The following is a 72,089-nucleotide window of genomic DNA, read 5'->3' on the forward strand; positions in this document are numbered from 1 at the left end:
AACACACAATCAAAATACATAAAGAAATTCAAGACTTACAAATATAGCTGAGCCCAAGGCTAATATAAAGCTTTACTTCAGTTGTTCAAAACAGTCAAACAGACTTCTAGATACTTCAATAGACTTTAACAGCATTTAGTTTAGCTATGTCAGTATTCGTATTAGGACTGATTAAATATGGTTAATGTACCACTATTTATATTCTTATGCAGGATATGTGGGGTGATCATTATGATCTCATCAAATAACTTAAAGATGATGAAATTGGTTTTAAGATGAAATTCAAATGACATCATCATCTTAGTATGAAGTTGTTGTAACAATTTCCTTATATGGAATATCAAGCAAGTGTCTCTGACAACTTGAGTTATGAGCAGTCTCATAGGTACAATTACTAACAACCTGGTTACTGAACTTTGGTCTAGTCTACAACCAATATAATATATACAGTACAATACTATGGTAAAGTGATAATAATATAATAGTATAAATGTATCTCCTAACAGTAATTATTTTAGAGAAAATGACCAAATAATCTAAGTTAAATATTTTTTGGAATGTGTACTTTACAGTACTTAGTACCGTTATGTTGAAAATTCTTCCAAAGCAATAACGTTCAAACCAACATTCACACAATTAAACTTTTTATGTACATATTTTAATAAATAATGTCTTTCTTTTAATAGGTATTAACACACTTGAATGAACAATATGAGCAAGTAGTGGAAAATGGTGAAGAAATCAACACAAAATGTGGTAGCAACATTCACAATATTTATTTGAACGTTTCTTACTATGACACTTTAAAATGGATGAACAATCACAGAAGACAAGCTATTGCTGTAATGCCACAATCAACACATCAATTAATAGTTGAAAATAAATTGTCAACAATAATGCAGAAATTCAATGAAATATACCAGTAATTAACTCATTTTTTACTGTACTGTACTGTAAATCTTCACACATTAAAATTATGGTGATTTTATCTCATGTACTGTAGTAGTATTTTTTATTTATTTAATGCTGTATACAAATGTTATTGCTCGAATTATGAAAACTATACAACATTTTAAAAGCTGGAAAACAACCAACACATTTGCCTAATGCTTTATGATAGTCATCCAATATTTATCTTGTGTTCCACTACCAAGTCTACTGCCAGTTGCCTTTAAAATGCTGTATGGGTGTAACTTCTGTTCCAGTCTTCATTAGCTTAAGTCTATAAATTGAAAAACAATGATGTATAAATACAAAAGTCAAATAGAAAAGTTAAATATTTCACAATTTATTGCATACATATAATTATTATTTCTGTACATGAATCTGAAGTTTTCAATTTGGGGTACTAATGTACAGTAAGGAATCCCTGAAAAGTGCATCTCCTCCTTAAAAAAGGCCTAGTCTAATTACTAGTGTTTTCGTTTTGGTTGCTATCAACAACAACAATCTATTCTACCGTCAACTTCTTTGGTACTGTATGCTGATCATTTTCCAAATGTTCGTTTTTTGTCATCAGTTCGGTGAGTACGATATATAGGACCTAGCTAGGCCTCAAAGTGGGTTCCCGTCTACTTTTCTGACCCGATTATCTGCCTGCCTACAGCTGCTGCTACACTACACTACACAGTAGTAAACTACAGTACTAACTAGGCCTAGGCCCTACTAGATAGATTAGTAGAAGTAGGCTTATATTATAGCCCTAGCCTAGATAGCTAAGCCTATAACTATACGCCAAAAACTATTATAGGAGGATGTGTCATTCATCTAAAATAGAATTCTACTTACCAGCAAATTAACGGCAGAGCTTTTTACATCATACGATCAGGGAAACCCCAGCACTTTCTTCTGTTCTTCGCACATGTTTGTTTACGTGGTGAACAGATCGGATCTCCCCTGTTTGGATACTCATTAACATATCATGCATATTTATGAGCTGTTAGCTAACCATCGTTATTTTGGAATTTCTGAACTTATGAGTTCGAAAAAATGGTAAACTTATTTTGATTTTTTATAAGCGAAATCAATATTTTTTCCGGATTTTTTTTCAGCGAAAGTGAATAACTTTATTATAACTACAAAATGGTCTATTCAAAATTTGATTTTTTTCATCTTTATTTTTCATGTTTTGGGGGACAATACAACTTTAACATCATACATACGCCCTAGAGCCTAGTAGTAGCTACCTACTACTCACTAGCTAGGCCTAGGTAGTAGCAGTAGTAGTTATTGTAGTAGTATTATTGTATTGTAGTATTAGTTGTAGCTGTCCAGTGATCCTTGGTCACTTGTCTAGATCCCCTAGTAGGCCTAGGCTAGGCCTAGGCCTAGTACGTAGTTATTCTTCAACAGTCACACAATTCAGATTCTGCCGGCCGCTGATTGCTAGTGAACAGGGGGAGGGAGAGAAAGAGTTAGAAGAACTGAAATAAGCCGTGACGTATAATAAACATCATACAACATAATAATATAACTAACGAATCCGTATAATATAATAATGTTGTATGTTATAAAGTAAAGTAAATGCGTTTAATATAATACAATTATATTATAATATAATGTATTTTATTAATAATATAATATTAAATGTTCATAATATAATGCTAAAACCAAATAATATAATACAAAAAGTCAATAATTTGTTACATTTTTCACATAATATATTAGAAATAGATATAATATAATGCTAAAACCAAGTAATATAATGCAAAACGTATAATTCATTACAATACAATATATAATACAATAAAAAAATGATATAATAATATAATATTTTGAATACTTCAGACAGCTGAGGCTTGCCATAATCTTACTTTAAGTCTGATTATATTAATCTTCATTTTCCATGTTTTAGGGCACATCTTTAAATTATTTTTAAAACAGCATTATGTTATACAGAATGAATGAATAAATGTTCATAACGGTTGATATGTAAGAAAGTTCTTGGCATACCTTATAAATCTAATAACGACAGATCACAAGGGCTGAACTTGGGCGTTTTCCATTAGGGATTGATGTATACAAGAAATTGTTAGCTTTTTTGCTAAAGGTAATCGGAATGGCTCCAAATCGACTTCCTTATAAATGTTATGCGCTTTTGAAGCGATTTCAGGAAAACGAAGGTAAACCAAATTGGGTATCAAATATCAAATCAATCCTCAAGCGATACCGGTATGGCTTCGGCTATGCATGGCTTAACCAGGGTGTTGGAAATAAACGTTTATTTCTTATGTAATTTAAAAAAACGATGTATTCACAGGAGTGGCGGTCACAATCTGACTCACGCAGCAGACTTTTTTATCTCAATATTAAACAGTCAATTAAGTTAGAAAAAAACATACAAAAAGTAAAAGTATTTAGGCATAGAAGATTCATTTTGTTGATAAGGACCTCATCACACAACTTAAATGTAAATATTAGAGTAAATGATAATTTCTTAAATCTATGTCAGATTTAAATGCTTATGTTAATCTGTAAAAGTATTTATTTGTATCGTTAAAAAGGAGAGAGTCAACCTTACAGTAATATATTGTGAATCTATGAGCCCGTGGCCTAAAGATAAAATAAAGGCAGGCACCATTGCCTGGAATTTAAAAAAAAACCTAGGCCTAACATCTCAATAAATGATATAGAATTTATCTTTGTTCTAAATTTACGAAACAATCCATTTTATTAATAAATTCCACTTTGTTCTTTTGCCCATTTATTACAAAATCCTGCTACATAGTACAGATCTGAAACGTGAAATATATTCGTCTATTTCTTTTTCAGGCTTGGGGAAACCGCAATGGTATCGTTATTGGAATAAATAAAGGAACTCATAGGTAATAGTATACCTAAAATTAGCTAACAAAGACGAGGATTAGGCACAGAAAACTACAAATACATAAATCATAACATACATTTATTCATCTCATAAACAAACAAACCAAGCAAAGAATAAAAAATATTTTTAATGATGAAAGGAACCTCCAACAAGAAACCTCAGCCAGAACAACACAGAAAGAAGCAGAAAGGTTAAATGAACCCATTATAGGCCAACATACTGTACATTACATTATACATAATCATGGCATAATTATTACATTAGCTTAGTAAAAATTATTATAAATCAATAAAAGAAAGTTTATATTTCATCTTAAAAATAGCCAACGATGAAGCTGTCAATGCTGTTCCATATTTCAAGAGCAACACAGCATTAAGACTAGTACATTTAAATTTTCTTTTCCTTGACTTAAGTCTAGTTTTACCTCTAGTGTTATAATTGTGCTTGTTCGATTCTTTTCCAAAGATAGACACCAACCTAGTAGTTAGATCATGAGTGACAGAGTACATTACAGTACCAATTTGATAAGAAATAAAGTCTTGCATTTTAATAAGTCCATGTCTACGGAAGACGGACGATACACTGTCTCTGAACTTTGTGAAGGTGATAACACGTTGGAGACGCTTGATTTCATACAAATACGATTCGTACGTGCAACCCCATACAACAATGCCATTCTTGAATATTGGTTCTATAAGGGATTTATATATCGAAAGTAAGGCTTTAAGTGGTAGAAAGTGTTTTACTCTATAGTATGCCAATATACTTAGATACTTTTTTTGATACGACGTCAATGTGTTCTTTGAAATTAACATGATCGTCTAAATAAACCCCACGAAATTTAGTTTTATTTGCTCTTTTGTAATTCTGTAAATAAAACTTTAACTTGATCTATGTCAACTTTTCTTTTTATACTTCAAAATATCATAAAATTGGTTTTATTTACATTTAATGACAGTTTGCTACATTAAAACCATTCATTAATTTTATCAATTTCGGTAGCGACCAGAGTATTTAAGTTTTTGTGAGATAAGAAAATATTAGTATCATCAACAAATAAAATAAGGGATAACAGTTTAGAGCAACTAAAGATATCATTGATGTAAAGTATGAATATGAGGGGTCCAAGTATAGACCCTTGGGGCACACCATATTCAATATTAGGAATTGTAGATTTAACATTTAATTATCAAAGACTGTATATTGGCGTCTTCGGGAGACATAGCTCTTAAACCAATTTAAAGCTGTACCCCTGATACGGTACTAATCAAGTTTCTTTTTGTAAAATGATGTGATCAATCGTATCGAATGCTTTGCTAATTTCCACAAATATACCGATACCATACTCTCCCTTATCAATGGCATCGAATACCTTATCGATACGTTTGAGAATAGCCATGTGAAGCTTTGTTTTTGAAGACCGAATTGAGAAAGGCGAATAATTTTAGTTTTCTGTACATAGTTATATAGCCTATTGTATACAATACGCTCTAGAATTTTAGATAGCGTGGGAAGCACGGATTTAGGTCTGTAGTTTGAAAATAAATTTTCTCTCTTAATCACCGGCTTTATTTATTGGAACAACCCTCTGGCTATCTTTGTCATATCAGGTACAATACCCTTTTCTAGCGAAATGTTAAACATGTAACATAACGGAATTGAAAGAGGGTAAATAATATGCTTAATGATCCTGCTATTTATACCATCCACATCTGCATGCCTCTAACAATTAGGATAATAAAAAGATAGTTTATGTTGCTATTCTGGATATTATTAGCCAGGTTTGCCCCAATATTTGTAAAATAATCAATGAAACCATTAGCAGTGGATTTAGCGTCATCGGTGTCAGCTTTCTTCCTTTTCCCCTGTTAAGAACCTCACCAAGAATATTCCAAGTCTGCTTAACGTTATTTTTAGCCGCAACGAGAGCACGGGAGTAATATTGGCGTTTACTAATTCTAATTAAATGAGTGAGTTTGTTTTTGTATTTAGTATATTTGTGTCTATTGTTATCACATTTTGATAAATTTTGTATATAGACAATTATTAATTATTAATGGACTTATGATCCCATTAGTAATCCAAGGTTTCCGATTAACTTGTCGTTTTGAAATAAATTTTGTAGGAATATTATCATCAATAAGTGAAATAAGTTTGGTAATAAGCAAGCTGTAGCCTTCATTGGGATCATTTTAAGTAAATATATCATTACAACTCTCTAAATTTACCTAGGAAAGAAGATTATTAAGTGTTGTGTCGTTTAAAACTTTTGTCGTTTGTTGAACATTATGTTTGGTTCGTCTATTTTAATAATGTGTAAAATTGAAAATAGGAAAATGATCAGTGATGTCCGAAATGATTATTCCACTTTTAATAGAATTTGAAGTATCATTTGTAATAATGTTGTCAAATATGGGTTCTATCTTCGGGCACATAGTTATTACTCGACTTTTTCCCCTTCAGTTTCCGCTTAGCCCTGTAGACTTCGTTGCGCTTTTTGTAACTACAGAAGTTGACGATGATTCCCCTGGGTTTACTATAGCCAAGCCTCTTTGGTGGACCGAGCCTATGGCTCCGGTCGATATCCTTGGAGTCTATCTGTACATTTAGGTCAGTGGTGAATATTTTTCTTACCAGTGTGTCCGTGGTTTCCAGAGGCGGATTTAGGGTGGGGGGCCCTTTTTGTAATATATATATACATATATATTATGTACCCATTTACATACGATTTTATCAAGGATTTTACAGGAAAAGGGGGTACAAATCTACATTAGAAATCGTTAAAATCTTTTTTTTTTTTAAAGTTGAACAGAGTTCAACTTCAACGTTACGATCGGTAAAACTGACTGACCAATCAAATAGTTCATAAATTACGTCATCATTGTTTGTGACAATTCTTATTTTTTACAACGCGACGATGTTTTTTGTGCTCTTTTAAAGTCTGACATACAAAATAACAAGTGTAAGTAAAACTAAATTTTAATATAAAAACAATTTAATTTAATGTTGTCTTTATAGTGTAAAGACTAGATTAAGATATCAGCGAAAACTTGTCCTAGGCCGGCTGGGTTGAAGCATCAGAACCCATAACTTTTTCAATTTTCACACGGTATAAAAGCATACCAGAAACATTGCAGCAGATAACAAGCGGTACAGTCAAGATTATGCCGATTGTGATTTTGAGTTTGCAGGGTTTTAACTTTATAATTTTTAATTAGTTCCCTTTTGGCCTATGTATTACATTAAACCATTCCGCATCTATCAAATATTACTGATTTGGTTGTACAGAAAAATAAATATAATATTGTCTCCCAGCCCATGGAAAAAATATATTTAAATTGTTTGAATAATTATTCTATTTTAATGCGACATACTACACAATTGTTATTCATGTTGACCAAAATTGAATCAAAAACAAAAATATTTACCTGAACAACCTGTAATTTAAAGCACAAAAATAGCCTTAAGTGTCTTTCAGATAATGATTTTTATTTAAATGTATATTTTGTCTATTTAAGTGAAATCACAATTTAATAAACTTGATTAAAACTACAAAATGGCCTACGCAAAGTCTGATTTTATTAATCTTCATTTTCCATGTTTTGGGGACAACACATCTTTAAATTTTAAAACAACATTATATTACTCAGAATGAATGAATAAATATTCATAACGGTTAATAGGCCTAACAATCTCAATAAATGAAATTTATGAAACAACCGATATTTATTAATAAATTCCACTTTGTACTTTTGCCCATTTTCGACAAGATCCTACTACATAGTATTTAAAAACAGATCTGAAACGCGAAATGTATTCATCTATTTCTCTATTTATTCTATTATTTTGTGGAAACCGCAATGGTATCGTTATTGGAATAAAATGAAGGAAACTCACTAAGATAGGTAATAGTACACCGTTGGCTAAAAAAATATGAAAATGGATGAGGCAAACTTTCAATAAGAAAGAACTCACCTGAAACCTTCAGCAGGACGAAGAAAATAGGTCGACCATGGACATATACATTTATAGGTCCTTGGGTCGATCACGAAATAGCCGGGAGATAACGTCAACCAAGATGACACGAAAAAGACTAGATACAGCAGAGAGAACTGAAAGTAAAATCCGGATCAGAACATTCTGGAAACCGGTCTATACCCCAGGAGGGGAGATTATCATTAGTATAGATTTCTGTACACGTCATAGCAACGTCATAAATCGTCTCTGTCACATAATCACATATAGGCCTATTTCATGTTTGAATTGAATATTGTAAGTTCCCAGTCCCCCATTCATTGATCTTAGCTCATAGCCAATTTCAAACAATTTTACATTGATTACGGAGAAAACCTTGTATTACTCATTACTTGACCAGTCAACATATCAACGAATCTGTGATAACTAATCTCATCATACCATTTGATAAAAGTAGAGTAAATGCCAATACTTCGTTACATTATTATAGTAACTACAAAATAGGCTACCAAGCTTCATTTATTCATTCAAGAACATTTAATCATTTCGATACATGGCAAATAACAATACATATGATTAAAACATTTTAAAAACTTACTAATATCGGGTATTTCAAGAAAAACAACATGCAAAATGCCATAAAATACATCAAAAATATTTCAGAAAAAAATTTCTTAAACCCGAATTATAAAATACAAATGTTATCAATAACTTTAACTTTACAGTGTTACAAAAGATAAATACGGATTTAGAATTTTGAAGATCGTAATTTTATTCCATATCTGTAACCGTACAACTTACTGCGTTGATGTATTGATTCAATAGATTTTATGTAATTCTTTACATCAAACGATAATAAATTGAAGAAAGTGCCTTAATAGTAAATAGTAAACGTTACGTTATTAATAAGAAAAATAAAGTTAACTAAAGTATAGATTTACCTATACAAAACATGATACATCAATTGTTTTCCTGAATAAACAATTTTTATTTGATTACATGTCATTATTTTGATAAATATTAAATCTAACATTGGGATATTGAGAGGTAACTTCTTAGTTTCACTTACACATACAATTTTAACTTGCACGCAATTTACATGTAGACATACACACTGTGTAAATAAAATGTCTAGTCAATTTACATAACATATACATATCAAATGTCAACTTTTGTCATCTTAATTTCTTGTTGAAAGTTTGGTTTGCGGGAATTGCAAGTAAACATATGTACGATAGTGTATAGATACGGATTAATGCACGAGTTGATAGGAATTATGAATGATGCCGCCCAAACATATATTTCATCTGGAATGTCCCACCTTTTCGTCTCTGAACAAATCCCCATCAGTATGACAGGGAACCAGCAACAGAAATCGGTGAAAACTATTATACCTAGTTTCCAAGCCCTTCTTGTTAGATCCTTTCGTCTTTTTATTTTGTTGAAAGTAGCTCCTGTTCTCTTAACAGAGACGAAAATTGCGACATAACTCGTTGCGATCACGATAAAACCTAATCCATTGAATCCAATAAAAATGGCAATAGCATACTCCCAGCCTGGCCATCTACTTCTTGTTAGCGGTAGTGCAAGACAAACACTCTCTTTGCCATAGTAGTTTTCTCCAAAATACGATAAATTAATAAAGTCTAATCTGTTTACAAGTGGAAGAAAACTGAGAACAACCCAAACTAACCAACTAATACCGATAATAATTTTACATTTTGTACTGTTTAGCCGTTTTGTAGTGAAAGGGTTCACGATGTTAACTGCACGGTTAATGCTCAATATCATCAATGTAGTTATAGAACATTGACCGGAGAGAGTAGAAATAGCACCGGCAAAGCTACAAAGGAAACTGCTTTTCCAATCCCTTGCAACCTTCCCGTAGCGTCCTCTGTAGGATATATCTGTACTCGCTATGATGATCATGTTAGGAGATACATTTATACTATTATATTATTATTACTTTACCATAGTATTGTACTGTATATATTATATTGGTTGTAGACTAGACCAAAGTTCAGTAACCAGGTTGTTAGTAATTGTACCTATGAGATTGCTCATAACTCAAGTTGTCAGAGACACTTGTTTGATATTCCATATAAGGAAATTGTTACAACAACTTCATACTAAGATGATGATGTCATTTGAATTTCATCTTAAAACCAATTTCATCATCTTTAAGTTATTTGATGAGATCATTATGATCACCCCACATATCCTGCATAAGAATACAAATAGTGGTACATTAACCATATTTAATCAGTCCTAATACGAATACTGACATAGCTAAACTAAATGCTGTTAAAGTCTATTGAAGTATCTAGAAGTCTGTTTGACTGTTTTGAACAACTGAAGTAAAGCTTTATATTAGCCTTGGGCTCAGCTATATTTGTAAGTCTTGAATTTCTTTATGTATTTTGATTGTGTGTTACCACCATCTTATACTTTGATAATTATTTTATATTGTTAATTAATCTTTATCTTTATAATCATTTTAATTGATTTTGTTATCTTTTGCTTTTCTGTTTGAAGAATAAAACGTAGATTAGAGTATATAACTTATCCATTGTATTGCCTATCTTCTGTTTGTGCCTTGCATGTAACAGAAAGTGGGGGGTCATCCGGGAAGAACTTTAAATTTAACTTTAACTTAAAAATCGATAGGTTTATAGTTTTATACCTAGTTAAATTTGTTTTATTTTCAAACATTTGTTTGTGAAATTTGTAACTGTTACAATGGTCTTTGAACCAGAAACATTTTTTGCCGACCCTACCCAAGAGGTATTTAATAGTTTGAAAAAAGATGATTTGCTTAAACTAGCTACGCACCTAGGTCTAAAGGACGTTGAATCCTCTATGCGAAAGAATGATATTAAGAGTCGTTTATTAACTTATTTGGTTGAGGAAGACATTTTTGATAGTAGTGTTATGTCTTCCCAAGTTGATTCAAGCATTGATGCTAAATTAAGAGAAATTGAATTACAAAATATGAAAGAAATTGAAATTCGAAGAATGGAATTGGAATTTGAAAGAGAGGAAAGAGATTTTAAATTAAAATTACGCGAATTAGAGCTAGCTAGTGGAATTAGTCAACCTACTTCCAATCCAAAATTTGATGTAACTAAACATATTAGACTAGTGCCACCTTTTCAGGAGAAGGAAGTAGATAAATTCTTTTTACATTTCGAGAAAATTGCCGAAAATCTTAAATGGCCTAAAGAACACTGGACCTTGCTTTTACAAAGTGTACTAACTGGTAAAGCTAGAGAAATTTATACTGATTTATCAATTGAGCAAAGTTCATCATATGATGTAGTTAAAGAACTCATCTTAAAGGGGTATGAATTAGTCCCAGAGGCCTATAGGCAACAATTCCGAAATAAACAACGGCAAACTAACCAAACACACCTTGAATTAGCACAAACCAAAGAACGGTTATTTGATCGTTGGTGTGCATCTAAGCAAACAAATAAAGATTATGATAGGCTTAGACAACTAATTTTGATAGAAGAGTTTAAATCATGTATTACTCCTGATGTGAGGACTTATCTAGATGAGCAAAAAGCTGAGACCTTAAGTCAAGCTGCTCGACTGGCTGATGACTATGCCTTAACGCATAAACAAGCATTCATTCAAAAGCCCCAGTCACAGTCAGTCATGTCTTCTGGAAACAAAGTCCAGCCTAATGCTAGTTCTCAAAGTGATACTACTTCTACTCCGCCTAAACTAACCTACACTCCTAACAAATCTGACCAACAATTTCCATCTCCAAGTACTACTTGCAATTATTGCAAAAAGCCAGGGCACATTATGTCCGAATGTTTTGCCTTAAAACGGAAGGAAGGAAAAAGTAAACCTTCTGGGTTGGTCTTGGTTAAGAAACAGAAAAATGAAATTTAAAAAATTTGGTATCGGACTCTGTTCTTGATGGGTACTCTCCTTTCATGTCCGATGGTTTTGTGTCCTTAATTGGAGATGATCTAAACCTCAAGCCAGTTAGGATCCTTAGGGATACAGGTGCTTCTCAATCCTTGCTTTTAGAAGGTATTTTGCATTTATCTGATAGATCCTCTACTTGGGAAGATGTCTTGTTGCAAGGGATTGAATTAGGGTATTTTAACGTACCATTGCACAATATTGTTATTAAGTCCGATTTTATAAACGGACCTGTAGTAGTTGGGGTTCTAAAGGAACTTCCATTTATGGGCGTCACCTTTGTTTTAGGGAATGATTTAGCTGGGGCTATGGTTAAAGTGGACGAAACCACCCCAGATCCTAGTATGTTCCCTGTGTGTGCTATTACGCATTCTATTAGCCAGCAAATTGATGAGGTTATTTTAGGGGATACATTCCTTGCCTCTGAGTTTAATTCTCCCTCTGACGATACTTTGTTTACTGGCATTATGCCTCGTGTATCTTTGACTAAGGAGAAATTGATTGCTGAGCAGGTTGACGACTCTAATATTTATAAAAATGTCATATCAGAAGATAACTTGACTTCTGCTATATGCACTATTTCTGAAGATAACTTGACTTCTGTTTTATGCGCAAATTCTGAAGATAACTTGACTTCTGTTCTAAGCGCTACTGAACTAATTTCTATCACCCCTGCCACTAAGGTAGAGAGTGACTTAAACTTAAATGTCCAAAATAATAATGGTGGTAACTATGATCTTAATGCTGAGAGTTGTTTGAGACTTCAACATTCTGAGGTCCTTGCTAATTTGGATGCTAAGTTTGTTTATTTAACAGAGGATGCTGAAAGGACAGAACTAACCAAATTGGTGCTGGAACATAACCAGTTGTTTCCTGATGTACCTGGACAAATTGATGCCGTCTACCATGATGTAGATGTTGGAGACGCTAAACCGATTAAACAACATCCATATCGACTAAATCCTTTAAAGGCGAACTATCTAAAACAAGAGATTGACTATATGCTACAAAATGATATTATTGAACCAAGTTCTAGTCAGTGGAGTTCACCATGTGTGCTGGTTCCAAAGCCTGATGGTTCTTACCGATTATGTACAGACTTTCGGAAGGTGAATGCAGTTACAAAGGCAGATTCATACCCATTGCCACGTATTGATGATTGTCTTGACAAATTAGGCAAAGCTCAATATGTAAGCAAATTTGATCTACTCAAAGGATATTGGCAAGTTCCTCTCACCGAACGTGCAAAAGAGATATCAGCCTTTGTCACCAATGACGGACTCTACCAATACAAGCGAATGCCGTTTGGAATGCGAAATGCACCAGCCACATTTCAACGACTCCTGAATAGTGTGATTTCAGACATCGATGGCTGTGAAGGCTACATAGATGATGTTATTGTCTACAGTGATACTTGGCAAGATCATGTTCAAACAATTAAAACATTTTTCAAGAAACTTTCTGAGATGAAACTAACCGTTAATTTGGTGAAATGTGAATTCTCCCAAGGAACTGTGGATTTTCTTGGCTATAATGTTGGTCAAGGTCAAGTAAAACCCCTGCAAGCCAAAGCAGAAGTTATATCACAGTATCCTACTCCAACAACTAAAAAGGAGCTGATGCGCTTTCTTGGAATGGCCGGCTACTATCGACGGTTTTGCAAGAACTTTTCCTTGATTACCCAACCGCTTACAGCTTTGTTAAAAAAGAATTCTAAATTTGTGTGGACTGAGGCCTGCAAGCATGCGTTTGATCGAATTAAGGCAATACTCAATTGTTCCCCGGTTCTTATCGCTCCTGATTTTGAAAATCAATTTCACTTATATGTAGATGCGAGTGATATTGGGGCAGGGGCAGTTTTAATGCAAACTGGTCCGGATGGGGTAGATCATCCACTTTGCTATTTCTCTAAAAAATTTGACAAACATCAGTTAAATTATGCAACCATTGAAAAAGAATGTTTGGCATTAATATTGGCATTAAATCATTTCAATGTGTATTTATGCGTTACTCGACACCCCATAATTGTACATACAGATAATAACCCATTGGTCTTCATTAATAGAATGAAGAATAAGAACCAGCGAGTTCTCCGTTGGAGTCTTGTGCTGCAAGAATATGATCTAATCATTAAGCATATTCGGGGTAAAGAAAATATTCTTGCAGATGCTTTGTCAAGAATATAAATACAATGTTTACATATTACTGTAATGTATTAAAAAGTTTGTATCCAAACTTTTTCTTTAAGGAGGGGTGTGTTAGGAGATACATTTATACTATTATATTATTATTACTTTACCATAGTATTGTACTGTATATATTATATTGGTTGTAGACTAGACCAAAGTTCAGTAACCAGGTTGTTAGTAATTGTACCTATGAGATTGCTCATAACTCAAGTTGTCAGAGACACTTGTTTGATATTCCATATAAGGAAATTGTTACAACAACTTCATACTAAGATGATGATGTCATTTGAATTTCATCTTAAAACCAATTTCATCATCTTTAAGTTATTTGATGAGATCATTATGATCACCCCACATATCCTGCATAAGAATACAAATAGTGGTACATTAACCATATTTAATCAGTCCTAATACGAATACTGACATAGCTAAACTAAATGCTGTTAAAGTCTATTGAAGTATCTAGAAGTCTGTTTGACTGTTTTGAACAACTGAAGTAAAGCTTTATATTAGCCTTGGGCTCAGCTATATTTGTAAGTCTTGAATTTCTTTATGTATTTTGATTGTGTGTTACCACCATCTTACACTTTGATAATTATTTTATATTGTTAATTAATCTTTATCTTTATAATCATTTTAATTGATTTTGTTATCTTTTGCTTTTCTGTTTGAAGAATAAAACGTAGATTAGAGTATATAACTTATCCATTGTATTGCCTATCTTCTGTTTGTGCCTTGCATGTAACAATCAGATAAACTGCCATCAGCAAGTCAGACACAGCCAGATGAGTAATAAGCATGGTTTGCACCTTATTAAAATCATTTTTATTGTTGTCCTTGTTATTAAACCTCCGTGATAAAATAACAATTCCATTACCAATGGCAGATGAAACACCAATAACCAACATCAATACTCTTAACCCTTCTCGTTTTAGTAAGTCTGCACAGGAAGAAAAAGCATCTGTTGGTTCGCAGACATCAATGTCACCCACGAGACAACACAGCTTAAACAAATCTGAATATCTAAGAGAATGAACAAACAAATAACCATAGTTGTAAAGAAATGTTATTTTGTACATCTGACCTGCCTCATATATTTTTCAGTTGCATAACAGTTGCATTTAACTACTTTTGTACGGATTGAAATCAGCGTAGAAGATGGCATCGAATAGCAAAAGGCTGGTTTCCATAAAATTGCTACACCGTGTCGCCGACAGAGCGTAGCAATTTTATGAAACCAGACTTTAGTCAAACAAGGCCATATAGATGGCTGCAGTCGCGTGCTCATTAGTGTTTACCGACCGACCAACCTACCAACTGACCGAAATTACTGAACGTTTAAAAATGTTGAAATGTTTAAAAACATTTATATTTTTTAAATTTACACGTGCGTAGCCTGTCACTTTTGACGTGCTCGCATCACGTGATTTCGAGTTGAAAAGTAAGTCAAGAAAACATAAATCGGGCAAATAGAGTGCGCAATAAAATTTAACGCGCAGTGCGCGCGCAACAATCTGCGCACTCATTTGTAATCATATCTTCACAACCATGAATCACAATTAAATAAAATTTGGTACTCATAAATTTCAGGGCATAAATCATCATATGGCAATACAATTACATGCGTAGCGCATGTAACGCATGCGTACGCGCGCTTAAAATTTTCAAATTTTATTTTCGATGAAATAAGAGTACGTTTCACGCAATTTTGTAAACGCTTAATACATATGTATATTATACATATGTATTATAACCAGTTTATTAAAGTTCAATTTGGTCTTTTAATATATTTGTATGGTTATAGGTATTGTATGGTGTTATTCAGTCGCCTTATAAAACAAATACTTTGCACTTAAAGGTCAAATGTCAATATTAACCAATCACACAATTTGCATTTAAAACCAAATAAAAACTAACATTTAAGAAAAAATGTTATGTTTTATCATTCTGTTAAGACATCTATCAATCATACACAATCAAAAGAGCACATTTATCATTACACAAGTTGACATGGGTCAAAGGTCAACATTTGAACAAATGATATACTAAATAATGCAAAGTTATTCAAACTATGAGATCGATGTTCATAAATGTAATCACGTTATTTGATCAGTGAAGTTATGGTATTTTTATATTTTTTCTAGTGCGCATTATTTTAAATGTATTAATATAATACTGTAAAATAAATAATAAAATTAATATTATGACGATTAAAATATTATGATGTTAAAATGTTGCGCTGACCTTCAATGATTTGCCACTATACAGTTGCATTTATTAGGGCTACAATATTCGTCTTTGGAAAATAAACTACTATTCATCAGAACCAGAGAATACAAATTCGTACCGGATAGGGCATAGGCAGATCCAGGTGGCCAAACTCAATCCACAACTCACTACACAGACAGACCACAATTTTTATATAGTTTGGCCCATACAGGAAAGAGTTTCCTGTATACAAAGGATTCTAAAATAACCCATGTGGATTTGCCCGAATGAACCCTCTAAGGACCCTTTTGGGATCTATATGTGGTGTGCTACATAAGGCCCTGTATTAGAAATTAGTATGGGGTAAATAGTTCATAGATGAACTATGGAATAAAACTAAATGTGCACCTTCAATCTTTAAATAACATTTATGGCTTTGCTCAAATGAACCCAAGGGTGGGGCTACAAGAGACCCTATATTGGAAATAATGTATGTGGGGTGAAAATGTGGGTTCATAGAGATATAATAAATATCCCTGTGCACCCTCGATCATCCATAAGGAATATTTTATGGATTTGCCCAAATTAACCCAAGGGCCGGTCGTTCTCCATGGATGGACATTAAGCCCCATAATGGAAATATAAGGGGTGACACTGTGAGTTCATATAGACAGGCGTGGCCCATGAATTAAGCTGCCTGTGCACTCTCGATCCTTAAGAAAAATTTATGGATTTGCCTAAATTAACCAAAGGGCCGGTCCTCCATGGACATTAAGCCCCATAATGGAAATATAATGGATGACACTGTGGGTTTATATAGACAGGCACAACCATGGAATAAAGCTGCCTGTGCACTCTCGATCCTTAAGGAACACTTATGGATTTGCCCAAATTAACCCAAGGGCCGGTCATCCATGGACATTAAGCCTCATAATGGAAATTTAAGGGGTGACAATGTGGGTTTATATAGACAGGCACATGGAATAAAGCTGCCTGTGCACTCTCGATCCTTAAGGAACCGATTTGGATTTTGCCTAAAATGAAACAACAGCAGGTCATCTATTTAAACCCTTCTGTGGTTCTCTACTGTATGTTCAGTTCTACATTTGGCTCCTGTATCGGATCAATGCATTTGGCTACATAAGTTACTGTGTTAGAAATATATCGGGTAACTAAAACTGTAGGTTCCAATATTAAGCCATGGGAAAAGCCTGTCTGTGCACTCTCAATCCTTTTAAAAGGAGCCCATATGGATTTGCCAAAATGAACCAAGTGTAACTTCTGAATTCTCTATGAGCCGTACATTCCGTTTATTTGAGATTCGTGGATACCTGATTGAAATTGCTCAAATATTTCTGAAAGACATTGTACTGTATAGTAATAGTATTATTCCCCTTCCACACCTCTTTGAATTAAATCCGCCCTGATAGGCTCTTAGGTACAGGATTTAAAGGCAATAATCACACTTGTATTTTTCAAACAGTATAATCTATTAGATTGAATAAAACTATCTATTATAAACAATTTGCCGTTAGAAATCTCTGTGCCATGTCGTTATTTAGATGAGAAAAACAGGTCAAAGGTTAACATTACAGAAAAATAGGTGTTTCAGTCACTTTTTGAAAAAAATGTTTCATTATGGCAAGTATAAACATATATATTGTGAACAATTTGACACCACAATTGGCTCCTTACGACAAATATTTATTAATTTATGTTTTTATAACCTTATTCAATTATGTCAAAGGTTAATAACCACACTTCCGGTCATTTTCAAGCAATATCATCTGTTATACTGAATATAAAGGTATATCTTGGGAACAATTTGCTCCTATTTTTAATTCTCTCCGACCTGCCGTTACTTAGATATAGCAAAAAAGAGGTCAAAGGTCAAAATTGCTAACAATGGGGTTTCCGGTCAATTTTTCAAAGAAATTTCTGTTAGAGCTAATATAAACATATACATTGTGAACAATTTGACACCAAAATTATCTCACTACGCCCAAAATTTCCAGAGATACAGCATGTTTTTATATTGGTCAATTTTGAAATTTGACCCCTTATATCTCGAAAACGCTTCCTATCCTGATCGATTACCCTCCATATTCGTAATCTACGGAAAATTCTGGTCTAGAAAAGTTGGATAGCAATTTGTCCCCTTTCGGGTGGTGATGGTAAAAATGAATTTGGAACTGTTTGGACTTCAAGAGTTTTTGGTTTTCAAAGAGTGCCGAATTGAGAGGGTTGACTATTCTTTAATTAAAGGTCATGAAATATGAATGCGTGTACAGTTTCAAAAACCATTATTAAATAGTAGGTGCTTGAACAGCAATAAACCAGTATTTGTAAGCATATGGGTATTAATGTCCTTTCAATACTTACAGTTCTTTTAATTCCTTCAGTTGTTCAAAAGTTCTATCTCTGTATTTCTGTAAGTTGTTGTCCCTTAAGTCTCTATTAATAATATAAACAACCCGTTAAAAGCACAATGATGTTAACAAGTGAGTCGGCGAGAGATTGCGCAATGAATAATAGTTATATTGTTGGTTGGTAAGTTAATTTTTGCCTAGTACGTTTAGTCGTTGGTACCATGCACACACATGCGCATAGACGAACGTATCGGTTACAAAGTCAATACATTTATCTTATTTTATTCAAACAAGATCGCTTTCGCCAACAAATGTACCAATATCCGGTATTTTTTTAATGTACAATATTTGTATTTCAGTTAAGTTTTAAATGAGTTAAATAATTATTTAATCTATTCCTTTTGTGAATCATTTTGATAGTTTTGATTTTGCATTATATTTCTTTGAAGAACACAATTATATTTTGAACGCGTTTTCGTTATAAAATAAATAAAAAAAATAATAAAGGTATAACAGTTAATTAAATATTTATACTCATGTTTACAAAAACAACTTAATGTTTATTAATTAATATTATTAATTATATGATTGTTATGCAAACTAGTTCTGCCTTTGATTAAAATACTTCTTAGAAGCTGTACTTTGAAGCAAATTAACTTTGATTCATCTCAAATTGTTTTACCATGGTAAAACGTTTAAAACTTACAAATACAAAAGGGATGAAGTAGAATAGCAAAATGCACCATATTTTATGGTAGTTATGCTGTTTTTATTTAATAACCTGTTGAAATAAAAACAATGATTTTAAATGACAATGTTATAATGGCAATGATATAGTGGAATTAAGATGATGCAATTTTCAAAATGTATCAATGTTACTGGTACATAATAAATAATTTAATTGTACTTATTAGGATTTTTTTAAAGCATGTTAATATACAAGTTTCTATGCCATGAAACCACAACTTAAATTGTCTTAATATGTATGTGTTTTAACAGTTAGTGTGTCTATTAAAAGTAAAACAGAAAACTTGTTATTATTAAATGATGCCATGCATTAATTATAAATGATTATGAAATATGTTAATTGGACGTCGAAACAACCAAACATGAAGTCCTAATAAGGCCAACAAATGGGTAGGTCGGTAGGAAAAGGTGTTTTTTTTTTTTTTTTTTTAGACCAAAAAATGTGTTGCCGGCAAAAAAATAAACAATTTACACATGATAAAAAAAATACTTTTAAAAACACTATTTCCGTGTTATATGCTACATTACGCGAGTTAAAATTATTCCAGATGAAAAATATTGAGTTTCATATTGTTTTATCCATACGTAATTACACTGGCATTATAGATATAACATTAAAATGCAGGCCGTTATGAGCCATATTTCGCCGATTTCTTATCGCGGGGAAATTTCCCACCATGGAGAGACATCGATTGATCGCAAGGCGCATGCTGGAACGGGTGGATTATCGCTATATAGATAAACAAGTTTCAACAAAAGAGCTTACGAAAATCTTAGGTAAATTTTTATTAAATGTATAGGCCTACTTGCTTGGCGATTCCATGCATTTTAAATCATTAAACAAGTTCATAATCATCGTAGTACTCTGTACAGTAAAAGTATGAGGGTGTTAAAAAATGTGATAACTAATAAAAACGTGTCACAACCACTGTGTAATCAAAGCGTTTATTTAGTTAAAACTTCGAACCCCCTAAAATTGATAATCGCGTATTCCGGTTATCACATGATTGAGTCACGGTTGGTTGCACACTTCTTTTTTACACGGCGGAAGTGAAATAAATTCGCCAATTTGGCAAATAAGACAATATATTTATGTATTTCACCTTATATAAAAGTAATTACGAAAAAGGTACCTACAGTATTTGTAATGACGTCAAATCATCAAACGTCTTGGCCGTCAATGTACGTATTTGGTTATTGTTCAAATACCTTCAAAAAAATTAATTGTTTAAAAAAACATAATGGAAATTTAATCATCGGCATATTATGGCTTTAGGATTTTTAGTTGCGTGGACGCGACTCTATAGTTCACTATGTTGGTCGGTCGGTCTGTCGGTCTGTCGGTATGTCTGTCGGTCCGGTATCACTATGCGTTTTATTGCTTTCTGACCTTATCTTGATATCAGTTTAATCTAGCTAAGTCAATTTTTCACAGTATATTCCTTATGGCCAGGAATCGATGTGGTTATGTTTTCACGGTGCGCAATAAAAAATTACGCGGTCTACGCACGATTTAACGAAATCACGTTTGTAATCATATCTTCACAACCATGAATCACAATTAAATCAAATTTGGTACTCATAAATTTCAGGGCATAAATCATCATATGACTGCTCGCCGGCTTTTAAAAATTGTCTCCTATCTTTTAACACTAGCCGGTCTGAAAATAATATTATTTTTGTTATTTTGTGATGTTATTAATAAACCAATTTTGATGATTTTCAATAGGCATGGTCTGAAAGTACTATCTACACCCAAAAATTCAGAACGATAACTTGAAAACAGTAGACGCTATCGTGCTAACAAACAAAAATACATACACACATACAAACAAAGTGAATACTATACTATAACAAACACACGCGATCGATTACATATACCTCCTTGGCGGAGGTAAAAAATACTCACAGTTCATTCAAAGATGTCAAACCAGAAAAAACACAGGCTGGTAATGAACTAATTTGGTTGTGATTCAAACCCCTTCAAAAATAAATTTAATACACGGTAATATAACAATTGAAATTAAATAAATAGATATTCAATATTTGTATTAAAAGAAATGGCCCATGTTTAAATACGATAAACAAACGTACAATCCTTTCAATGCTCTCAAATCATCATTGCTATTAATATAGGAAAATAAATGAAAACATCGTCTGGTAATATACTAATCTAGGTTAGTTTGAGTACAGATACCGTATTTATATGAATAGATTTCCCGCTGTGTTTTGTTTCGCCCCATAGGACATCATTTGGTTAAACTCCCTTCGAATAAACGCTAAAAACCCCGGGTGTTTTTATTTCCTCTTCCACCCCTGAAAAAACTTTTCCGAAAAAATATTCGAATAAATACGGTACCTCCGAAGTAAAGACAAAAATCGAAACGCTGAATGGTGAATAACAACATAAAAACAGACAATAGAAACTTGAGGCAAGTATGAATTTTAAAAAAAATAAGAAAAACCATTGGCTGGTAATGTACTAATTTCGTTTAAGCCAAATATCTCCAAAGTAAACAGAATACGCAATACACATGTGGAATTGTCTATGTTGACCACTTTTCAATTAGCATTATAACAACAAAGTAAATGCAATTACCGTATATAAAAAATAAACAAATTTCTTCTAGAGATATCAGCCCAGAGAAAATAGTGGCTGGTAATTTACTAATTTCGTAGGAAGACAAATTCCTTCAAAGTAAACACAATGCACATGTGGAATTGTCTATGTTGACCACTTTTCAATTAGCATTATAACAACAAATTAAATGCAATTATATAAAAAAAACACGTTTCTTCTAGAGATATCAGCCCAGAAAATTAACAACAAAAAAACGTAATTAAGACAATTAATACTTAACACTTACAGTTTTTCCAGAGATGTCAAACCAGAAAACAATTTGGCTGGTAATGCGCTAATATTGTTCAAGGACAAATTCCTTCAAAGTTAACACAATGCACAGTAAACATGTGAAATTGAATATGTTGGGTACTTTTCAGTCAATTTAACAACAATTTTAGGCCTACTCTGATCTTTGTCAAATATGTCAAACCAGAAACAAAAACCTGCTTACATAATTTCGCGGTTTTATAATATTTATGATAACTTTGGTACTTTATTTTCAGGAAAGGTAAATAAATTTATAAATTGTCCTATTTAAGATGATGACTTTTTTTAATGCTTTAAAAAAAAAAATCTGTTTTCCAATATGTCGCTGTACATTGATATCAATATCCTAACATTTGTGTCAGTTTTTAAATGTGAATACTGTAAGTCAAAGACTGGTGGACAACAACTTAAAACAGGCAATAGAGATTTGAGACAAGTATAGAAATAAAAATACAGTTTTTTCAGAGATATTAAATCAGAAAAAGCATAGACTGGTAATGTACTAATTTGGTTAGATGACAAATCCCTTCAAAGTAAACACAATGCAACAAAAATGTGAATCCACAGAAACAAAATTGTCTGGTAACATAATTTTTGCGGGTCATGATAATATGCTTAATATGCTAACTTTAGTATTTATGATTTTATTTTTAGGAAAGGAAGGTTACGTTAGTTAGGAAATGATAATTGTTATTGCTGGTTATAGGCATACAGTTCTTTCAGAGATATCAACCTGAACAAATATTAAATGTGCATATTTTGATTATTTTTATATAAAAAAATGTATATTTGGTAGCAGAATTGTTATGTTTATTTATATAATATTAAATAATTTAAGTGTTTGGACAAATTATTTGGTATCAAATGAACGCCCATAAAATATTATATCCATTGCTACCCAACATGTATTAAAAATCTGTAATTATGATGCTAATTTTGTTAAAATTGTACATATTTTATAATTTTTTTACAAAAATGAGTATATTAAATAGTGTAAATTTATTTTGGTTTATTTTGTATAATAAATCAATATTTGTTTAGCTTTAATGAACTATGTCACACATTAAATGAAAGCCAATCAAATATGCTATCCAATTGAATTGTAAAGTTAAAATTATAAAGCTAATAATTAGCTTTATAATTTTAACTTTACAAGTATAGTGTAAATATATTTTGGGTTATTATACATTTAATTCTAGTGTTTTAAATAACTATTTGGTATCAAATTAAACCCCATAAAACATGCTACCTAGTACATACAGATTATCCAATATGTATTGAAATATCTTTTTTTTTTTGGAAAATATAGAATTATATAATATTATAAATCAACCAAAATAAATTTACCCTATAACTTACTGTATTCTCATGTTTGTCAAAAAAAAAAGAAGCATATTTTCAAAAAAGTCATAATTAAAGATTTTCAATACAAGTTGGGTACCAATGGATATTATATTGTATAGGGTTTTATTTTTTATACCAAATTTAACGCTAAAATTATTTAAACCAAAATAAATTTACACTAATTTATACTCATTTTTGTCTAAAATTATTAAAATATGGAATTTTTAGTTTTGGTCATTTTTGGATCAAATGTCAGTAAAAGCATTTCCGGTCATTTTTCCGCTAAAAGTTGTGTTAGACCGATTATAAATATGTATATTCTGAACAATTTGACACCGAAAGCAAATCTGTACGACAAGTGGTTGTCGAGATATAAGAGCCACACATTATTAACCTTAATGCATACAAATCTGACCCAGGTCATAGACTATTAACACTTACAGTTTTTCCAGAGATGTCAAACCAGAAAACAATTTGGCTGGGACTGCACTAATTTCGTTCAAAGACAAATTCCTTCAAAGTAAACACAATACCCAGTAAAAATCTGGTAACATAATTTTGCGGTTTCATGATAATATGCTAACTTTAGTATTTATAATTTTATTTTCAGGAAAGAAAGGTTACGTTAGTTAGGAATGATAATTGTTATTGGTTGTTATAGGCATACAGTTCTTTCAGAGATATCAACCTGAACAAATATTAGGTGGTAAAATTCTAATTTCTATCCAAAAACACTCATTTAAAGTATAGACAATACATGGTAGAAAAGGAAAGTGGGGCTATCACCATTACAGGCCCACTTTAATAATAGTTTACGCATAACAATGTGTTGAAATAATTGACAATGTCAATGTTGTGACTTTTTTAGTTTTACCACTATCACCGTTTAGAAATTAAAAATCGACCATTTTGTTTTCCCCAAAATTGTTTCGTCTCTGTCATCAAATTCTTTTAGATATAATAATGATAAGTTCAGTAAAGATACCTACAATGATTTGATTGGACAATGCTGGTTGTAATTATAAATTTCTGTCCAGTTATAGCTTATTGGATTGTTACAATAATATTCGCATGTCACTGATGAGAACTGACAAGACAAATTCACTGGGCAAACCACTTCTATAAAAACAGAATAAGAAATAAATAAATACAAAACAATAACCGATAAAAGATAGTTAGCAGACACTTCTCATGTAACGTTGTTACACGTTACGATTGTTCATTCTGTACGACGAAGGAGAATCATTTACTCTAAGCCTGCGCGGTCACCTTTTTGTAAGACTCTAGACCTATTTTATGAGTCATAATAAGTTAATAATCCTGATCCCTTGCCGTTTTCATTGTGATATGGATGAGTTTGCTCGCTGACCTCATCGTGTTATTTTTATTATCAAAGACGTTTTGTCTCCAAAACAAAAACAAAAATAAAAATGAAGATTAATTAAGCTTTAAAAAAAACTTCATTGATGTCAAGACAATCGCTTGGTTGACTTTTGTATTTCTTTAAATTCAAGTTTTATCTAAATCATAAAGCTTTGTTTGATCCAATATTTGGAAATATAAATTGTTTAACAAAAATGAGAGACAACCAATATTGCAGAAAATCGATTATTTGAAATTTACTCAGTAAGTTTGATAATGATCAGATCAAGAGACTACAATAGCAAACATATTATACATGTATAATGACAATATTAAAAGCATACCAGAATAATTGCAGCAGATAACAAGCGGTACAGTCAAGATAAAAAATATTAGACATGTATAATGACAATAATAAAAGCAATCATACCAGAAACATTGCAGCAGATAACAAGCGGTACAGCCAAGATTATGACGATTATTATTTTAAAGACGACAGCCATCATTCTTCTTTACTCAACTCAACTAAAAATAAACGTTTACTCCGTGAACTTGTTCGTTATGTTATAAACGTATCGTGCTAACTACTCATATATAATTGAATAATTCTGTTGCGTTGATGTTAATGTGTATTAAACATTTAGACAAATTACTTCACCAGATATTCCTAGTATAAACGTCTTAAATAACCAATATCGTAAAGTACAACATTAAAAGTGAAGTAGTCGTGTGGTCCTCTTAGCCTACTGTTGCAAAATATTTTTTAACAGTGACTAACCCAGAGTTTGAAGCGAAAGTTCGCTAGTTCAGGACTTAACCCCCTGTCATTATAATAATAAATATATATTGTGTTAATAATTTCAGTGCTTTTATGCTTACAAAATTGATTTCAATTGATGTGTCTTATAGAAATGGTGCTGTTTGTAATGTTAAGTGTGGCACATGCAAGCGAAATCGGATATATATATATATATAAACACATCAGGCAATGAACATTAATTCTAAACCGCCCGGGGATATACTGAAATTTAATTAATTAATTTGAAACGATAAAGATGAGGAAATCTGTGAGAATGAGAAAAAGTCGCCCCAACCGAGACTCGAACTCGGACCGCCTGCTTGATATGCAGATGTCCTAATATATATATATATATATATATATATATATATATATATATATATATATATATATATATATATATATATATATATATATATATATATATATAATCATACTGTAAATTATAGAAACAGTGCTCATATTCGGAACATGATCTCATAATCGCGTCGAGCATAGCTCATTGGCAAAAGTTCCATATTTTTTAGTTGTATGAAAAAATGTCTCTGGCGGGATTTGAACCTGCAACCTCTCGCTTACAGGGCGAGTATCATACCACTAGACCACAGAGCCATGTATGGTATTATCACAGATTTTCACCCACCAGATACATTCTCTCATACAACAAACGCCCTCACAATCAGTGGAGGCTTAACAAGTCAGAATAAATTCCAACTTTAATTCGCAACGGTTTTTTAAATAATATTTTGTATATGTAAATCAATGATGTTGCGTAGCACTGTGTAAATTATATATAAATCATACTGTAAATTATAGAAACAGTGCTCATATTCGGAACATGATCTCATAATCGCGTCGAGCATAGCTCATTGGCAAAAGTTCCATATTTTTTAGTTGTATGAAAAAATGTCTCTGGCGGGATTTGAACCTGCAACCTCTCGCTTACAGGGCGAGTATCATACCACTAGACCACAGAGCCATGTATGGTATTATCACAGATATTATGTACCCATTTACATACGATTTTACAGGAAAAGGGGTACAAATCTACATTAGAAATCGTTAAAATCTTCAATTTTTTTCACGCTGCTGCTCTAGCCCGCTACGTCACACGAGATGACTCATTAATTAGATGAAATCAAGCAGCAGTTATAGTACTACACTTTGACATTTTTGTTAAAATGGAAACTCCACTATAATGTATAGGTAGCAGCTACATTTCTGGTATTTATGAGTCCCATGATAATACTGTATTTCGCTGTCAGATAATCATTGAATTATTATCAAAACAGTCCATGAAAGTTTTTGTTTGTAATATGATACTTCACACTTAAGGCGTGATGAAGTGACCCCCAGACTTGACCTTAGCAATAAAATAAAATAAATTGAGTCTGTTTCATATCAAAGTTATTCACTTCTGTAACAAAATTCACATTATAGAAAGAGAAAAGAAACGTTTAATTATAACTCAAAAACCACATTGTCTGACAGATTTTTGCTTTTAATTACATTTTTTAAGGTAAAATAACTATTATATGACAATAAAATGACACATTCAAAAACAAATTTGAAATAAAAAATATTTTTCAGAGGGACAATATATCTTTAAAACTGTTAAGTCAATAAGCGAGCAGCGTTTTTTGTAAGAAATATTTCTTGTTTAAAGTTGAACAGAGTTCAACTTCAACGTTACGATCGGTAAAACTGACTGACCAATCAAATAGTTCATAAATTACGTCATCATTGTTTGTGACAATTCTTATTTTTTACAACGCGACGATGTTTTTTGTGCTCTTTTAAAGTCTGACATTTCAAAATAACATTTGTAAGTAAAACTAAGTTTTAATATAAAAACAATTTAATTTAATGTTGTCTTTTAAATTAGTGTAAAGACTAGATTAAGATATCAGCGAAAACATGTCCTAGGCCGGCTGGGTTGAAGCATCAAAACCCCTAACTTTTTCAATTTTGACACGGGCCCGGCTGCGCGTGACCGGCCTTGGCTTTTCAAAACTTCACGTCCATGTGTCCCAGCAACGTCGAAAGAACCAAGAAACCAACGATCACGTAAAAATTCGCGACGGAAAAAGAGGCTTTAGGCGCAAAAAAACAGTTCCGTATATTAAATATGGTCTATACAAAACCCACTATATTCAAATAATTATATGACAAGAATCTACTGGCCTCAGATGCTATTTCCGGGCGTGTAGAAAAAAATTCCCGGGGGGCATGCCCCCGGACCCCCCTCCCCCTAGACGATTATTTTTCCCATATCGTCCTCCTCTTTTTCAAAATCCTAGATCCGCCCCTGCTTTCTCTCTGCTTCTCTTCCACGCCCCTTATGACCAGGCAATTTCTTCTGCTGTATTGTTCAGCTTCGTTCTAATAGATCTGTACAGTTACATAGTCACACAAATTAGTCCGGTCCCTAAGGGGAAATGAGGTTACCATAGTGGATACAAGTGTGCCCTTTTGCATGTTGATAGAACATGATATGGAGATACCAAAACAAAGTTACTGGAAATCTGATTTGACCTCTGTGACCTCTGACCTCAATTTTTATATTTCTATCTTAAACAGCCATATCTCCGCAACGGGTTTGACAATTGAAATGATATTGGTGTCAAATAGATCAGAGGGTACATATTTATATTCGCTCTAATAGAACTTTTTTTTTAAAAACGACCGGAAATGTAATTTCTCAACGTTTTGACCTTTGACCTCGGCTTACTATATCTCAATAACTACTGGTCAAAATTTCTTGAAATTTGTTTCAAATTGTTAAGAGCATACATATTTATATATACTCTAATTAAACATGTTCTTCCTAATTCACAGGAAATGTCATTTACTGACCTTTGACCTTTAATGTTTAAATATGTCTATCTCTGTAACCAAATTTCATAAAAAGTTCAATTTGGTGTCAAATTGTTCAGAATGTAAACATTTATATTAGCTCTAATAGAAGATGTTATCATATTTTAACGGGAAATGCCAGTTTGAGTTATGATCAGAATATACTGTTAAGCGTGCATGTGTCATACTTATAATAATATACCTAAAATATAGATTTAATGGACCAGACTACATTCAATATCCTATTTAATTTACCTTTTACAATTTTCTTAAAACTTAATGTTTAATTTAATTTCAATATATAATTCCATTGCATGGTAGGCCTACACCGTAAGAGCAACACTTAATATCAACATAAAATTAGATAAACTTAAAGTTGAATAACATTTTTTTTTTAAATAAAGAGAAAAGAAGAATTAACCAATGCGATTTGATACTCATAAAACACATAACCTAATTATCAATTCATTGCTTGAAGTATGCTGAACAAATGAAATGTTGAAAACAGTGAGGAAAAAGCGAAGAAAAGAGTGAAAAATAAAAACATATGTTTGAAATATTAGAAATCTGAAAAGGATCAAAGACAAATTAATTACAAAGCTGATTTCTTTTCAAGAACATAGTGTAGTGGAATATAAAGGGAAAACGAACCAGTGAGCAGTCAAAAAAATTACCATCTATTCTTGTAGAGAAAATGAAAGAGGCTTTAAGGCAAATGCAAGAAAACAAAGCTCCAACACTGATGATGAAGCTTGATGAGGCAATAACACATCCAGCTCATAACACTATACAACAACATCTTTGAAACCACAAGAAATGAAGAGATTAAGCAATGATGTACTTTTAACCACAAAAACATGACAAAACTGACATCAACCATTACCGACCAAACGAACATTATCACATGTACACAAATAATCAAAAAACAAAATCAGAGACCGACTAGAAGTACATAAACTAATATATATGGCTTCATACAGTAGGACCATCTTATACAGTTTGTCAATCAACTAAAATAAAAAGGAAATGAATATCACCAAATCTTTGATTTAGAGATTATCAGAAAGCATTTGACTTAATAAAACAGGCATTACCATATTAGAGGGAAATATTATACCTCAACAAATATTGATTACGATCGTTAAAAGAGTAGTTAAGGAAGATTAGTAAGACAAGGCGACACTTAAGATCTTCACTGCATTTGAAGAGGTGTTTAATCAAAGGGCTAATCTAAAAAATAGAGTAAATATCACTTTAAAGACAAAATAAACAGTTAATTTAACCAAAACCACATTGACTTCCAGCCTATTTTTTGCTTTGAATTACAGTTTTTTTTGGGTATGCACTATATAATTTTTTTTCAATCCAATTGTTGGTGAAATAGTAAATAACTATTATGTGTGACATTAAAATTGCATATTCAACAAAAATATTTGTCAAAATTACTTTGTCAGGGGAAAATAAGTATATCTGTAATAGCATGTGATATTATTAGCAAATATTTCAAATGTAGTTTTGAAACTTTCCCATTACAAACAATTGCCATAATTTTGATAACATTACAATACACCCATCCTCTGGGACTTATTTTCAAATGTAGCTAAAAAATTTCCAGTACAATTCCGGCCATTTTGATGTGTATAGATGCATGCAGTAGCATTGGAAATGCGAGAGAGGGGGAGGTGGTTGGGGTGATGGAGAGGTGGTTGGGGTGATGGAGAGGTGGTTGGGGTGATGGAGAGACACATATTTTTTTACATATTTGTCTACACTATAAACTAGTTTAACAAAAAAGGTGTGATGTGTCCAAATATGGTAGTGATATCATGTCATCGTGTCCATATATGGGCACATCACACTTTTTTGTCGCATAAAGTTTTATAGTGTAGACAGAGTTTAACATTTGTGTAACATGTAAAAAAATGTCTCTCCATCCACCCCAACCCCCTTCCCTCTTTTTTTATAGATTATTAATTGCTAAATATATGCAAAACGATGTGTCATAGCTCAAATTGACATTTCCAAAGGAATACTGACAAAATATTTTGTTAGAGCAAGTATAAATGTGTATATTTTGAACAATTTGACACCAAACTGAACTTTTTAGGACAAATAGTTACCGAGATATCGACATATTCAAACATTAGAGGTCAAGGGTCAAAAAAGCTTAATTTATGGTAATTTTTTGAAAAAAGTTTCTATTAGACTAAATATTAGATTTATTTTCTTAACATTTTGAGCACATTCTCAAATCTCTGACATTGCGTGTTATTGAGATATTAGGCAATCAAGGTCAAAGGTCAAACTGAAAAATAAAGCCTTTGCGGCCATTTTTAAATATTTTTTTTCATTATAGCGAATATAAATATATATCTTCCAAGCATTTTGACAAAAAAATTAATGTAAAATGTCCATGCGTTGTCAAGATATGGCGATTTTTAGTTATATAATAGAAAAATATACAAATTGAGGTCAGAGGTCACAGAGGTCAAATCAGATTTCCAGTAACTTTGTTTTGGCATCTCCACACTATACTCTACCAAACTGCTATACTGAAAAATTTGTATCCAGTCTGGTAACATCCCACCCCTTTTTCTCCCCTTAGGGACTGGACTAAATAGGCCCATGTCATGTTTGAATTGAATATTGTAAGTTTCCAGTTCTTAGCTCGTAGCCGGTCAAACAATGTTAACTTTATCATGGGGAAACCCCTTATTTCTCCATGACTTTACCAAGTCACCAACGAATCTGTGATAACGAATCTCATCATACCATTTTGATAAAGAAGAAAAAAAATGCCAATAGGCCTACTTTACAAATCGTTACATTATATCGCAACTACAAAACAGGCTATCAAGCTTAATTCATTCATTCAAGAATATTTAATAATTTCGATAATGGTAAATAACAATACATATGATTAAAACAGTTTAAAGAAAGAAAGAAAAACAAATTGTTTGTAACATGCAAGATCCCATAAAAAGATAACAAGTACATCAAAAACATTTCAGAAAAAATTACTTGCACCATAATTGTAAAATATAAATGTTATCAATAATTTGAAATTAAAACTTTTAAATACGGATTTAGCGTTTAAAAATTTTTCAGGCTATTCCATATCTGTAAACTTACTGCAATAATGATGAATGGATTAAATGGATTTTATGTAATTCTTTACATTAAACAATAATACATTGAAGAAAGTGCATAAATAGTAAATCTATAAAATGCTTTACGTAATTAATATAACAAAATTAAAATTTAGTGTCGATTTACACAAAACATGATACATCTTCAATTGCTTTTCTCAATATTTGATTACACGTCATCATTTTAAATATGAAATCTTCTCACAGTGGGTTAATGAGAGTGCTGGATTTACGTACTAGCATCTATATATAAATTTACGTAAGGGCAAAATTCGGTAAATCGCAATTTATTTCTAGAATTTTTAATCGATGGTATATAAAGTTGGTTCGTACTTTCGGTACTGATTTTAACCACTAATTGATGTAACCCTGTTTACTAATTAAATTGAGTTAGATAATTAGTTATTGACAATTAAAACGAATTTAGGTTCAACGATTTGCCCCAAATAGGGGTGTCTTCCGATCGTGGTATACACTGTCATAAAGCCCATTTACACTTGGACGATAACGATGGACGATAAATATATAAACATGCATTTTTTTTACATAAAACAAAATAAATTAGAAAGGTTTTCGTTCTAGAACTATAGGATAATCATTTATGCTGTCTTTGATAAAAATAATATTTTAAAAATTCCAATCAAATGACGTCATGATAAATAAAAACAATAAAATCATTGTATTGTCACGATATTATTGCTCTTACTAATCGTGATGTCATTTGATTGGACGTGTGAAAATATCATTTTCAGCAAAGGAAGCATAGAAGGTTATTCTATGGTTCTAGAATGAAAAGTTTTTTATATTTCTTTTGTTTTATGTATGAAAAATGCACATTTGTCTATTTATCGTCGATCGTTATCGTCCTAGTGTAAATGGGCCTTAATGCATGTCCATCTTGAAAAATACCCGCATACAATAACACGAGGATGCTTCGCCTTTTCCTATCTCCTCCTACGATAATTGTATTTAATGGCTGAAAACCGGTTGAACAGCTCAAGTACAGCATCATAATGTTGAAGACAGGTGTATCGTTACATGTATTTTTTCGACTATTCATTCAATCTTTTATTTCGGAATCTCTGGTCCATAGAAAGTAAAAAGTACATATAAATGAAATGAAATAAACAAGACTACTACTACTCATCCTAGGATGGCATTCCACCTGGAGAGCATCTTCGACTTAACTAAGACATTGCTTATAATCGTTGAGACTAAAACATTTTCGCTTGCATTTAGTCTACCCATCAGGCCATATATTGATTTTCTTAACAATTCATAGAAAGAAGGAATTCTACATTCCGTAAACATAATAAGGATGGCATTGCAATGTCGAGGCCTTTGTAGCAACATTCTTAAACCATTATTATTGTAACATACTTGGAGAGATCGCAAGGTACCCTGATTATAATTGCACCATAATGTAGCACAATACATATTTACACAATATGTTCTAAATAAAACACATTTTACATTGATAGAACACATACTAAATTTACTGACCAAGGAGTTGGCTCGGATACACAAAGATCTGTATTGCCGCTTTATATCGAAATCACATAAATCCAAGGAGATAACATGACCAAGTCAACATATTCTAAGGTTTTACCATTAATGGTAATAATAGGTTTCAATTGAATCCACCATGACTTAGGACTGATTATCATACAAGATGATTTCTTAGAATTGTAAACAATATCATTTTTGGCCGCAAAGCATTCAGACATTTTAATTAAATGTTGCAAACCTGATGCAGAAGGTGATAAAAGCATCATCTGTATACGATAGGTTGTTAAATTTATTTCAATAAACACTGTGACAGTGACAGTTTTAACGAAGTATTAAATCGCAATTGTTTTACTCTATTTAGTGGTATATTAATTATAGGTCTTTAAAAAAATTGTCTTTACTGAGTGGATAATAAAGAACTATAAAGTAAAGAATAATTTAATATAAAGAATATATGAAAAAATTGTTCCTCTTTGTACGTATCCTCATCCTCATCCCCAACCCTTAACCCTAATGTTAGATACAAAACACAAATTGGGTTTGTTTAAATGAGTCCAAATCAAAAAATGTGGACTCATTTTGTTTCTCTTTCGGAAGTAATTCCCAGGGTGCTAATTTTGGTGTACTACATAAATCATTGTGTCTATTTATTTGTTTCTGTAAACGACAAAGTTTTATAGTCCTACATTTGAAATCGCCAGTTTTTTTTACGCTAGAAATTACTATGTATTCAAAAACCATCTAGTGATTCATAATTTTTCAAAAAAAAATAAAAAAATCTAATCATCAACAATGTTTATAAACCAGTAGTTTATATTAGTATGAAGCAGTTTTTATTATTATATCTATTATTACACAAATAGATTGAAATGATGATTAAAAAAAAAGAATGATATATAATATTAAATGATCTAAATAAATTATAAAATCTGTGCATAAGAGTATTGTATACAATATATTTACAGGTAGGCGCTAATTAGGAAAGGAACAACTACAGTAAAACAAGCACATTTACTGGGAAAGTACTGTGTGATGGATATTTACAACATAAATAAAACAATATAAAATATATCAACATTGAATATTACACAAAATTCAATGTTGCGTAATTACATGTAAACATAATTTATATACAATTGTGTACACATATCTGTAAATTTACATAACATATACATATCAAATGTCAACTTTTGTCATGTTAATTTCTTGTTGAAAGTTTGGTTTGCGGGAATTGCAAGTAAACATATGCACGATAGTGTACAGATACGGATTAATGCACGAGTTGATAGGAATTATGAATGTTGCCGCCCAAACATATATTTCATCTGGAATGTCCCACCTTTCCGTCTCTGAACAAATCCCCATCAGTATGACAGGGAACCAGCAACTGAAATCGGTGAAAACTATTAATCCTAGTTTTCTAGCCATTTTAACCTGTTCCTTTCTCCTCAGTCGTCTGTTAACCGTTGCACCTGAACGTTGAACAGAGAAGAAAATTGCAACATAACTCGTTGCGATCACGATAAAACCTAAACCATTGAATCCAATAAAAATGACAATAGCATACTCCCAGCCTGGCCATCGACTTTTTGTTAGCGGTAGTGCAAGGCAAACACTCTGTTTCCCATAGTAGTTTTCGCCAAAATACGATAAATTAATAAAGTCTAATCTGTTTACAAGTGGAAGAAAACTGAGAACAATCCAAACTAACCAACTAATACCGATAATATTTTTACACTTTGTACTGTTCAGCCGTTTTGTAGTGAAAGGGTTCACGATGTTAACTGCACGGTCAATGCTCAATATCATCAATGTAGTTACAGAACATTGACCGGAGAGAGTAGAAATAGCACCCGCAAAGCTACAAAGAAAACTGCTTTTCCAATATATCGCAACTATCGCATACCGTCCTCTGTAGTGTATATCTGCACTCGCTATGATGATCAGATAAACTGCCATCAGCAAATCAGACACAGCCAGATTAGTGATGAGCATGGTTTGCACCTTATTAACATTACTATCATTATTCTTGTTAAACCGTCGTGATACGATTACAACTACATTACCAATGACAGATAAAACACCAATAACCAACATCAATACTCTTAACACTTCTCGTTTTAGTAAGTCTGCACAAGAAGCAAAGGCATCTGTTGGTTCGCAGACATCAATGTGACCCACGAGACAACACAGACTAAACAAATCTGAATATCTGAAATAATTAACACAAAAAAACCATAGTTGTAAAGTAATGTCATTTTGTACATCTAACCTGCCTCATATATTTTTCAGTTGCAGAACAGTTATATTTAGCAACTACTTTTGTACGGATTGAAATCAGCGTAGAAGATGGCATCGAATATCTTAGCATTAAAGAGAATAATACAGTTTTGCAAAAATTATTGGTATGTCAACTCTCCCAATACTGAACTGGTTTCCCAGAAAGTATGGTATTCGGAATGTGTTTTTAATGGTAAAAATGAATTTTAGAATATTTGAATTTCAAGAGTTTCTGGTTTTCAGAGAGTGCCGTATTGAGACAGTTGACTGTATTCTTTTAATTAAAGGTCATAAAATGTGAATGCGTGTACAGTTTCAAAAAACTAAATGTAGTAGGTGCTTGAACAGAAATAAAACAATATTTGTAAATGTATGGGTATTCAGGTCCTTTCAATACTCACAGTTCTGTTAAGGTCTTTAGTTCTTCAAAGGTTCTATCTCTGTAATTCTGTAATTTGTTGTCCGTCAAGTTTCTGAAAAATATTAATATAAACAACCCGTTAAAAGCACAATGATGTTAACAAATGATTCGGCCAGAGATTGCGCAATGAATAATAGTTATATTGTTGGTTGGTAGGTTAATTTTTGCTTGATACGTTTAGTCGTTGGTCCCATGCACACAGATGCGCATATTGTCTCTTTCGGTTACAAAGTCCTATTTCATTGATACAAGATCGGATTCGCCATAAAACGTTCCAGTATCCGTTTTTTGTTTGTTTAATGTACAATATTTGTATTTAAATTAAGTTTTTAATGAGTTGGTTAGTTATTTAATCTATTCCTTTTGTGAATCATTTTGATAGTTGTGATTTTGTATTATATTTCCTGGAAAAACACAATCATAATTGTGAACGCGTTTCCGTTATAAAATGAAAATACTAATAATAAAGGTATAACAATTAATTAAATATTAACGCCTGTATTCTTAAACCGGACTTTAGTCGTAGTTCGAAGTTCGACTTGAAAAAGTCGTAGTTCGAGCTATTACTTCAAATTCGATTAAAAAACGAAGTAGTCGAAGTTTGCAGTTCGACTTAATGAAGTCGAGCTTTAGGTCGAGTTGCACACGTCTGGGTAACAAAGGCTATACATTGGCCAATGACAAGAGAGTATTTGAGGAGCAGACGAAATTTTGCGCATTGATATCACTTTCCATTTTCTTACAACACTTTTTACGCATCAGGACTATATACATGAAAAATAATTTTAATCGTTAATTATTAGAACAAGATCAGTATTAATTTAACAGTGAAGTATATTTGATTAACAACAAACAAAATCTTCAAACTATATTTAGGAACCATGGCGGTACGGTAACTTTTATATTTTCTAGGCCCCCAAAAAAGTATGATCGCGACGAACCACGCACTTCATAGCGTGACAAGAAAGTGCTAGGCCCCCTAAACATTCCATCGCGTCGTGAATTTCCGCATCTGCCATTGTCGCTAATGGCGTAACGTAGTTCAAGTCGGACTTGCGCGAAGAAAATTTGTAATTTGTATACGGTTGTAAATAAAGATGATTTTCATTATTATAACTTATACCAATGTATATTTAATTAAGCTAATATAAAAATAGATACTTTATTCTTCAATATCTGACCAATATAACAACTAAATTACTGTTACGTTTTTCATAAACATCGTTTAAAAACCATTTAGTCGACCATTTAGCCTGCCCCCTCCAAGACTAATAAAATCGATCAAAATCCGTCTCGATTTAGTCGAGGTTGGCCTGAATTAGTCGGCGATTTAGTTGAAGTTCGGTTTATGAATTAAAATGACGTCATTTTTTTAGTTTTAGCTTGAACTACGACTAAAGTCCGGTTTAAGAATACGGGCGTAACGCCATGTTTACAAAAACAACTTAATGTTTAAATAAATGATATGATTGTTAGGCAAACTAGTTCTTCCTTTGATTAAAATACTTCTTAGAAGCAGTACTTTAAAGCAAACTTTGATTCATCTTAAATTGTTTATATTTGAAATACGTATAATTGTTAAAACGTAAAATGTTCAAAACTTACAAAATTAAAATCGATGAAGCAAAACAAGCAAATGCACCATAATCTATAGTAGTTATGTTGTTTTTATGTAAATAACTGTTGAAATAAAAAGAATGATTTTAAATGGCAATTTCATAATGTCAATGATAGGCCTATAGTGGAATTAAGATGATTCAATTAAAAAAATTCATCAATGTTACATAACAAAATAATACTTGAATCATAGATATTCTATATTTTTTAAAGGATGCACAAAAACGCTTTTAATACGAGTTTCTATGTTATCAAATTACAAATGCATTAGGGCTACTTAAATTGATTCAATATTTATGTGTATTAACTATTAATGTGTGTATTTCATTTATATATTTTGAAAAATGCATAATGATAGATTATTATAAAATATTTTAATTAGACGTCGAAACAAAACATGAAGTCCTATTAATTCTAAAACATTCTATAAAAAATTGTATATTATAGTAATTATAAAAAGTACCTACAGTTTTTCCAATGCCGACAAATCATTAAACGTCTTGGCTGACAGTGTACGTATTTGATTATCGTTCAAATGCCTTCAAAGAAATAAATTGTAAACAAAATAAAATGATGGCAATTGTATTCTTAGGCATAATATGGCTTTTTTGTCTCTATGAAACCATATTTATATTATTTATATAATTACTGATTTAACTTTGTTTCAGTGTTATACCTATTTTACACAAAATAAATTATTCTTGATTTTACATGAAGGAAACAAATCAGTATTACAATATTTACTTAAATAAACGTCTAATTATAATATTTAACATGACAACTTTATTATTCTTTAAATGACTTTAAGTTAACATCTTTTTTTATTTCAAACACATTTATACACTGGATAAAATATCCTAATTCAAAAATAAGTTTTCAACATGGTCCTGTTTAAAACTATAAAACCTTAACTAAACTACAGAACAATGACAAAATATATATAAAAAAAAGAATATGAAAATTATTTTTATAATAAAATTTACACATTTGAATGGAAGCACATTTTTGAATTATTACAAGTATTTTATTCCAGGCATTTGCATTTACAATACTTAGGCCTAGAGCGCGAACTATTGAAAGTAATGCAGATATTTTGATTATTCAAATAATATAATATAGTTGGGTGTTGAATAGATGTCTGTCATAAAGCATTTCAATATTTACACAAGCCAGGAGGTGCAATACCATTTATGCATTTATACATTAAACACGTTAGGGCATAATAGTCATTAAACTAGTTATAATGTTAGTCAATTAGCATTATAAAAGCAATTTAACGTAGTTATAAAAATAGAACACTTACAGTTCTTTCAGAGATGTCAAATCAGAAAAAACATCGTCTGGTAATGTACTAATTTGGTTTGAGTACAAATACCTTCAAAGTAAACATAATACACAGTAAACATGCTATTTACTCTATTGAAAACTTTTTAATTTGCATTATACACTAATAAAAAATTTACCGTATAATACTGATTTAACTTTATTCAGTATTATACCTATTTTACACAAAATACATTATTCTTGATTTTACATGAAAGGAAACAAATCAGTATTACAATATTTATTTAAATAAACGTCTAATTATAATAATTAACATGACAAATGTATTACTCTTTAAATGACTTTAAGTGTTTATTCTTTCTGTCTTTCTGTTCCCTCTATTGTCACGCCATTGATCTTTTTTTAATTTCAAACATATTTATACACTGGATAAAATAACCTAATTCAGAAATAAGTTTTCAACATGGTCCTGTTTAAAACTATAAAACCTTAATACACAGTAAACATGCTATTTATTGAAAACTTTTTAATTAGCATAATACACTAATAAAGAAGTTAACGTAAATATATAGGAAAGACATTAGTCTTAGTTCTAGACGCTATTTCAACTTAATATTGATAAAAATATAAATATTTTAGCACACATGGCGTTTCATACGTGTACTGAAACACCTATTTTATTTTTTTATTTTTTTATCTTATTCAATAGAAACCAATAGCGATAATTTCCGCCACTAACAGGTTTGATACAAACAAAGCCAGGACTGGAGCAACTTGATTGGTCCTAACATTGATCTAGGGCTTCTCTCGTCCAGTGCCGACCTTGACCAGAGGAAACTAGAGGATACTAGATGCAGGGGCTGCCATAAGAGTCAGCAATGCTGATTTCAAATGCCTAACGGGACCCCAGCTCCATACAGCACCCGACATTCCCAGATGGTCTCCCATCCAAGCTCTAACTAGGCCCGACGTTGCTTAACTTCGGTGATCTGACGAGAACCGGTGTTTCAACGTGGTAAAGCCGTATAAACGCCGACTGAAAAGATTGAAAAGAGCCTGGATGGCTGTTCTACAAGAAGGATGCTGCGAACAGTTTTCAACATACATTGGAGTGAGCACAAAACCAACAAGGAGCTCTACGGTGATCAAAATCACCAAATCTCTCTCAACAAATCAGAGAGAGAAGGAACCGATTTGCTGGCCACTGCTTCAGAAGTAAGCAAGAGCCTGTGTCAGAACTAGTAGTCTGGAAACCAAGACATGGGAAAAGAAAACCAGGCAGACAACCTCTTTCGTATACAGACGTTCTAAGGATGGATACTGGCTTGGAGGGAGCAGAAGTGGAAACAGCTATGACAGACAAGAAACTTTGGAGCGCCATGGTGGTTCGAGGACTCCACTCGCCATAATTCAAGTCAGTCAAGTCAAGTCAAACGCCGACTGGTGGACAAATACATAAAAAAAGACAAAACTAGACTTCGGACAAGTTATTATAAAAAAAGTACCTACAATTTTTGTAATGATGTCAAATCATCAAACGTCTTGGCTGTCAATGTACTTATTTGGTTATTGTACAATTTCCTTCAAAGAAATAAATTGTTAAAAAAATAATATGAGGACAATTGTATTATTAGGCATATTATGGCTTTAGGGTTTGTCCGTACTTGGTTAGTGAACAAACGTCTTCAATGAAATAAATTGTAAAACAAATGTGCTATTAAATGTCAATTGTATTATTAGACCTATATGGCTTTAAGTTGAGTTTGTTATAAAACTCTAATTATATTATTCAAAATATTACTAACTGATTTAAATACCTTCAACATGTGAAATTGTCTACCAACAATTAGAAGTAGATATAGGAAATAAATTACTCTAGGTTCTAGACGGCATTGCGACTTAATACTGGTAAAAAGATAGACATAGCGTTCCATACGTATAATATGAGAGCTGAAATAGTTTAGGTCTACAAACAAAACTAGAGACTTAAGGCAACTATAGAATAAAAATACTCATAAAATTAGTCTACGTTAGCGTCTGTTTTTAAATGTAAATACTATAAGTCAAAACGACTGGTGGACAACAACATAAAACAGACAATAGAGACTTGAGGCAGGTATAGAAATAAAAATACTCACAGTTCTTTCAGAGATGTCAAACCAGAAAAAACATTTGCTGGTAATGTACTAATTTGGTTATCAAACAAATTCCTTCAAAGTAAGCATAAAACACAGTAAACATGCTAAATTTACTATATTGAACAATTTTCAAAATAAAGGTATAAATTGTTCTATTTAGGATGATGATTGTTTTAATGATTTGTATTTCGTTGTACATCGATAACATTAGTCTACGTTGGCGTCTGTTTTTAAATATAAATACTGTAAGTCAAAGGCTGACTGGTGGACAACAACATAGAACAAACAATAGAGACTTGAGGCAAGTATATAAATAAAAATACTTACAGTATTTTCAGAGATGTTAAACCAGAAAAAACATTTGCTGGTAATGTACTAATTTGGTTATCAAACAAATTCCTTCAAAGTAAGCATAATACACAGTAAACATGCTAAATTCAATATAATTATTGAACACTTTTCAAAATAAAAGTATAAATTGTTCTATTTAGGATGATGATTGTTTTAATGATTTGTATGTCGTTGTACATCGATAACATTAGTCTACGTTGGCGTCTGTTTTTAAATGTGAATACTGTAAGTCAAAGGCTGACTGGTGGACCACAACATAGAACAAACAATAGAGACTTGAGGCAAGTATAGAAATAAAAATACTTACAGTATTTTCAGAGATGTCAAACCAGAAAAAACATTTGCTGGTAATGTACTAATTTGGTTATCAAACAAATTCCTTCAAAGTAAGCATAATACACAATAAACATGCTAAATTCAATATAATTATTGAACACTTTTCAAAATAAAAGTATAAATTGTTCTATTTAGGTTGATGATTGTTTTAATGATTTGTATGTCGCTGTACATCGATAGCAATAATCTAACGTTTGATTCTGTTTTAAATGTTAATACTACTTATTTGGTTATCAAACAGATTCCTTCAAAGTAAACACGGTTAACATGTAAAATTGTATAAATTGAACATTTTTCATTTAGCATTATAACCAAAATTAAACGTAATTAAGAAAATAGAAACACTTACAGTTCTTCCAGAGATGTCAAATCAGAAAAAATATTGTATGGTAATGCACTAATTTCGTTCTTATACAAATCCCTCTTATAACAACAATTTAAACTTAATCAAGAAATGTACTCACATTTCTTCAATGATGTCAAACCAGAAACAAAATTGGTAAAAAAAAATCGCGGTTTTACTATATTGAACACTTTTCAAAATAAAAATATAAATTGTTCTATTAATGATGATGACTTCATTATTATTTTTAATGATTTGTATGTCGCTGTAAATCGATAACATTAGTCTACGTTAGCGTCTGTTTTTAAATGTAAATACTGTAAGTCAAAACGACTGGTGGACAACAACATAAAACAGACAATAGAGACTTGAGGCAAGTATAGAAATAAAAATACTCACAGTACTTTCAGAGATGTCAAACCAGAAAAAACATTTGCTGGCAATGCACTAATTTCGTTCTCAGACAAATCCCTTCAAAGTATAAACACAATACCCAGTAAGCATGCTAAATTGACTGGGCCTATATTCAACACTTTGACACTAAGTCAATGTAACAAATATTTAACTTAATCAAGAACATAAATATACTCACATTTTTTCAAAGCTGTCAAAAACCAGAAACAAAATTGGTCAAAAAAGGCGCGGTTTCATATAATATAATATGCTAACTTTAGTATACTTATGATTTTATTTATAGGAAAGGTAAGTTAGTTAGGAAACATTGAACATTTCTATTTATTGCTAGGCCTGCAGTTCTTTCAGAGATATCAAATATTAGGTGGACTTGTTGAACCCACAAATGTGAAAACAACCACGAATGTGAAAACGCATCACCCACAAACGTGAAAACAACCACAAATGTTAAAATGTATCACCCTCAAATGTGAAAACAACCACAAATGTAAAAACGCATCACCCACAAATGTGAAAACAGCGCCCACAAATGTGAAAACGATCAATTCAAATGAAATTTATTGCTAGACCCAAACAAATTTTATCGAATTAATGTTAATGTATTTATATACATTGTATTGAGTTTTTTCAATAATTTTGTATTCACGACCAACTTTCTAAAACGACCACACATTGTAAGCTACCATCTCTGTTAAGGAACCGCTTCTCATAATCGACCACCTCTCGAAAAGGATCACCTCCTCTCATAAGGGACCACTTCTCATAATCAACCACCTCTCGTAAGCGACCACCTCTCTTAACGACCTCACCTCTCGTAAAGTGACCACCTCTTTTAAGGGACCACGACCTATTTCTCTCTATTAAAGGCCCGCTTCTCAGAATCGTCAGTGAGGACTCTTTTTTCAATCAATCAATCAATCAATCTCATAATCGACCACCTCTCGTAAGGGATCACCTCCTCTCATAAGGGACCACTTCTCATAATCAACCACCTCTCGTAAGCGACCACCTCTCTTAACGACCACACCTCTCGTAAAGTGACCACCTCTTTTAAGGGACCACGACCTATTTCTCTCTATTAAAGGCCCGCTTCTCAGAATCGTCAGTGAGGACTCTTTTTTCAATCAATCAATCAATAATAATTTATTTCTCAAATAAAAACAAAATACAGTTAACATTTTCTAAAATAATAAATAAAAAATGAGAAAATGGGTACCCCACTGGAAGCTAAGCTTTAAAATGTGGGGTCCGGGCAACATATTTAAGTAAGGTAAGGTAAGAAACATGATCATGAACAAAAAAGGCATTTAACTTAAACGAATGCAGTTGTAATTTAACTTAAGACAGATATATTATTAACTTAAACAATAATAGTAGAAACAAGGTATTCATGTAATTTGGACTTAAAACAAGATATAAAATTAATAATTTTGAGTTCTTCTGGTAAAGTATTCCATATTTTGGGTCCTTTAAATGTATTTATCGATTTTAGTATTTACCACCTCTATGGAACGACCACCGTCTCTCATAAGCGACCGATTCTCATAACCGACCACCTCTCCTAACGACCACTATCTCTCGGAAGCGACCACCTCCTTTAAGGGACCACTGCCTCTCGTTTCGTTTCGTTTCTTAATTACCACTCGCAAGGGCCATAAACTGACAGTGTGTCTCTGTGTGTTTTCAGAATTCGTTTGCCATTTTGATTTTTTTTTATTTCATTTCAATTAATAAAAAAAATCAAAAGTGTGCAATTATAGGTGACTTGAAAGGCCAATATAAAATTGAATTGCACTGTTATAAAATTCACCTTTAAACCAACTTGACCAATATAGGCTAGAGTTACACTTACCCTAAAAAATATTCATTGTAGAATATTAGAACCAATTAATTCCCCAAAAGAACAAAGTGTATTTAACCCCTGTACCCTTTTCATCATAAAACAATTAATCAATGACAGTCATCTAAGATATACTTAAGAAGTAGGCCTACTTGCTGGAAAAATAGGACTTATAGTTAAGCTCACAATTAGGGAGGGTGGTAATTTAAAAGAGTGGTCACTTACGGGAGGTGTTGTCGTTAAGAGAGATAGTCGCTTACAAGAGGAGGTCGATTATGAAAAGCAGTCCCTTATGAGGGGAGGTGATCACTTCCGAGAGGTGGTCGATTACGATAAATGGTCCCTTAAAAGAGACGGTGGTCGTTCAATAGAGGTGGTCACTTACCAGAGGTCGTTGTGACGGGAGATAGTCGATTATGAGAAGCGGTTCTTTAATAGAGAGAAAGAGGTCGTGGTCTCTTAAAAGAGGTGATCACTTACGAGAGGTGGTCGATTATAAGAAGTGGCCCCTTAACAGAAACGGTGGACGTTTAATAGAGGTGATCACTTACCAGAGGTTGTTGTGACGGGAGATAGTAGATTATGAGAAACGGTTCTTAATAGCGAGAAAGAGGTCGTGGTTCCTTAAAAGAGGTGGTCACTTACGAGAGGTGGGGTCGTTAAGAGAGGTAGTCGCTAACGAAGAGGTGGTCGATTATGAAAAGCGGTTCCTTATGAGAGTTGGTGATCACTTACGAGAGGTGGTCGATTATAAGAAGTGGTCCCTTAACAGAAACGGTGGACGTTCAATAGAGGTGGCCACTTACCAGAGGTCGTTGTGACGGGAGATAGTCGATTATGAGAAGCGGTCCTTTAATAGAGAGAAAGAGGTCGTGGTCCCTTAAAAGGGGTGGTCATTTACGAGAGGTGTGGTCGTTGAGAAGTGGTCGCATACGAGAGGTGGTCGATTATGGGAAGCGGTTCCTTATGAGAGGAGGTGATCCCTTACGAGAGGTGGTCGATTATGAGAAGCGGTCTCTTAACAGAGATGGCAGCTTACAATGTGTGGTCGTTTTAGAATGTTGGTTGCTTACAAGAGGTGGAAAGACTGATAGCTAAGTAAGGATCGATGCATTTGCACATGATTTAGACATTATTTGTAAAATATAACATTTTCTACATTAGCTGGCGATAGTAACCACATTAGCTGTTGACCGTTTCTACATTAGCTAGTGTTGATTTTTATTTACTACATAAGCTGTTGGTGTTTCTACATAAGCTGGAGGTTTACTACATAAGCGGTGGATTGTTCTACATTAACGGTTGTTTCGACATTAGCTGGCGTTTTCTACATTAACGGTTGTAACACGCGTACATATGGCGGGCCAAACATTTAATCATTATCAAGATATCTTTAGTTTTAAATAGAGCTTTCTTTTTTATCAATACAGTTTTAAAATTGTTAAAAAGTTAATTTATGTTATCAAACACCATAATTTTACAGAAGTTTAGGTGTAGGTTTAAACGCTCGACTTTTTTGACGTAACAGTTTTAATTATCAACTGGAAAATTATTACTTTTATGTTGAACCAAAAAAATACATACACAATTGGTATAAATACCTTTAGTTTGTGTATGTATTTTTTGGTTAACAAAAAGTAATAATTTTCCAGTTAATTATATTCGGAACCAGGTGAATTTATATAATAGTTTTTTTGTTTTTCTTTCGTCATTAAATGGTGTTTTTTTAATTAGCTTATCAATCAATTAATTGAATCAAACAATCTACTTTTACTTCAGAACAAAGTCCATGGCTTACTGATGTATAGAACAAAAGTATAATTTAATAATAAAAACTAAACTATAGTACTTTGCATATTCAGATGTAGGGGCGTAACAGTAAGCCAACGAAATAACAACCAAACACTTCAAGTAGCAACGGTATATAGCCTTCACCTTGTAGTATCGTGTGCGCGCGCAGAAAACATCGAACATCGACTTAGAACTATACGTACATAACAGTAAGCCAACGAGTTAACAACCAAACACTACAAGTAGCAATGGTATATATGACTTTGACCTTGTAGTATCGTGTGCGCGCGCAAAAAAACATTGAACATTGACTTGGAACTGTACGTAGGCCTACATAAATAGTAAGCCAACGAGTTAACAACCAAACACTATATTCAAGTAGCAATAGAATATTATGACCTTGACCTTGTAGTATCGTGCGCAAAAAACATCGAATCGAACATCGACTTGGAACTATACGTACATAACAGTAAGCCAACGAGTTAACAACCTAACACTACAAGTAGCAATGATATAATATGGTCTTGAAGTATCGTGCAGGCGCGCAGCAAAAACAAATATCGTCAAACTAACGAGTTAACAATGTTAACAATGCAAATATCGCGCGCACGAGCAGAAAAATATTAATAATCCAACGCGTTAACGACGACCCTAACAGACGTATCGTGAACACGCAAGTATTGAAACAACTCAATATAATCATGATATATTAACTCGAAAAAAAATTGTTGAGTCTAGCACTAAATTTGATTTGATTTTTTTTTTTTACATTTGTGGGCGTTATCACATTTGTGGGAGATGGTTGTTTTCACATTTGTGGGCGCTGTTTGTTACATGTGTGGGTGATGCATTTTTACATTTGTGGTTGTTTTCACATTTGTGGGCGTTTTCACATTTGTGGGTTCAACAGGTCTTCTATTTAAGAAAATTCCTTCAAAGTAAACACAATACACGTTAGAAAAAAGGAAAGTGGGCCTGTTGGCCTATCACCAAATAACAGGTTCACTTTAGTAATCAACAAATATGTTGATAATAATTGAATTTATGGTTTTCAATATTGATCAATATTGAACAAATGTATAAATGTTAACGCGAGAAAAGATAATAGCCTATATTGCAAAACCACAGGCTACTTTGCAATGATTGTATACAGTTAAACTAAATGTTCAATCATTAGATTTATTGTTATAAATTCATAATTCGTATGAATACTTTAAAAAAAGTTAATTAAACTCAATTAATTTTCAATTCTTAAATTTTCCAAAATGAATTGTTATTTGATGGGATTATGTTTTAGATATTAAAGATATGTTTTGTTTAACAAAAATGTTTTAAAAAACATTAATCCCATCTCCAAAACAGGCGTCATAAAATAAATTTAAAAAAATAAAACAAACAATGGCCTAAACTGTTTATAATGTAATATAGAAACTCTATGGCGTTAAAATAACATTAAATTTGTACAATATTAATTTCCCAGACACACTTCGAAATAATTGTCAACATCATTTATAAATTTCGGTTATACATTATTATTATTTCTGCTTCATTCTCTATTTTATTATTTCTTTATTATGTGTCGTATTGTACCTTAATCTAATATTGTTATCCTTTTGTTACACTTTGGTGACTTTTTTAGTTTAACCACTCTCACAAGATATTCACCGTTTACAAATTGTTAAGAAATTAGACCGATTAAAGAACATTTGTTAGGCCTATGTTTTTCCCCAACTTGTTTCGTTGTCGTCAAATTCTTTTAGATATAACAATGATTAGTTCAGTAAAGATACCTACAATTTTTTGATTGGACAATGCTGGTTGTAATTATAAATGTCTGTCCAGTTATAGCTTATTGGATTGTTACAATTATACTCGCATGTCACTGATGAGAACTGACAAGAGAAATTCACTGGGCAAACCGCTTCTATAAAAAAACAGAATAAGAAATAAATAAATACAAAACAATAACCGATAAAATATAGTTACCAGACACTCATCAGGTAACGTTGTTACACATTATGATCGGGGGCTCCATTCTGTACGACGGAGGAGAATGATTTACTCTAAGCCTGCGCGGTCACCTTCACCACTGAGTGTATTTTGGTAAGACTCTAGGCCTACGTTATTATTTTATGTAGTCATAATAAGTTAGTAATCCTGATTCCTTGCCGTTGTTCATTGTGATATGGATAAGTTTGCTCGGTGACCTCCTCGTGTTATTTTACTATCAAAGATGTATTGTCCCCAAAACAATACAAATGAAGATTAATACAACTTCAAACTTTTCCCCCGAAAATAAAAAAAATCAATTCAAACAAACCAAGACAATCGCTGGATTGACTTTTGTTTTTCTTTAAATTCCAGTTTTATCTAAATCATTGTTTTGTTTGATTTAATTTTTGGAGATATGAATTGTTTAACAAAAATGGGAAACAAGCAATACTGCAGAAAATCGATTATTGGAAGTTTACTCAATTTTATAAGTCTGATAATCAAGATCAAGCGACTACAATAGCAAACATATACATTACACTTTAAAAATATTATACATGTATAATGACAATAATAAAAGCATACCAGAAATATTGCAGCAGATAACAAGCGGTACAGTCAAGATTATGACGATTATGATTTTAAAGATGACAGCCATCATTCTTCTTTACTCAACTCAACTAAAAATAAACGTTTACTCCATGAACTTGTTCGTTATGTTATAAACGTCTCGTGCTAACTTCTCATATATAATTGAATAATTCTGTTGCGTTGATTTTAGTGCGTATTAAACATTTAGACAAATTACTTCACCAGATATTACTAGTATAAACGTCTTAAATAACCAATATCGTAAAGTACAACATTAAAAGTGAAGTAGTCGAGTAGTCCTCTTAGCCTACTGTTGCAAAATATTTTTTAACAGTGACTAACCCAGAGTTTGAGTCGAAAGTTCGCTAGTTCAGGACTTAACCCCCTGTCATTATAATAATATATATATATTGTGTTAATAATTTCAGTGCTATTATGCCTACAAAATTGTTTTCAATTGATGTGTCTTATAGAAATGGTGCTGTTTGTAATGTTAATTGTGGCACATGCAAGCGAAATCGGACATACGTCGCATTTGTAGATTTGTAGAAACAGCCAAAAACATTAAAAGGCTGAAAAATTACATTTTTTATATTTACAGAAAATGATATTTATATTATATTAATATTTATTTACATTACCCTGGTGTTTTTCTATTTTGAGACAAATAAATAGATACATTTTAACATTTTGTTTAGTATGTTGGTTAAAAAGAATGATTTTCATAAAACCTATCATGTTTTATGCTTAAATTGAAAGTGTTCCATTGGGTTGATTTTAATGAAATTCATCATTTCTGTCCTTAACCTGAACAAAAATAATGCAGCCTGGTGTCTAGTCATATGTTGTATGCTCCTACGTTTATTTTTATTTGTGAAAGTTATCTCCTTTTTAGTTATTACCGAGTAAATCCTGTAATGTTTTAATTGTTGCTATATTTTGTTATATTCTTAAATCTGGCTTTTGTATAATTGTTTCTTTATGTTAATTCTCGTCAAAGTATACCTACACTATGAGAAAAGCACAGGTTGAATACGTAACTAGATTCTTCTTAACTTTGATTTAACACGTGTCTTGGAGTATCTGCTTTGTTATTATTAATTATAATTGATAAGGTTCGTCGTCGTATTTGATATTAATTTATTGATTTAGGTCTTTAGTTAAATTTAACATCGCTTTCATGTTGTCTATACGCATTTATATTTCACAAATAATAATTCCTTCCTATGAGTTGTTTTTCTCTTGTAATGTAGAATTAAGTCTACCGTATTGTGTATGTTATTACACATTCAAATATTATTGTTTAATATTGATTTGGAGTTTGCAGGGTTTTAACTTTATAACTTTAACCATGGAGAATTCTTTAACTAAATCATAAACTGACTGTATTACAACATTAGTTTCCTTATGGCCTATTTATTACATTAAACCATTGCGCATATATCAAAATATACCGATTTAATTGTACAGAAAAAGAAATATAATATTGTCTTCCAGCCCTCCTAAAAAAATATTTTTAAATTGTTTGATTATTTATGCCGTTTTAATACGAAACACAATTGTTATTCATGTTTACCAAAATTGGATCGAAACACAAATATTTAGCTGAACACCCTGTAATTTAAAGCAGTCTTAAGTCTCTTATAGATAATGATTTTTTTTATTTAATTTGGTTGTCTATTTAAGTGAAATCATAATTTAATAAACTTGATAAAAACTAAAAAGTGATTTTATTAATCTTCATTTTCCATGTTTTAGGGCACATCTTTAAATTATTTTTAAAACAGCATTATGTTATACAGAATGAATGAATAAATATTCATAACGGTTGATATGTAAGAAAGTTCTTGGCATACCTTATAAATCTAATAACGACAGATCACAAGGGCTGAACTTGGGCGTTTTCCATTCAAGAAATTGTTAGCTTTTTTGCTAAAGGTAATCGGAATGGCTCCAAATCGACTTCCTTATAAATGTTATGCGCTTTTGAAGCGATTTCAGGAAAACGAAGGTAAACCAAATTGGGTATCAAATATCAAATCAATCCTCAAGCGATACCGGTATGGCTTCGGCTATGCATGGCTTAACCAGGGTGTTGGAAATAAACGTTTATTTCTTATGTAATTTAAAAAAACGATGTATTCACAGGAGTGGCGGTCACAATCTGACTCACGCAGCAGACTTTTTTATCTCAATATTAAACAGTCAATTAAGTTAGAAAAAAAAACAAACAACAAGTAAAAGTATTTAGGCATAGAAGATACATTTTGTTGATAAGGACCTCATCACACAACTTAAATGTAAATATTAGAGTAAATGATAATTTCTTAAATCTATGTCAGATTTAAATGCTTATGTTAATCTGTCAAAGTATTTATTTGTATCGTTAAAAAGGAGAGAGTCAACCTTACAGTAATATATTGTGAATCTATGTGCCCGTGGCCTAAAGATAAAATAAAGGCAGGCACCATTGCCTGGAATTAAAAAAAAACCTAGGCCTAACATCTCAATAAATGATATAGCATTTATCTTTGTTCTAAATTTACGAAAAAATCCATTTTATTAATAAATTCCACTTTGTTCTTTTGCCCATTTATTACAAAATCCTGCTACATAGTACAGATCTGAAACGCGAAATATATTCGTCTATTTCTTTTTCAGGCTTGGGGAAACCGCAATGGTATCGTTATTGGAATAAATAAAGGAACTCATAGGTAATAGTATACCTAAAATTAGCTAACAAAGACGAGGATTAGGCACAGAAAACCACAAATACATAAATCATAACATACATTTATTCATCTCATAAACAAACAAACCAAGCAAAGAATAAAAAATATTTTTAATGATGAAAGGGACCTCCAACAAGAAACCCCAGCCAGAACAACACAAAAAGAAGCAGAAAGGTTAAATGAACCCATTATAGGCCAACATACTGTACATTACATTATACATAATCATGGCATAATTATTACATTAGCTTAGTAAAAATTATTATAAATCAATAAAAGAAAGTTTATATTTCATCTTCAAAATAGCCAACGATGAAGCTGTCAATGCTGTTCCATATTTCAAGAGCAACACAGCATTAAGACTAGTACATTTACATTTTCTTTTCTTTGACTTAAGTCTAGTTTTACCTCTAGTGTTATAATTGTGCTTGTTCGATTCTTTTCCAAAGATAGACACCAACCTAGTATTTAGATCATGAGTGACAGAGTACATTACAGTACCAATTTGATAATAAAGTCTTGCATTTTAAGAAGTCCATGTCTACGGAAGACGGACGATACACTGTCTCTGAACTTTGTGAAGGTGATAACACGTAGTGTTTTCTTTGGAGACGCTTGATTTCATACAAATACGATTCGTACGTGTAACCCCATACAACAATGCCATACTTGAATATTGGTTCTATAAGGGATTTATATATCGAAAGTAAGGCTTTAAGTGGTAGAAAGTGTTTTACTCTATAGTATGCCAATATACTTAGATACTTTTTTTGATACGACGTCAATGTGTTCTTTGAAATTAACATGATCGTCTAAATAAACACCACGAAATTTAGTTTTATTTGCTCTTTTGTAATTCTGTAAATAAAACTTTAACTTGATCTATGTCAACTTTTCTTTTTATACTTCGAAATATCATAAAATTGGTTTTATTTACATTTAATGACAGTTTGTTACATTAAAACCATTCATTAATTTTATCAATTTCGGTAGCGACCAGAGTACTTAAGTTTTTGTGAGATAAGAATATATTAGTATCATCAACAAATAAAATAAGGGATAACAGTTTAGAGCAACTAAAAATATCATTGATGTAAAGTATGAATATGAGGGGTCCAAGTATAGACCCTTGGGGCACACCATATTCAATATTACGAATTGTAGATTTAACATTATCAAAGACTGTATATTGGCGCCTTCGGGAGACATAGCTCTTAAACCAATTTAAAGCTGTACCCCTGATACGGTACTAGTCAAGTTTGTTTTTGTAAAATGATGTGATCAATCGTATCGAATGCTTTGCTAATTTCCACAAATATACCGATACCATACTCTCCCTTATCAATGGCATCGAATACCTTATATCGATACGTTTGAGAATAGCCATATATGTGGAGCTTTGTTTTTGAAGACCGAATTGAGAAAGGTGAATAATTTTAGTTTTCTGTACATGGTTATATAGCCTATTGTATACAATACGCTCTAGAATTTTAGATAGGGTGGGAAGCACGGATTTAGGTCTGTAGTTTGAAAATAAATTTTCTCTCTTAATCACCGGATTTATTTATTGGAACAATCCTGGCTATCCTTGTCATATCAGGTACAATACCCTTTTCTAGCGAAAGGTTAAAAATGTAACATAACGGAATTTAAAGAGGGTAAATAATATGCTTAATGATCCTGCCATTTATACCATCCACACCTGCATGCCTCTAACAAGTTGTATAATTTCTTCTGGGCTGGTAGGGTAAAAAAAAGATAGTTTATGTTGCTATTCTGGATATTGTTAGCCAGGTTTGCCCCAATATTTGTAAAATAATCAATGAAACCATTAGCAGTGGATTTAGCGTCATCGGTGTCAGCTTTCTTCCTTTTCCCTGTTGAGAACCTCACCAAGAATATTCCAAGTCTGCTTAACGTTATTTTTAGCCGCAACGAGAGCACTGGAATAATATTGGCGTTTACTAATTCTAATTAAATGAATGAGTTTGTTTTTATATTTAGTATATTTGTGTCTATTGTTATCACATTTTGATCAATTTTGTATATAGACAATTATTAATTATTAATGGACTTCATGATCCCATTAGTAATCCAAGGTTTCCGGTTAACTTGTCGTTTTGAAATAATTTTTGTAGGAATATTATCATCAATAAGTAAAATAAGTTTGTTAATAAGCAAGCTGTAGCCTTCATTGGGATCATTTTAAGTAAATATAGCATTACAACTCTCTAAATTTACCTAGGAAAGAAGATTATTAAGTGTTGTGTCGTTTAAAACTTTTGTCGTTTGTTGAACATTATGTTTGGTTCGTCTATTTTAATAATGAGTAAAATTGAAAATAGGAAAATGATCAGTGATGTCCGAAATGATTATTCCACTTTTAATAGAATTTGAAGTATCATTTGTAATAATGTTGTCAAATATGGGGTCTATCTTCGGGTACATAGTTATTACTCAACTTTTTCCCCTTCAGTTTCCGCTTAGCCCTGTAGACTTCGTTGCGCTTTTTGTAACTACAGAAGTTGACGATGATTCCCCTGGGTTTACTAGCCAAGCCTCTTTTGTGGACCGAGCCTATGGCTCCGGTCGATATCCTTGGAGTCTATCTGTACATTTAGGTCAGTGGTGAATATTTTTCTTACCAGTGTGTCCGTGGTTTCCAGGGGCGGATTTAGGAGCGGGGGGGCCTTTTTGTAATATATATATATATATATAAATAAAATAACAGCAGAAAACTTGGTTACTTCATTGTTTTAATCACTACAAATTTGTTTCGTACGACCAGCATGTAGCTGGCCGCACTCTTCATGTGAAATATAAAACATAAGTGACACAGTTGTCTCATAGTGCTTAATAGAAGTGAGTCATCAGGAAGTCGTATACAATAGCCTATAGTTTTAGATAAACTATTTGGATCTGCAATTTAGTAAGAATTTTTTCCTATGTCTACAAGTAGAGACTAACTCATTCTTACGGTTCAGTGAGCATAGCTCTGGTTGACATATAATAATATACTTTTCATATATACATAAATTACATCTTTTGTTAATATTTGAGTAAGGTTTGCATTTCTTTATAATTTTCCATTTAATTGAGTAGTTTGTTTTAGAGTCTTTAAGTGTCCATATATATTTACTGAGTTCCGTTGCGTTTCTTAGTTTTTCGTTCCGGAATGAAGACGTATGGTTCTGTATCTGGTTTTAAACTGGTTTTCAGTTAGTCCGACATATGTTTCTTCTTTTGATGAATCTTCTCTCTTTACTGTAGCTTGGTAAACTACGCCTTTTGTTAGGCAGTTACCTGGGAGCCATTTACATACGATTTTATCAACGATTTTACAGGAAAAGGGGGTACAAATCTACATTAGAAATCGTTAAAATCTTCAATTTTTTTTAAAAGTTGAACAGAGTTCAACTTCAACGTTACGATCGGTAAAACTGACTGACCAATCAAATAGTTCATAAATTACGTCATCATTGTCTGTGACAATTCTTATTTTTTACAACGCGACGATGTTTTTTGTGCTCTTTTAAAGTCTGACATACAAATAACAAGTGTAAGTAAAACTAAATTTTAATATAAAAACAATTTAATTTAATGTTGTCTTTATAGTTTAAAGAGTAGATTAAGATATCAGCGAAAGCTGGAAGCTTTGGCTCTCAGAGCAATTTCGGTTGTTTTAATAAGCTTACAGAGACATTTTTTACCTACTAAAATCTGAGTTATGCAGAGAAATTATATAGTACAGTATTATGGAAGTTAGTAGTACTGATCATGAAATACAGCTTTATTGTTGCAAAAAAGTATATTATATTAGGCCCTTAAATAATTTCTTATCCTATAAACATAAAAAACAACTAGATTTAATTCGTCACTATGACGAATTATAGGTTATATGCATTGATTTAAATAAAGATAATTGATTTTTAAAAGATATATTGATTGATTGATTTTCTCAGAATCTTTAATTATTTATAATAATTATATGATAGGACCTTGCTAACCGGTATCACAATCCGATCAAAGATCCATATGCGTATAATGTCATAAACCACATTTGTTGTTACATAATATAAAGACATAAGTTAATTTTTATCTAGATTTCATTATAAATCATGTGTATAATCTATACACTAAGAAATAAATTTGAACAAACAATACGGATAATAAAAAAAAAATCTTATTTCGTTTCCCAAGGTGAGACTTGATCTCGGTACCTTGAATGCCATAGACACGAGCACAGACCATCGAGCCATACACAACTGGCTAAAAGTTGTAGAAAAATTCCTCCGTGTATTTACTATGCAGTAACCACTTTGGTGCAAATAGATTATTACATACCGAAATGAATTATAATTTTTTACTATGATGACATCTTTAAAATGTAAACAAATGATGCACTGTCAAACTACATACTTTTAACTTGAATATATGAACTTTTGAAGGAAGAAAGTTAATGTTAAGTTTGTTATTTTGGCCTAAGAAAATGTCATAATTTGTTTTATTGTCGAAATTAATTTTTTTAAATTTAATATGCAATTAATGATGACTTAATCAACTTTTGTTCTTCTAATTTCATAATAAATCATACATTTGATACATACACTTCAAGAAAATGAAATAAAAAATAGGTGTTCCCCTGCATTCTGACGATATATATTAATTAAAAAATTTAGCATATTTTCACCATTTTGTTAACTTATACGTGCGTAGCCAGTCACTTTTGAAGTGCTCGTATAACGCAATTTCGAGTTGAAACCTGAATCAAATATGAGGATATTATTAAAGAAAGATTGTAAAACAGAAATCGGGCAAAAAGAGTGCGCATTAACGTTTAACGCGCAGTGCGCGTGCAAAAATCTGCGCACTCATGGCAATTTTGTAAACGCTTAAAATTGCCTGAAACGTACTCTAATTTCATCGAAAATAAATTTTGACAATTTTGAACATTTTAAGCGCGCGTACGCAAGCGTTATATGCGCTACGCACGTAATTGTATTGCCATATGATGAAATATGACCTGAAATTTATGAGTACCAAATTTTGTTTAATTGTGATTCATGCTTGTGAAGATATGATTACATACGTGGTTTCGTAAAATCGCGCGTAGACCGCGTAATTTTTGATTGCGCATCGTGAAAATATAACCACATCGATTCCTGGCCATAAGGAATATACTCTGAAAAATTGACTTAGATAGATGAAACTGATGCCAAGATAATTCACGAACAAAATAGTGCTAAGGAAAGAATAAATAAACTAGATTTAATTCGTCACTATGACGAATTATAGGTTATATGCATTGATAATTAAAATAAAGATAATTTATTTTTAAAAGATATTTTGATTCATTGATTTTCTCAGATTCTTTAAATAATATATAATATATGATAGGACCTTGCTAACGCGAATACAATAGCCGGTATCACAATCCGATCAAAGATCCCTCTGCGTATAATGTCATAAACCACATTTGCTGTTACATAATAATAAAGACATAAGTTATTTTTTATCTAGATTTCATTATAAATCATGTGTATAATATATACACTAAGAAATAAATTTGAACAAACAATACGGATAATAAAAAAAAATTTATTTCGTTTCCCAAGGTGAGACTCGATCTCGGTACCTTGAGTGCCATAGACACGAGCACACACCACCGAGCCATACACAACTGACTAAAAATTGTAGAAAAATTCCTCCGTGTATTTACTATGCAGTAACCACTTTGGTGCAGATAGATTATTACATACCGCAATGAATTATAATTTTTTACTATGATGACATCTCTAAAAATGTACAAAAATGATGCACTGTCAAACTATATACTTTTAACTTTAATATATGAACTTTTGAAGGAAGAAAGTTAATGTTAAGTTTGTTATTTTGGCCTAAGAAAATGTCATAATTTGTTTGATTGTCGAAATGAATTTTTTTTAATTTAATATGCAATTAATTATGGCTTAATCAACTTTTGTTCTCTTAGTTTAATAATAAATCATACATAAGATACATACACTTCAAGAAAATGAAATAAAAAATATGTGTTCCCGAGCATTCTGACGATCTATATTAATTTTAAAATTTAGCATATTTTCACCATTTTGTTAACTTACACGTGCGTAGCCTGTCACTTTTGACGTGCTCGTATAAGGCAATTACGCGTTGAAAAGTGAATAAAATATGATGATATTATTAAAGAAAGGTTGTACAACCGAAATCGGACAAAAAGAGTGCGCATTAACGTATAACGCGCAGTGCGCGTGCAAAAATCTGCGCACTCATGGCAATTTTTTAAACGCTTAAAATTGCCTGAAACGTACTCTAATTTCATCGAAAATAAATTTTGACAATTTTGAACATTTTAAGCGCGCGTACGCAAGCGTTATATGCGCTACGCACGTAATTGTATTGCCATATGATGAAATATGACCTGAAATTTATGAGTACCAAATTTTGTTTAATTGTGATTCATGCTTGTGAAGATATGATTACAAACGTGATTTCGTAAAATCGCGCGTAGACCGCGTAATTTTTGATTACGCATCGTGAAAATATAACCACATCGATTCCTGGCCATAAGGAATATACTCTGAAAAATTGACTTAGATAGATGAAACTGATATCAAGATAATTCACGGACAAAATAGTGCTAAGGAAAGAATAAATAAATAAAGATTTTGACAGAATCAAGAGGTTATATGCATGATAATGCATATAACCTAACTAGATTTAATTCGTCACTATGACGAATTATAGGTTATATGCATTGATTTAAATAAAGATAATTGATTTTTAAAAGATATATTGATTGATTGATTTTCTCAGAATCTTTAATTATTTATAATATATGATAGGACCTTGCTAACGCGAACACCATAGCCGGTATCACAATCCGATCAAAGATCCTTCTGCGTATAATGTCATAAACCGCATTTGTTGTTACATAATAATAAAGACATAAAGTAACTTTTTATCTAGATTTCATTATAAATCATGTGTATAATCTATACACTAAGAAATAAATTTGAACAATACGGATAATAAAAAAAAAATCTTATTTCGTTTTCCAAGGTGAGACTCGAACTCGGTACCTTGAATGCCATTGACACGAGCACAGACCATCGAGCCATACACAACTGACTAAAAGTTGGAGAAAAATTCCTCCGTGTATTTACTATGCAGTAACCACTTTGGTGCAGATAGATTATTACATACCGCAATGAATTAAAATGTTTTACTATGATGACATCTTTAAAAATTTAAAAAAATGATGCACTGTCAAGCTATATACTTTTAACTTTAATATATGAACTTCTTAAGGAAGAAAGTTAACGTTAAGTTTGTTATTTTGGCCTAAGAAAATGTTATAATTTGTTTGATTGTCGAAATTAATTTTGTTAAATTTAATATGCCATTAATGATGACTTAATCAACTTTTGTTCTTCTAATTTCATAATAAATCATACATATGATACATACACTTCAAGAAAATTAAATAAAAAATAGGTGTTCCCGAGCATTCTAACGATATATATTAATTTTAAAATTTAGCATATTTTCACCATTTTGTTAACTTACACGTGCGTAGCCCGTCACTTTTGACGTGCTCGTATAACGCTGTTTCGCGTTGAAAAGTGAATAAAATATGATGATGTTATTAAAGAAAGGTTATACAACAGTAATCGGACACAAACAGTACGCATTAACGTTTGACGCGCAGTGCGCGTGCAAAAATCTGCGCAGTCACGGCAATTTTTTAAACGCTTAAAATTGCCTGAAACGTACTCTAATTTCATCGAAAATAAATTCTGTCAATTTTCAACATTTTAAGCGCGCGTACGCATGCGTTATATGCGCTACGCACGTAATTGTATTGCCATATGATGAAATATGACCTGAAATTTATGAGTACCAAATTTTGTTTAAAAGTGATTCATGTTTGTGAAGATATGATTACAAACGTGATTTCGTTAAATCGCGCGTAGACCGCGTAATTTTTGAATGCGCATCGTGAAAACATAACCACATCGATTCCTGGCCATAAGGAATATACTCTGAAAAATTGACTTAGATAGATGAAACTGATGCCAAGATAATTCACGGACAAATAGTGCTAAGGAAAGAATAAATAAATAACTAGATCTGTAACTCGTCACTTGAGGACGAGTTTGGTTATCCGCCCGTAACAAAACGTATCTTGCGCATTCAAGTACCTTTCAATCATGACTTTTCCAAAAAGTAGCCTATTCGAAATTAAAACTGCCCTTTCATTGTAATAACCAAATAAATCCTTTTATTTAATTGTTTTCCCGTGACGGGATTCGATCCCGGTACCTCTGATACCAAAGTCGATGGCACTACACATCGAGCCATATGAGCACCTGCTGAAGAGAATCCGAAGAAAGTTAACTCGTCCATTCGGTATGTCGTGACCCACTCGATGCAAATAGATTATTACTTACCAAACTAAATCATAATTTTCACTATGATGAAATCTTCACAAATTTTAAACAGTGACATATTATGAAAGTGCACACTTGAAAGTTTTATATATTAACATGTGAAGAAAAAAGATAAACGTTATGTTTATTGTTTTGCTCTTTGAAAATGTTATTGTTTGTTTAATGATAAAAATTTCAAAAATTATATTTAATATGCAAATAATGTAGCCATCAAACACGTTTTAACATTCAACACTATAATAAATCAGACCTATGATTCATACACTGCAAGAAAATAAAATAAAAAATAGGGGTAACCTTGCATTCTGATGACCTGTATCGTTTTTAAAAGTATACATATTTTGCAACATTTTCACAATTTTTTAACATTTTACGTGCGCAACCAGTCATGTTTAACGTGCTCGTAGAACGCCATTTGAAGTTGAAAAGTGAATAAAATAACGTAAAATTGTTAACCAAAGATTGAAAAACACAAATCGTGCAAAAGAAATGTTCATACGTGTTTCCTGCGCCGTGCGCGCGTAAAAATGTGCGCACCTGGTGGCAATTTTTCAAACGCTTAAAATGACCTGAATCGTGCTCTAATTTAATCAGAAATTGATTTAGAGCATTTTAAAATTTCAAACGCCGTTTACTCGCCCACTTTCCAATGTTACAAATTTCGGTAGCGATAAAAAAGTTAGCAATTGATGTGAAGCAAACATGGCTGAAATTTACGTTAAAAATATTCATCTGTTTCGAAGTTATGATCAACTTAGGATTTTCTGAAAATCACGCGTGACTTACGCTACGCGGTTCTGCCAGCGTCCAAAAGCTTGGCTGCACATCTTCAGCTAAATGTCTAAATGTTTACCAAGTTACAACATGTTATGTTAACAGGTTGCAGAGAAAAGCTGAACACAAAAATCGGCGGAAATAGAGAAGAATAATAAAAAACTAGATCTGAACTCGTCACTTGAGGACGAGTTTGGTTATCCGCCCGCAACAAAACGTATCTTGCGCATTCAAGTACTTTTCAGTTATGGCTTTTCCAAAAAGTAGCCAATTCGAAATTAAAACTGCCTTTTCAGTGTAACAACCAATTAAATCCTTTTATTAAATTGTTTTCCCGTGACGGGACTCGATCCCGGTACCTCTGATATCAAAGTCGGTGGCACTACACATCGAGCCATATGAGCACCTGCTGAAGAAAATCCGATGAAAGTTTACTCGTTCATTCGGTATGTAGTGAACCACTCGATGCAAATAGATTGTTACTTATCAAACTAAATCATAATTTTTACTATGAAGAAATCTTCACAAATTTTAAACAGTGACATATTATGAAAGTGCATACTTTTAAGTTTTATATATTAACATGTGAAGAAAAAAGATAAACGTTATGTTTATTATTTTGCTCTTTGAAAATGTTTATGTTTGTTTGATGATAAAAATTTCAAAAATGATATTTAATATGCAAATAATGTAGCCACCAAACACGTTTTAACATTCGACACTATAATAAATCAGACCTATGATTCATACACTGCAAGAAAATAAAATAAAAAATGGAGGTAACCTTGCATTCTGATGAACTGTATCATTTTTAAAAGTATACATATTTTGCAACATTTTCAAATTTTTTCAACATTTTACGTTTGCAACCAGTCATGTTTAACGTGCTCGTAGAACGTCATTTCAAGTTGAAAAATGATTAAAATAACGTAAAATTAATAACCGAAGATTGAAAAACACAACTCGTGCAAAAGAAATGCTCATACAAGTTCCCTGCGCCGTGCGCACGTAAAAATGTGCGCACCTGGTGGCAATTTTTCAAACCCTTAAAATGACCTGAATCGTGCTCTAATTTAATCAGAAATTGATTTGGAGCATTTTAAAATTTCAAAAGCCGTTTACGCGCGCACTTTCCAATGTTACAAATGTCGGTAGCAATAAAAAAGTTAGCAATTGATGTGAAGCAAACGTGGCTGGAAATTACGTTAAAAAATATTTATTTGTTTCGAAGTTATGATCAACTTAAGATTTTTAGAAATGCGTGCGTAACTTACGCTACGCGTATCTGACAGCGTCCAAAAGCTTCGCTGCACAACTTCAGTTAAATGTCTAAATGTTTACAAAGTTACAACATGTTATGTTAACACGTTGCAGAGAAAAGTTGAACACAAAAAGTGGCGGAAATATGGAAGAATAACTAGAACTTAAACTCGTCACTTGAGGACGAGTTTGGTTATCCGCCAGCAACAAAGCGTATCTTGCGTATTCAAGTACTTCCAAGTTATGACTTTTCCAAAAAAAGTAGGCTATTCAAAATTAAAACTGCCCTCTCAGTGTAATAACCAACTAAACCTTTTTAATTAATTGTTTTCCCGTGACGGGACTCGAACCCGGTACCTCTGATACCAAAGTCGGTTGCATTACACATCGAGCCATATGACCACCTGCTGACGAAAATCCGAAGAAAGAGTCCTCGTTCATTCGGTATGTCGTGAACCCCCTCGATGCAAGTTGATTATTACATATCAAACTTAAATCATAAATTTTACTATGATGAAATCTTCAAAAATTTGAAACGCTGATATTTTATGAAAGTACATACTTTCAAGTTTTATATATTAACATGTAAAGAAAAAAGATAAATGTTATGTTTATTGTTTTGCTCTTTGAATAAGTTTATGTTTGTTTGATGATAAATATTTCAAAAATTATATTTAATATGCAAATAATGTAGCCATCAAACACGTTTTAGCATTCAACACTATAATAAATCAGACCTATGATTCATACACTGCAAGAAATTAAAATAAAAAATGGGGGTAACCTTGCATTCTGATGAACTGTTTCATTTTTAAAAGTAGACATATTTTGCAACATTTTCACAATTTGTTGACGTTTTCGTGCGCAACCTGTCATGTTTAACGTGCTCGTAGAACGCCATTTCAAGTTGAAAAGTGAATAAAATAACGTAAAATTGTTAACCGAAGATTTAAAAACACAAATAGTGTAAAAGAAATGCTCATACGCGTTCCCTGCGCCGTGCGCGCGTAAAAATGTGCGCACCAGTGGTAATTTTTTAAACGCTTAAAATGACCTGAATCGTGCTCTAATTTAATCAGAAATTGATTTGAAGCATTTTAAAATTCCAAACGCCATTTACGCGCGCACTTTCTAATGTTACAAATTGCGGTAGCGTTAAAAAAGTTAACTATTGATGTGAAGCAAACGTGGCTGAAAATGACGTTAAAAAATATTCATTTGTTTCGAAGTTATAACCAATTTAAGATTTTCAGAAAATCACGCGTACCTTACGCTACGCGGCTCTGACATCGTCAAAAAGCTTGGCTGGACAACTTCAGTAAAATGTCTAAATGCTGAACAAGTTACAACATATTATGTTTACACGTTGAAGAGAAACAGCGTGCAAAAAATAAGAAGAGTAAAATATTTCAAACGCAATTTACGCGAAAACTTTCTAATCTCCAAAAATTTGTTAAACATTCCAAAAGTTAGCCATTGATGTGAAGAAAACGTGGCTGAAAATTTCGTTAAAAAATATTTATCGGTTTCGAAGTTATGACCGATTTAAGATTTTCAGAAAATCGCGCGTAACTTACGCTACGCGGATCTGACATTGTCAAAAAGCTTGGCAGTACATCTTCAGTTAAATGTCTATATGTTGACGAAGTTACAACATGTTATGTTAACACGTTAAAGAGAAAACGCGTGCACAAAATCCGAGAAAGAAAGAAGAATAACTAGAACTTAAACTCGTCACTTGAGGACGAGTTTGGTTATCCGCCCGCAAAAAAACGTATCTTGTGCATTCAAGTACTTTTCAATCATGACTTTTCCAAAAAGTAGCCTATTCGAAATTAAAACTGCCCTTTCATTGTAATAACCATATAAATCCTTTTATTTAATTGGTTTCCCGTGACGAGATTCGATCCCGGTACCTCTGATACCAAAGTCGGTTGCACTACACATCGAGCCATATGAGCAGCTGCCGAAGGAAATCCGAAGAAAGTTTACACGTTCATTCGGTATGTCGTGAACCACTCGATGCAAATAGATTATTACTTAGCAAACTAAATCATAATTTTTACTATGATGAAATCTTCAAAAATGTTAAACAGTGACATATTATGAAAGTACATACTTTTAAGTTGTATATATTAACATGTGAAGAAAAAAGATAAACGTTACGTTTATTGTTTTGCTCCTTGAAAACGTTTATGTTTGTTTGATGATAAAAATTTCAAAAATTATATTTAATATGCAAATAATGTAGCCATTAAACACGTTTTAACATTCAACACTATAATAAATCAGACCTACAATTCATACACTGCAAGAAAATAAAATAAAAAATGGGGGTAACCTTGCATTCTGATGAACTGTTTCATTTTTAAAAGTAGACATATTTTGTAACATTTTCACAATTTGTTGACGTTTTCGTGCGCAACCTGTCATGTTTAACGTGCTCGTAGAACGCCATTTCAAGTTGAAAAGTGAATAAAATAACTTAAAAATGTTAACCAAAGATTTAAAAACACAAATCGTGTAAAAGAAATGTTCATACGCGTTTCCTGCGCCGTGCGCGCGTAAAAATGTGCGCACGAGTGGCAATTTTTTAAACGCTTAAAATGACCTGAATCGTGCTCTAATTTAATCAGAAATTGATTTGAAGCATTTTAAAATTTCAAACGCCATTTACGCGCGCACTTTCTAATGTTACAAATTGCGGTAGCGTTAAAAAAGTTAACTATTGATGTGAAGCAAACGTGGCTGAAAATGACGTTAAAAAATATTCATTTGTTTCGAAGTTATAACCGATTTAAGATTTTCAGAAAATCACGCGTAACTTACGCTACGCGGCTCTGACATCGTCAAAAACCTTGGCTGGACAACTTCAGTAAAATGTCTAAATGCTGAACAAGTTACAACATATTATGTTTACACGTTGAAGAGAAACAGCGTGCACAAAATAAGAAGAGTAAAATATTTCAAACGCAATTTACGCGAAAACTTTCTAATCTCCAAACATTTGTTAAACAGTCTAAAAGTTAGCCATTGATGTGAAGAAAACGTGGCTGAAAATTTCGTTAAAAAATATTTATCGGTTTCGAAGTTATGACCGATTTAAGATTTTCAGAAAATCGCACGTAACTTACGCTACGCGGATCTGACATTGTCAAACAGCTTGGCAGTATATCTTCAGTTAAATGTCTATATGTTGACGAAGTTACAACATGTTATGTTAACACGTTAAAGAGAAAGCGCGTGCACAAAATCCGAGAAAGAAAGAAGAATAACTAGATTTAATTCGTCACTATGACGAATTATAGGTTATATGCATTGATTCAAATAAAGATAATTGATTGATTTAAGATATATTGATTGATTGATTTTCTCAGAATCATTAGTTATATATAATATATGACAGGATCTTGCTAACGCAAATACAATAGCCGGTATCATAATCCGATCAAAGATCTTTCTGCGTATATAATGTCATAAACCACATTTGTGTTTTTATTTAGATTTCATTATAAATCATGTGTATAATCTATACACTAAGAAATATAATTGAACAACCAATACGGATAATAAAAAAAATCTTATTTCGTTTGGTTTCCCAAGGTGAGACTCGAACTCGGTACTTGACTGCTATAGACACGAGCAAAGAACACCGAGCCATATACAACTGACTAAAAGTTATGGAAAAATTCCTCCGTGTATTTACTATGCAGTAACCACTTTGGTGCAGATAGATTATTACATACCGCAATGAATTATAATGTTTTACTATGATGACAGCTTTAAAAATTTAAAAAAATGATGCACTGTCAAACTATATACTTTTAACTTTAATATATGAACTTCTTAAGGATGAAAGTTAATGTTAAGTTTGTTATTTTGACTTAAGAAAATGTTATAATTTGTTTGATTGTCGAAATTAATTTTGTTAAATTTAATATGCCATTAATGATGACTTAATCAACTTTTGTTCTTCTAATTTCATAATAAATCATACATATGATACATACACTTCAAGAAAATTAAATAAAAAATAGGTGTTCCCGAGCATTGTAACGATATATATTAATTTTAAAATTTAGAATATTTTCACCATTTTGTTAACTTATACGTGCGTAGCCTGTCACTTTTGACGTGCTCGTATAACGCTGTTTCGCGTTGAAAAGTGAATAAAATATGATGATATTATTAAAGAAAGGTTATACAACAGTAATCGGAAAAAAACAGTGCGCATTAACGTTTGACGCGCAGTGCGCGTGCAATAATCTGCGCACTCATGGCAATTTTTTAAACGCTTAAAATTGCCTGAAACGTACTCTAATTTCATCGAAAATAAATTCTGACAATTTTCAACATTTTAAGCGCGCGTACGCATGCGTTATATGCGCTACGCACGTAATTGTATTGCCATATGATGAAATATGACCTGAAATTTATGAGTACCAAATTTTGTTTAAAAGTGATTCATGTTTGTGAAGATATGATTACAAACGTGATTTCGTTAAATCGCGCGTAGACCGCGTAATTTTTGATTGCGCACCGTGAAAACATAACCACATCGATTCCTGGCCATAAGGAATATACTCTGAAAAATTGACTTAGATAGATAAAACCGATGCCAAGATAATTGACGGACAAATAGTGCTAAGGAAAGAATAAATAAATAAATAAATAAATAAATAAATAAATAAATAAATAAATAAAGATTCTGACAGAATCAAGAGGTTATATGCATATCATGCATATAACCTAATAAATAAATAAAGAAATAAATAAAGATTCTGACAGAATCAAGAGGTTATATGCATATCATGCATATAACCTAACTAGATCTAAACTCGTCACTTGAGGACGAGTTTGGTTATCCGCCCGTAACAAAACGTATCTTGCGTATTCAAGTACTTTTCAGTTGTGACTTTTCCAAAAAGTAGCCTATTCGAAATTAAAACTGCCTTTTCAGTGTAATAACCAAACAAATCCTTTTATTTATTTGTTTTCCCGTGATGGGATTCGAACCCGGTACCTCTGATACCAAAGTCGGTTGCATTACACATCGAGCCATATGACCACCTGCTGACAAAAATCCGAAGAAAGAGTCCTCGTTCATTCGGTATGTCGTGAACCCCCTCGATGCAAGTTGATTATTACATATCAAACTTAAATCATAAATTTTACTATGATGAAATCTTCAAAAATTTTAAACGCTGATATTTTATGAAAGTACATACTTTCAAGTTTTATATATTAACATGTAAAGAAAAAAGATAAATGTTATGTTTATTGTTTTGCTCTTTGAATAAGTTTATGTTTGTTTGATGATAAATATTTCAAAAATTATATTTAATATGCAAATAATGTAGCCATCAAACACGTTTTAGCATTCAACACTATAATAAATCAGACCTATGATTCATACACTGCAAGAAATTAAAATAAAAAATGGGGGTAACCTTGCATTCTGATGAACTGTTTCATTTTTAAAAGTAGACATATTTTGGAACATTTTCACAATTTGTTGACGTTTTCGTGCGCAACCTGTCATGTTTAACGTGCTCGTAGAACGCCATTTCAAGTTGAAAAGTGAATAAAATAACGTAAAATTGTTAACCGAAGATTTAAAAACACAAATCGTGTAAAAGAAATGCTCATACCTGTTCCCTGCGCCGTGCGCGCGTAAAAATGTGCGCACCAGTGGCAATTTTTTAAACGCTTAAAATGACCTGAATCGTGCTCTAATTTAATCAGAAATGGATTTGAAGCATTTTAAAATTTCAAACGCCATTTACGCGCGCACTTTCTAATGTTACAAATTGCGGTAGCATTAAAAAAGTTAACTATTGATGTGAAGCAAACGTGGCTGAAAATGACGTTAAAAAATATTCATTTGTTTCGAAGTTATAACCAATTTAAGATTTTCAGAAAATCACGCGTAACTTACGCTACGCGGCTCTGACATCGTCAAAAAGATTGGCTGGACAACTTCAGTAAAATGTCTATATGTTAAACAAGTTACAAAATGTTATGTTAACGCGTTACAGAGAAACAGCGTGCACAAATTAGGAGCATTTTAAAATTTCAAACGCAGTTTACGCGCAGACTTTCTAGTGTTCAAAAATTTGCTGAAGAGCGAAAAGGTTAGCCATTGATGTGAAGAAAACGTGGCTGAAAATTTCGTTAAAAAATATTTATCGGTTTCGAAGTTATGACCGATTTAAGATTTTCAGAAAATCGCGCGTAACTTACGCTACGCGGATCTGACATTGTCAAAAAGCTTGGCAGTACATCTTCAGTTAATTGTCAATATGTTGACCAAGTTACAAAATGTTACGTTAACACGTTCAAGAGAAAACGCGTACACAAAATCTGAGAAAGAAAGAAGAATAACTAGATTTAATTCGTCACTATGACGAATTATAGGTTATATGCATTGATAATTTAAATAAAGATAATTGATTTTTAAAAGATATTTTGATTCATTGATTTTCTCAGATTTTTTAATTATTTATAATATATGATAGGACCTTGCTAACGCGAATACAATAGCCGGTATCACAATCCGATCAAAGATCCCTCTGCGTATAATGTCATAAACCACATTTGCTGTTACATAATAATAAAGACATAAGTTATTTTTTATCTAGATTTCATTATAAATCATGTGTATAATCTATACACTAAGAAATAAATTTGAACAAACAATACGGATAATAAAAAAAAAATCTTATTCCGTTTCCCAAGGTGAGACTCGATCTCGGTACCTTGAGTGCCATAGACACGAGCACACACCACCGAGCCATACACAACTGACTAAAAATTTTAGAAAAATTCCTCCGTGTATTTACTATGCAGTAACCACTTTGGTGCAGATAGATTATTACATACCGCAATGAATTATAATTTTTTACTATGATGACAACTCTAAAAATGTACAAAAATGATGCACTGTCAAACTATATACTTTTAACTTTAATATATGAACTTTTGAAGGAAGAAAGTTAATGTTAAGTTTGTTATTTTGGCCTAAGAAAATGTCATAATTTGTTTGATTGTCGAAATGAATTTTTTTTAATTTAATATGCAATTAATTATGGCTTAATCAACTTTTGTTCCCTTAGTTTAATAATAAATCATACATAAGATACATACACTTCAAGAAAATGAAATAAAAAATATGTGTTCCCGAGCATTCTGACGATCTATATTAATTTTAAAATTTAGCATATTTTCACCATTTTGTTAACTTACACGTGCGTAGCCTGTCACTTTTGACGTGCTCGTATAAGGCAATTACGCGTTGAAAAGTGAATAAAATATGATGATATTATTAAAGAAAGGTTGTACAACCGGAATCGGACAAAAAGAGTGCGCATTAACGTATAACGCGCAGTGCGCGTGCAAAAATCTGCGCACTAATGGCAATTTTTTAAACGCTTAAAATTGCATGAAACGTACTCTAATTTCATCGAAAATAAATTTTGACAATTTTGAACATTTTAAGCGCGCGTACGCAAGCGTTATATGCGCTACGCACGTAATTGTATTGCCATATGATGAAATATGACCTGAAATTTATGAGTACCAAATTTTGTTTAATTGTGATTCATGCTTGTGAAGATATGATTACAAACGTGATTTCGTAAAATCGCGCGTAGACCGCGTAATTTTTGATTACGCATCGTGAAAATATAACCACATCGATTCCTGGCCATAAGGAATATACTCTGAAAAATTGACTTAGATAGATGAAACTGATATCAAGATAATTCACGGACAAAATAGTGCTAAGGAAAGAATAAATAAACTAGATTTAATTCGTCACTATGACGAATTATAGGTTATATGCATTGATAATTAAAATAAAGATAATTGATTTTTAAAAGATATTTTGATTCATTGATTTTCTCAGATTCTTTAATTATTTATAATATATGATAGGACCTTGCTAACGCGAATACAATAGCCGGTATCACAATCCGATCAAAGATCCCTCTGCGTATAATGTCATAAACCACATTTGCTGTTACATAATAATAAAGACATAAGTTATTTTTTATCTAGATTTCATTATAAATCATGTGTATAATATATACACTAAGAAATAAATTTGAACAAACAATACGGTTAATAAAAAAAAAATCTTATTTCGTTTCCCAAGGTGAGACTCGATCTCGGTACCTGGAGTGCCATAGACACGAGCACACACCACCGAGCCATACACAACTGTCTAAAAATTGTAGAAAAACTTCCTCCGTGTATTTACTATGCAGTAACCACTTTGATGCAGATAGATTATTACATACCGCAATGAATTATAATTTTTTACTATGATGACATCTCTAAAAATGTACAAAAATGATGCACTGTCAAACTATATACTTTTAACTTTAATATATGAACTTTTGAAGGATGAAAGTTAATGTTAAGTTTGTTATTTTGGCCTAAGAAAATGTCATAATTTGTTTGATTGTCGAAATTATTTTTTTTAATTTAATATGCAATTAATCATGGCTTAATCAACTTTTGTTCACTTAGTTTAATAATAAATCATACATAAGATACATACACTTCAAGAAAATGAAATAAAAAATATGTGTTCCCGAGCATTCTGACGATCTATATTAATTTTAAAATTTAGCATATTTTCACCATTTTGTTAACTTACACGTGCGTAGCCTGTCACTTTTGACGTGCTCGTATAAGGCAATTACGCGTTGAAAAGTGAATAAAATATGATGATATTATTAAAGAAAGGTTGTACAACCGAAATCGGACAAAAAGAGTGCGCATTAACGTATAACGCGCAGTGCGCGTGCAAAAATCTGCGCACTCATGGCAATTTTTTAAACGCTTAAAATTGCCTGAAACGTACTCTAATTTCATCGAAAATAAATTTTGACAATTTTGAACATTTTAAGCGCGCGTACGCAAGCGTTATATGCGCTACGCACGTAACTGTATTGCCATATGATGAAATATGACCTGAAATTTATGAGTACCAAATTTTGTTTAATTGTGATTCATGCTTGTGAATATATGATTACAAACGTGATTTCGTAAAATCGCGCGTAGACCGCGTAATTTTTGATTACGCATCGTGAAAATATAACCACATCGATTCCTGGCCATAAGGAATATACTCTGAAAAATTGACTTAGATAGATGAAACTGATATCAAGATAATTCACGGACAAAATAGTGAAAAGGAAAGAATAAATAAATAAAGATTTTGACAGAATCAAGAGGTTATATGCATGATAATGCATATAACCTAATAAACTAGATTTAATTCGTCACTATGACGAATTATAGGTTATATGCATTGATTTAAATAAAGATAATTGATTTTTAAAAGATATATTGATTGATTGATTTTCTCAGAATCTTTAATTATTTATAATATATGATAGGACCTTGCTAACGCGAACACCATAGCCGGTATCACAATCCGATCAAAGATCCCTCTGCGTATAATGTCATAAACCGCATTTGTTGTTACATAATAAAAAAGACATAAAGTAACTTTTTATCTAGATTTCATTATAAATCATGTGTATAATCTATACACTAAGAAATAAATTTGAACAATACGGATAATAAAAAAAAAATCTTATTTCGTTTCCCAAGGTGAGACTCGAACTCGGTACCTTGAATGCCATTGACACGAGCACAGACCATCGAGCCATACACAACTGACTAAAACTTGGAGAAAAATTCCTCCGTCTATTTACTATGCAGTAACCACTTTGGTGCAGATAGATTATTACATACCGCAATGAATTATAATGTTTTACTATGATGACATCTTTAAAAATTTAAAAAAATGATGCACTGTCAAACTATATACTTTTAACTTTAATATATGAACTTCTTAAGGAAGAAAGTTAACGTTAAGTTTGTTATTTTGGCCTAAAAAAATGTTATAATTTGTTTGATTGTCGAAATTAATTTTGTTAAATTTAATATGCCATTAATGATGACTTAATCAACTTTTGTTCTTCTAATTTCATAATAAATCATACATATGATACATACACTTCAAGAAAATTAAATAAAAAATAGGTGTTCCCGAGCATTCTAACGATATATATTAATTTTAAAATTTAGCATATTTTCACCATTTTGTTAACTTACACGTGCGTAGCCCGTCACTTCTGACGTGCTCGTATAACGCTGTTTCGCGTTGAAAAGTGAATAAAATATGATGATATTATTAAAGAAAGGTTATACAACAGTAAACGGACACAAACAGTGCCCATTAACGTTTGACGCGCAGTGCGCGTGCAAAAATCTGC

At 32.0% G+C, this 72,089-nt stretch overlaps 1 protein-coding gene, 1 long non-coding RNA gene, 2 other non-coding genes and 1 pseudogene across 4 annotated transcripts; all 5 read right to left on the minus strand.

Annotated features, from left to right (window-relative positions):
• Positions 1 to 14,373: 14,373 nt before the first annotated feature.
• Positions 14,374 to 21,789, minus strand: LOC140050491 (G-protein coupled receptor GRL101-like). Its single transcript, XM_072095713.1, has 5 exons — positions 21,779 to 21,789; positions 21,163 to 21,234; positions 20,391 to 20,462; positions 18,520 to 18,591; positions 14,374 to 14,952 (listed from the first exon to the last, which is right to left on the minus strand). The coding sequence occupies exons 1-5, from the start codon at positions 21,787 to 21,789 to the stop codon at positions 14,631 to 14,633; spliced, it is 549 nt and encodes a 182-aa protein (XP_071951814.1). The 3' UTR covers positions 14,374 to 14,630.
• A 4,399-nt stretch (positions 21,790 to 26,188) lies between these two features.
• On the minus strand, positions 26,189 to 26,260 carry Trnat-ugu (transfer RNA threonine (anticodon UGU)). The gene has a single exon. It is a non-coding gene; the product is annotated as a tRNA-Thr (tRNA).
• Positions 26,261 to 26,555: 295 nt separating this feature from the next.
• On the minus strand, positions 26,556 to 26,627 carry Trnat-ugu (transfer RNA threonine (anticodon UGU)). Its single transcript has one exon. It is a non-coding gene; the product is annotated as a tRNA-Thr (tRNA).
• Positions 26,628 to 38,808: 12,181 nt separating this feature from the next.
• Positions 38,809 to 40,952, minus strand: LOC140048481 (uncharacterized). Its single transcript, XR_011845075.1, has 3 exons — positions 40,903 to 40,952; positions 40,274 to 40,345; positions 38,809 to 38,855 (listed from the first exon to the last, which is right to left on the minus strand). It is a non-coding gene; the product is annotated as an uncharacterized lncRNA (long non-coding RNA).
• LOC140063713 (5S ribosomal RNA) lies at positions 39,676 to 39,793 on the minus strand (annotated as a pseudogene).
• Positions 40,953 to 72,089: the final 31,137 nt, after the last annotated feature.

The sequence above is a fragment of the Antedon mediterranea genome, chromosome 1 (assembly GCF_964355755.1).
Source record: "Antedon mediterranea chromosome 1, ecAntMedi1.1, whole genome shotgun sequence".
In the NCBI taxonomy this organism is placed as follows: Eukaryota; Metazoa; Echinodermata; class Crinoidea; order Comatulida; family Antedonidae; genus Antedon; species Antedon mediterranea.

Coding starts and splice junctions, on each gene's coding strand:
- LOC140050491 (XM_072095713.1), bottom strand. Junction 20,463..21,162: donor TTGACATCTTTGAATGAACT/GTGAGTATTTTT, acceptor ATTTTTTTGAAG/GTATTTGAACAATAACCAAA. Junction 14,953..18,519: donor CTGAAGGAATTAAAAGAACT/GTAAGTATTGAA, acceptor TCATTCTCTTAG/ATATTCAGATTTGTTTAAGC.